General features: G+C 37.5%; 5 protein-coding genes across 6 annotated transcripts; 2 read left to right on the forward strand and 3 right to left on the reverse strand.

The window, feature by feature from the left end:
• Positions 1 to 6,609: 6,609 nt before the first annotated feature.
• Positions 6,610 to 10,769, reverse strand: irf8 (interferon regulatory factor 8). The gene is made up of 9 exons (XM_042501732.2): positions 10,650 to 10,769; positions 10,278 to 10,488; positions 9,777 to 9,960; positions 9,480 to 9,580; positions 9,182 to 9,239; positions 8,691 to 8,738; positions 8,106 to 8,498; positions 7,846 to 7,961; positions 6,610 to 7,659 (listed from the first exon to the last, which is right to left on the reverse strand). Exons 2-9 carry the CDS (start codon positions 10,446 to 10,448, stop codon positions 7,462 to 7,464), a joined length of 1,269 nt encoding a protein of 422 aa, XP_042357666.1. The 5' UTR covers positions 10,449 to 10,488; positions 10,650 to 10,769; the 3' UTR covers positions 6,610 to 7,461.
• A 3,466-nt stretch (positions 10,770 to 14,235) lies between these two features.
• dusp22a (dual specificity phosphatase 22a) lies at positions 14,236 to 31,855 on the reverse strand. The gene is made up of 7 exons (XM_042501861.2): positions 31,397 to 31,855; positions 29,551 to 29,584; positions 28,697 to 28,779; positions 26,682 to 26,731; positions 22,116 to 22,190; positions 21,713 to 21,884; positions 14,236 to 15,714 (listed from the first exon to the last, which is right to left on the reverse strand). Exons 1-7 carry the CDS (start codon positions 31,415 to 31,417, stop codon positions 15,523 to 15,525), a joined length of 627 nt encoding a protein of 208 aa, XP_042357795.1. The 5' UTR covers positions 31,418 to 31,855; the 3' UTR covers positions 14,236 to 15,522.
• Positions 31,856 to 32,757: 902 nt separating this feature from the next.
• Positions 32,758 to 36,040, reverse strand: cox4i1 (cytochrome c oxidase subunit 4I1). Of its 2 annotated transcripts, none has more exons than XM_042485870.2 (5): positions 35,961 to 36,040; positions 35,035 to 35,111; positions 33,571 to 33,735; positions 33,258 to 33,389; positions 32,758 to 33,080 (listed from the first exon to the last, which is right to left on the reverse strand). In XM_042485870.2, the coding sequence occupies exons 2-5, from the start codon at positions 35,108 to 35,110 to the stop codon at positions 32,944 to 32,946; spliced, it is 510 nt and encodes a 169-aa protein (XP_042341804.1). In that variant the 5' UTR covers position 35,111; positions 35,961 to 36,040; the 3' UTR covers positions 32,758 to 32,943. The 2 variants fall into 2 exon arrangements, with proteins under 2 accessions (XP_042341804.1, XP_042341813.1); XM_042485879.2 differs by having other exon boundaries at positions 35,957 to 36,031.
• Positions 36,041 to 36,086: 46 nt separating this feature from the next.
• emc8 (ER membrane protein complex subunit 8) lies at positions 36,087 to 40,042 on the forward strand. Its single transcript, XM_042486666.2, has 5 exons — positions 36,087 to 36,623; positions 37,519 to 37,595; positions 37,711 to 37,780; positions 38,499 to 38,593; positions 38,777 to 40,042. The coding sequence occupies exons 1-5, from the start codon at positions 36,411 to 36,413 to the stop codon at positions 38,934 to 38,936; spliced, it is 615 nt and encodes a 204-aa protein (XP_042342600.1). The 5' UTR covers positions 36,087 to 36,410; the 3' UTR covers positions 38,937 to 40,042.
• Positions 40,043 to 41,610: 1,568 nt separating this feature from the next.
• gins2 (GINS complex subunit 2) lies at positions 41,611 to 46,493 on the forward strand. The gene is made up of 5 exons (XM_042489316.2): positions 41,611 to 41,824; positions 42,953 to 43,067; positions 44,523 to 44,622; positions 44,776 to 44,902; positions 46,013 to 46,493. The coding sequence occupies exons 1-5, from the start codon at positions 41,735 to 41,737 to the stop codon at positions 46,139 to 46,141; spliced, it is 561 nt and encodes a 186-aa protein (XP_042345250.1). The 5' UTR covers positions 41,611 to 41,734; the 3' UTR covers positions 46,142 to 46,493.
• The last annotated feature ends 25,182 nt before the right edge of the window (positions 46,494 to 71,675 follow it).

The raw sequence follows: 71,675 nt of genomic DNA on the forward strand, positions 1-71,675 counted from the left end.
CAATAATTAAAATTATTAAAAGGAAAAGCAGGAAGTCCTCATATTTCAGAAGCTTGAACCATTAAAAAATAACTGCATGATTATCAAAATAGTCAACAATAATTTTTTCAATCTATTTACTTACTGTTACAGCTGCACTTGTATATTTTCATATTGTTTGTGTGCAAAAGTAAAAGTAAAGTAAAGTATCTTGTAAATAAAGTTTTCAAATAAATGTAGTGGAGTTAAATGTACAAAGTTTCCATCTGGAGTGTAACACAGTATTAGAAAAAGAGATTAAAATACTCCTCAAATTTGTGCTGAAATAAAAGACTTGAGTAAATGTGCTTAGTTACATGATAGGGCCCTTTGTTTATCTGTGCCTAGGGGCCCATAGGCTCATAATCTGCCCATGTTAAGGCAGTGTTAAAGAAATAGTTTGCCAAATGTTTTGTTGCAAATAATGCATTTGTTTGTTAAAAAATATGAGCAGTTGTTTTTCCATTTCTGAGTATTTTTTCCCTCAAACTTTCTGTCTGCAATTTTTAAAAGTTTTTTTTTAAAATTATTTTTCTTTTTTCTTGTTTTTTTTTGTACTAAAAGTCAGCATACATTCATAAAAGGAGTAAAGTCTATATTTCTTCAGATGGCAAAAAATCCCTATCAGGCATCTTTCTGTTACCTCATAAGTATCACCTTTGTAGCCACATCCCGTCACCTCTGTGCTTTGCATGCGTGTGTACACACACACACACACACACACACACACACACACACACACACACACACACACACACACACACACACACACACACACACACACACACACACACACACAGTGAGCACTGAGCTGTGAGATGCATACCAATACATGCTCCTCTGGCTCTGGTTCTCCAGGGACTGTTACTCCACCCTCCCTGGTCTTCCCCTCCACCTCAACATCCATCACCTTCTTGTGTAGCTGATAAGTTTTGTTTTTCTTAAACATGAAACTGAACATAATATATGGAATTTGCGAGTAATTCTGTGCAAATGGACCACATGCTACACTTCCAAGGCACTGAAACATATTTATCTGCTGTCATCACATTACAACTGTGTGGATTCTCTCCCCTTCACACTTAACTGATGCAAACCAAAGTTTACAGATGGCTTAAATTGTCTTAATCTTTGTACACAGCTGGTCTCTGTGTTGATTGTTCCTCTTTTTAGGGGAGAAGTTGTGCGCTGGAACATCTTCCTTGGCTCCTTCCTGTGTTTCCTGTCCAGTGACAGATCAGGCGGTCAGGGATCACTCTTGTCAAAGAGTGCAGCAACCAGGACAGAGACTGATGCAACGCACAGCTGTCGCCTCACCCACTGATTCACATACAGTGTTCCCAGTCTCTTTCTTTAAAATGACTTTGAATTCAGGCCTGTCCTCACAAACACTTTACACGTGCGATACTGCTGATTTGACCTGTCCTTATTTCGAACTTGATAAATATCAGAGGTTGACATAAATCCCTGGGAGATCAGTCACATGTGAGTCACTCTTCTCACAAACTTTCTCCAAAAAATAGCGCAAAATATAACCCTTATGCTTTATTTTATTGCACTTGTGAGGTCTTGGTCACTTTACTATGAAATGTTAAACTTTAGCACTCTATTCATTCAGGGAAGACAGAGTAATGTTGATATTTTGATGTTTGCTATTTTAATGGTAGGTTACAATAAACCCACTTTCCTGTAAATCAGCATACTTCCTTATATTCTTCATATTCTTTCCTGCCACATCATAGTTTCCCATTTCTGCGAATTTCTGTCTTGTAACCTCGAATAGATGTTGATTTAGAGGATTCAGAATACTCGTACATTGACAATTTTAAGCAGTTTTTACATCTCAAAAGAACAACAAAATCAACAGTGAACCATAGGGAAGACTCCGTAGATACGAGGCTTTAGGGACCTTCGGTTTGACGGACATGAACTGATACTGATTAGAGGATATGATCCTTGATCAGTGGCTACCATGGTGTGTGTGTGTGTGTGTGTGTGTGTGTGTGTGTGTGTGTGTGTGTGTGTACACAAAGTGTGCGGTAAGGTGGTTTTCTTCCTGCGTCCCAGGATGTGGGCTCCCCGTCCACCTGTCTCTCCACTCACAGCGTCCCCAGTGCTCTCCCAGTTCCTCTCTGGATGCCTATTCTCATCTCACCCCCACTGATTCTAAACCAGCGCTCTCCCCAGAGACACCACTAACGCCTTCGTTACTGTCGCTTGCATAACACAACCTGTTCATGGTAAATCACAACTTCCCACCATGGCAGTCTTGGCATGTATGTAACTCACCTGGCACGACATAAATGAGACCTGTGATTACAGTTGTTACATTAAATTAAAAACTTTGTAGACTAACGAAAAGCTTTTCAAGTATACTATACTCATACTATACGTACTATATACATTTTACCACAAACGGCAAAACATGTTTTGTGAAGATGAATTTATTTTTTGAAGGAGAACTTATGATTGTTCCTGTTAAATTTAAGCTGATACATGCAGTGGAAAACAACAGTAGCTTAACTGAAAGGTCAGTGCTGAGCCTGCAGCCAAGCCCAGGGACATGGCTTGAAAGGACTGAAGAGTCAGCAATACAGACAAATCAGGAAACAACAAAAATAGACAAAGCAATTCCTTTAATCTCTCAGTAGATCTTTCAATTTGCAGTTTTTCTGTCTTTTTGCTCAATTTCCTTGAAGCGCTGCTCTTCACGAAATAGGTGCTGCTTCCTTTAAGTGGCTACTGTACAACACAGAATATTGAAATGTTATGAAGCACGGCCATGATTACGTATGGTGGCAACATCAGTTCTGTTTGTCGCTTGTCTCTAATGATTTATTGTGGGAAGCCTCAGACGCCACAAAGAGATGTTGCAATACAAAGAGAACCACATTGCAGACACTGGAAATGTGACTGAAAAGAGACTCCGTTAGCAGAAATGCACACACTGCACCTCCTTTTACTCACCACAGACATGAGAAAAAATCTGATCGTGTTCTATGTGAAAATTACAATGTTATAATATATACGTTGTTGTTTAAACATGTTACTTTCAACAAAAGCGTGCCAAACTACAGGCATTTCCAAAAAACTGTGTAAGACGTCAAAGTAATCTTAATGAAAAATGGTTCCTCCTCTTCAGTTCTACCTGTTTTTTAGACTTTACCGTCCTTTCTCAGAAACATTCACACCCCATGTTTCACGAGGAGGAAAAAAATGCCATATAATACCATGCCCTTAATTGTAAACTTTTAATCCTCTGGTCATAACTACACCATGTTGTGCTAGCTTACTAAAACTATCTGACCATAATTAATATTGCAACATCTATTGAGAATTGTCTCCCTGTCGTGTCTGGAACATCCTGGCAAAAAACATTTCACATACATATCATGCATGTTTACACTAAAGAAACAGGTCAACATTTTGGGAAAGATGCTGATTATTTTCTTGTCAAAAGGTAATGGTAAATACGGTAAATATGTGGCAGTATATGGTCAGTTTGCTCAGCACAAAGACTGGAAGCAGCACAGCTAACGTGGCTCTGATCAAACAAAATCCACCGACCAGTACCTCTGAAGCTCAGTAAATAACCAGTAAGAGCCAGGCTGTTTCCCCACTTCCAGCCATTTCCATTATTTTTGCTAAGCTAAGCAGCTGCTGTCACAAATCCCTCATCTCTAACTGCTTATTCTTGACTTTGTAGCAGTGATTCTCAAATTGTGGCCCTCCTCAACTGGGTGTTGGGTAGCCCGTCAACCATTTTCTTCACAACTTTTTTTTTGAAAGTGGACACATGCAGACTCCAGCGGGCCCCCCAGATTCGAACCCACAACTGCCTTGGTGTTTACCAATGAACTACAGTGCCAATTGTCTTTATATGGGTATTTGTCTTTCATGTGTACTTATACATTTCTGATGTTGAACAACTGACATGGTTAGACCAGAGAAAGATTGACAGCTTTGTAGCTATGGACGCTTATCTTTCAAAGATGCGGTGCTGCCCCAGAATGCAGCGCAATTCCCACTCCCTATTTAGCATACAGACATTGGAGAGTGGCAGTATTGTGGTTGATAAGGTGGTTGTACTACTAAGAAAATGGGTAGGTCATATACTTTATTGGCTTTTGGCTATTTTGTGGGTATACTGTAAATGGCTAGAGAAAGAGGTTGGCATAACCCAAATCCAAATTTATAACCACCACTACAACAAGGGAGACTGGTATCGATCTTCTTATCTAACTCTTTGCATCTTTTTTTTTCTAAAACACTTTTAAAATCAGAATTGCCAAAAGCAAGTAAACCGAGTAAAACACTGAATAAACATTTCAAAAAATAAATCAATTTCATGATCAAGTAGGTAACTACTAGTAGAGTAATAGTACTAGTAATAGTTAACTAGAAGATACAGTTGGTCCCTAAACAGTCCCATTTTTTTTTTTTTTTAATCTATCTGTACAAGGCTGTCGTTCAGCATCCACGAGTACTGTATATCCCTGGTAACTTGGTATATATGTGCATTATAAACACATAAGTAATGGTCTCAGACATGTTTTTTATGTTATTTGGGGGTTGGAGGTAGAGTCAGTTTCCTGTGACAGTTTTTGAAGAAAGTTCCTGTTCTGTGGAACTTAGACAGAACTCCTCCATATATAACCACACACACACACGCACGGCCACACAGTCACACACACGACCACATAGTCACAATATCCCACCTGTGTTTTCTCAACCAGTCAACCATTGATTAAATATTCTAATTTAAGTGAAAGGTTTTATCCCTAGATGTCATATGAGAAGCACATGACTTCTTTCACTATGTGATCTGTGTGAGTCACTACAGCATTTTTTTTTATCATTAAAAAAACTGACTAAGCTAACAAGCCTTTACTCCTAAAAATTATATTTACGTTGTACTTATGGGACTACAAGTGGTTTTATATTTATTCATGTATTTGTAATTTATTTTCATTTTTGAGACTGTATAATGGAACAGTGACTTGTTTTAAAAAAAACATAGTGTATATATATTTATGTATTTTAGCGATTTCCACTGCTGGGTTTTTATTTGTTTTGATTTTCACCTTATAGTAGTGATATGAATGTACACTATACATCATAACATTTACAATGACCATTACAAACCCAGGCCCTTTGTATTGAGGAACTGAAAATGTTTCTTGTGTATGCGTGTCTTTGTGTGTATGCTTGTGCATGTACTTCTATATAATGCTTCATCCAAAAATTTTGTACGCACTTCCCTGTCACTATTGCCACCATTGACCCAGTTTGACGTGTGACACAGTCATCTGCCCCCCTGGTATTTAATGACCAAGTGGATGAGACATAGGAGAAGAAGTAGAAAGGATGTCGTTGTCTTACTGTGAATCATCTGGCTGCAGTTGGTCACCTCTCCTCCTGTCCTTTCTCTGTTACTCAGCAGGGAGATGGAGGGGGGTTGTGTGGGGTTGTCCGAGAGTTTCCTTGCCTTAGGTAGCCCAGATCCTTCTTTTAGTTTCATACAGTGTTTTAGTTTCATTATTCCTGAGCCAGAGTAATACACAGTGTGTTCATAGTAAATGTCACTCTCAGTAGTAGGGGAGTTTCCTCTGAACAGCAAAGTGCTTTGTTGTTGCCCTGAGACGACTAAATGTCTTTTTAAGTGATGATTTCCTTGATCATGTAATTGGATTTTTTATTTAAACTAAATATTCCAATTAAATATTTAAATATTCTTCATTGTCCTAAACAATATGAATTTCATAGTGTATTTTTTCATGTCTGCATAAATTGTAGTACCATGTGAATTTTGTTTTCACCTCTTCGGCCCCACAGATATTTGTATTGTGTGCAGCCAAGCATTGCTCTGAGCACAGTTGCATTTTGAATTCTAATTAAAATCCTAAATATCAATACTCCTTATAAATTGGACTAAATTTTGGGGAAATTGGGATGAAATTGTGCATAAGGCATCTATTCTTTTTTTTTTTTAGTTTCTATTTGATACAAGGGTGCAGACATTAAAAGAGTATTGTAGAGCTGAATATTTCATCCATGAAGCATGATACAAAGTCACTCAAGCATTAAGACAAGCAGACAGAAAATATTATGCAGAATTACTTGTTTTTCAAGTTAGTTATTTCCCATATGACATGCACGAGTAGTTTGTATTTATTTTACTTGGGTTTTAAAAGTTTGAAATCCACCATTTGTCAGGTTTACCTTTGTTGTTGTAAAAGTTATGTTATATTGATTGATTATGCAGTTAGAGTATAAGTGCAGAGCCAAGCTCATAGTTCCACATTGATTTTATTACTAAAGATAATTTAAATGGCTGAAATGGCTGCTTGGATAGTCCAAAAGACTTTCATATGCTTTGGAAAAATGTTGACAACAATTTAAGCCATATGTAATTTGTGGTCAGTGAGCTTGAATATGGTCTTATGATCCAGCTAAAATGTAGAAGTCTAAACTCACTTATGAGTCTAAACTGCTTGTGGCCCTATTTTTATGTTAGTCACTTTTGTAATAATTCATCAGTCAAAATGAAATAAAACCCAAACTATGTTTACATAAAGACAAGCACATGTATTTCAGTACAAACATAGTTTTACTAGAAATGCAGTTTATAAAAAATCAGTACGATAGTAAAACCTATCTGTAATATAATGCCACATTGCACCTACAATTCCTTATTTTTTATCAACTTATGAAAAGATTTTTCATTTATTGTGAAGAAAAAAATAGATAAAAAACTCAAATTAAAAAAATAGTTTCGTCTTTTTATCCAAAAGGTTACAATAAAAGAAAGCAACTCAACTGCAAACACAAAATAAAACGACAAATAAAAAACCAAAAAATAACATTCAGCTATGAGAACTAAATTGTTTATATCAAACTGTTGTCATACTACTATGAGGCTTTGAGTAGTCTTTTTAGATATATATATCTAAGAAAGATTTATGAAGAAAGTCACCAGAATAAGGCTGTTCATAGGCTTTCCAGTACTTGAGATTTATGTAACATATTAAAGTAATTTGCTACTTTTTCTCTGGAGCTGCATGGTGATACTTTCTTGTAATATAAAAGCAAAAGTCAGGCGTTTGTGTACGTATATATATATATATATATATATATATATATATATATATATATATATATATACATTAAAATAAAAAATAAACATCATCAATGTTCAAAATATTAGGGACATCCTAAAATTGAGCTGCAGTTTTGCAGCTTTAAGATTTTGTTGTACAATATTTTCTCCTCCTTACTGTAATTAGTAGAAATGTGAAAAGTTAAAACTAATTGCGATACTGGTTTTTATCCAAATTCAACTTGTCCGTGTATGTCAGTAAAATATGGGATGTCCCTAATATGTTGTACATTCAGTCTGGTGCATGCTGGAGAGCTCCTGGCAGGTGTGTTGCTGCTCACAGTTCAGGCAGTGATGGACATGTTGTCCCTGTAGCAGGATGACCTCTGGGGGATGCTGTAGCTGCACAAGTCCTGGTAGATGCGGGCCATCTGGTCACTGGCCACATTATCAGGCATCTCTAGGTTTGGGTTGTTGCAGTAGGGCTGGGAGCGACGCATGTTCACCGCCTCCAGCAGGTGCTGGCAGTTCACCACAGTGATCTTTCATTGTTAGAGGAGACAGAAAGATGTGTTTTTATTGTCAACATACAGTGTTTGAAGCGATTAGTCTTTTTCTGTCTTTGGAAGATGGAAGATTCCAATTTCTAGGTTGAGCAAAAGTGATATTTATGTTTCCTAATGTGTCTCCTTATTGATGGAGACACATTATAACTTGAGTGGTCTTACCTGCACAATGATCAGTTTGCTCTTTGCATTGCTGAGATCATGGAGCTCCTCTCCAAAACACAGAGTCACTGTCGGATCAGGAGCAGGAAACTGACCCTCCTGGTACAACTGTAGAGCTGGAACATACAAAATACATGAACAGCTGTTTAGACAATCCTTGCAAGTTATTTATTCTCCATTATGTTGCTTTTTGTAAGAAATGCATGTTTTTTTGCACTGATTTTGACTCTTTAAATAACCAAATAGAGACTGAGGCTCACCTTGAAGAAACTTCCCTGTGTCAAAAATTTTGACTACAGCATCCCTCTCAAGTTTACAAGCCATTGGGCTGAATGGTGAGCCCACATCTCCCAGCCCGCTCCAGAACACACGGCTCTGGCACAGCCGCTTGATAAAGATGCCCTCTTGGTTTGCACGGACCAGTACGCCTCTTTCCAGGTGGCCCAGGAGCTTGCGCGTGACATGACGCTGGCGGTCGTACTCGATGACCTCAGCGGGGGGGAAATTAACACTTTGCATGCTGTCTGAACTGTACAGGGTGCCACGACCCAGGTGCTGTTGTGGGGAGATGCGGCAGCCTTCAGGATGAGTAACCTGTGTGGTGTGCATTAGCTTTCCTCCGTAGTAGAAACTGATCATCATTTGGGAAAAAGCTGGACAGGAGAATGTTTAGTGAGCTTTGCAGATAGAAAATAATGAAAGAATGCATATAGTCTGCATGTTGTCATTTAAACGGGAGACTTTTTATGCATACATTTTTTTTTCATTTGTGTTATTATTACTGTTAATGCTTAACTGACAACCTGAGGTTGTCGTGATGCTTAATGGATAACTTAAATGAATACCTGAGCTGAGACTGCCTGACGGCAAAGGGTCCTGATGCAGAGGAAAAGCTGTGAAATACAGGAAGAGGAGATGAGTGAAGGCCCGTATTACCACAGTGGACACGACCACACTGACATGTCATGATTATGCTGCATCATCAGAAATACCATTTCTCTAGCACGATCTCAAAAAGAAATAATCGTCTTAGTCAGCAAGTTCAACAGGATGTTAGTCAATCCTTCCATTGCTGAATTCAACAGATGACAAAATAACCTCTATTTAGCACCCACAGTCGCAGGCGTAAATCATTGAGCTTTCCACTGGGGTTGTTTTCAAAGACATTAGAGCTCATATCTCACAAAGATGGAACAGTCTTACTTGAGAAGTGTGACAAAAGGCATTCTTGTCTGGACAAACTTCTAGCCACAACACTCGCTGAACTATGAACTGCTTATTTTAGTCAGAGGAGTAGAAGAGGTTGTGTTGCGTTGAGTAGAAGAGGTGATCTTACCATTGATGCTGCCCTGGGACCAGTACTCCGGACTGGCCTGGATGCTACAGCCTTCTTCCTGCAAAAAGACAGCTGTTGTCAACAAAAACATTTTTGCACACTTCAGTCATGTAGACCAAGAGGCGTGCTCGCTGCAACAAGTGTTGGAGGAGGCGGCAGTGTGGTAATGAGAGAAAAAGGTGACAAAAAAGCTGCGAGGCAGTTGAGGCCAAATGCATCTTGCCATAGATGTGATGGGGGGAGAAGGAGAGAAAGTAATGTAATTTTAAAAAAGGATTAGGGTAAGAGGAACTCTCACATCTTTAATAAACTCCTCTATCTCTGGAGGGCTGCAGTCCATGTCAGTGATATCACCAGAGCTGGTGTTAGCTGCCAAGGCCATCACTGAGCTTTTGCCATCTGTAGGTGAAAGAAGAATACATCAGGTCTTTGTTTATGATGCAAACATGTAACCTCTTTTCATTATCATGATTATTGGAGGGGGAAAGCAGGAATTATATCCTGCAACATGCATTGCACTGGAAATTATAATCATGGCATGATGCAAAATATCTGTCAAAAGTCATCAATGCCTTTCAAATGTTCAAAAACTCACGCTTCTGCTCCTCCTCGGGTACAATGCGGTAGACTTTGTAGGGCTCAGAGATGTCCAGCTGCGACCTATCTGTCACCTCCTCAAAGTCAGGGCTTTTATTCAGGGCACAACGAAGTCTGGTCTTCCATGTCGCAGGCTCAGCCTTGTCCCCCTCCTTAAACTTGCCTTTAAACACAGCCCAGGCCTGTGCAAGAAAAAATACCAAACACACAAATATTAAAAGAATGGATTAAGAAAGAAAAAATTAAAAACTGACCCTTTATTTTTTTATCTATCAGAAATAAAGAGCAGAAAGAAAGAAAGACAGAAAGAAATTCAATTTTGTACAACTTCAGTAAAGTTTAATAGACTTTAAAATGACGTAGAACTAGACTTGAAGAAGCGCTAAACAGGACCATCAAGTTTTATCATAAAGTTTTGGTTTTACGCGCAGCGCTGCGTAAAACCAAAACTCCATGTACAGTATTCTACACATGGGAATAGACGAGAGTGCTGTCTAACCTTAAAAATGGATGCGTCTACTTCTTGGTTGTAATCCTGTTTCCCTGCGTGTTTCCAGGGGATTCGGAACATAGTGCGGCTTTCATCTTCCCACTGCAGTCCGGAGTACTGAGCGCTCTGGATCTGCTCCATCAGCCACTGCTTCAGCCTCCGACCGCCCGTGTTTGACATCTTGATGGTGAAAAGTTGTTTTTGGATTGCTGCCTTGTACCTAAATGAGGTGGATATAAGTGATGGTAGAATATAAAATATAACGCTGCTGCTGTCTAAGATATTATCAGGTTATGAGTTATCTTTAATTAAGGAAACACTTGTTGATTTTATTCTACAACTTTTTACTTTAGAATAGAAATCAAAAGTAAAAGCACTTACGCTTTGATGCACTTTGAGCCCTGTGTGTGTGATATCCTGATGTGTTGATGGATGACACCCTGTCAGATTAATCAAGTGAGCTCTCCCCGACACATGTCAGTCCAGTTTATCGTGCTCTGTGTTATGAATGAGATAGCTGGGAGATGATTTGACAGCGCAGTTTCTCTCTGACCAATGAGAGCGCTTAAACTTCGTAAGACCCAACCTATTCCGGAAGAGTTTTTCTTCTAACTGCGGGCATTTACAAGAAATCGCCTGACACAAGCGCTGGTTGTAAAGTCGCTGCCCACGCTAAAAGCAACGGAGACGTCGAGCTCTGATAAACCCGGAGAGTCACAAGTTACCTTGTGCTGTGGGGGATTTCTGCGCTGCAGACCAAGGTAAAGCGTCCCTCCAACGCCCACTCACCACTGACGAGAAACCACTGAAAGTTACTGTGCAGGTACACACACCTGATGTTTGTGTGAGGGTGGAGAGGGCTGATGTCCCGAGGCAGAAGTCTTGGACTAAGAATAATGTAAAATAATGGTGAAGGGACAAGGAAAACTCTAAAAGCTGAATTATTAAAAAAGAAAGGAAAAAAATCACAGAGGACCAAGTTATAAAGTCATGAGTCAAACGTCATGCTAGAAACATCAAAATTTATTTATTTTTTTTAACAAAGGCCTCCTAATTTACTCCTACTGTCCGGCCTCCATAAAGTCATAATATTCCTGTACGCTTATACTTTTCTGTGACTGATGTAGAGCTGAATTGATTTATCGATTAATTGGGTGCTCATTTGACAGAAAATGCATTTTTAAACACCTTTGATAAGTCAGTAACAATTTAATTAAGTCAGTATATAGCCATTGTAAGGTTGCAGTGGTATTTTGGTTTCAAGGGACATGCCTACTGTGGTAAGTGTGACTGTTACCATACCATGTAGATTTTCTTATCTAGACCTATGGTATTAATAAAAAATACTACTGTATTGCAAATCTCAACTTTATTTTAGCTGTTTTTACAAGGGAGACTTTTTACATATACTTTAATTTTAAAAATGGTTTCAAGTTTCAGGTATAGTAATTCGGCTATGTTTAAAAAAACAACAAAAAAAACTAAAGAAACTTCTGTTTTATTCCTTTCAGGGTCATTGTAACTGATAATAACAGTAATTCTGTGATACCTTGATACCATAACACTGCAATATTTTCTGAAACAGTTACTGCACCATGAAAGTCTCATACAAATTTATCATTTGGGGGAGACTTATACTGTTGGCCAGTCAAAACCAGTGAGTTAAAGACATCTTGGATTAATATAATAATCGAGAAAATAGTCTCTAGATTAATCAACAATGAAAATATGAATGAATATTACATCTTTTCACTTTTTTTTCCTTTTAACTTAATGCCTTGATGTTTTATTTATACTTTATTGTGTGTATCCTTTTGGAAAAATTGTTAAATTCAAAATAAGAAATTAAGTAAGAAAAGTAAGTCTGAAAGTAAGGGCTTTCTGAGTAAAAACAACCTCTCTGGAGTTATTCCCAGCAAAGAAAGGCCCATTCATGATGACTTTCAGATCAAAATATAGAGTAGTGTTAATGCAATCCCACTGGCCTTCCCCCTCCCCCGCAGAAATACATTCCAAGGAAGCCAGTTAGTCTTCTTTGGAAGATTAAGGAAAGTCTTACGGTGTCTCTTTAACAGAGGGCAAAATGAACCATGGGACTGATTATCTGGTTTATAGGGGAGAGTTTAGTAAATGTTTTAACTACAACATAATACAAATTGTGATATTGATTTTGATCAGTCTGTACAGTAGAGTATTGTTAAGTGAATATCATTAGGCTGTACCTGTGATTAAATAGTATTCCTCTGGTCTAAGGCAGTACAAAAAATTCAAACCTCTCTTTAAATCCAGAAACTGGAGCGCTAAAGCTCTAATTTATGATGTCATGGAGTATAAAGTATGGAGCTGCTCCATAGACAATGAATAGGGAGTGATGTTAAAGATTAGGGGTCGACTGATGTTGTTTTTTTCAGGGCTGATACCAATACCCATTATCAGTAGTTAATGAGACCAATAACCGATATTTGGAACCGATATGCATTTACAATAAAAATGAAAATCTTTCTGTCAAAATTTTGATTTTAACAAACGCCAACACAAAACTTTGTTGAAATGCATTTAGCAAACGTTTAATCAAAACTGAAACTTTCATCATCATATACATATACATTTTTTTTTTTACCAAAGTCAAGTTAAAATTTTAAATAACAAATCAATGGGGCAATGTTGGCTCAGTGGATACAGCCAGCGCCCCATGTAAAGAGGCTGTGTCCTTGCCGCAGTGGCTGCGGGTTCGATCCCAGCCTCAGCCCTTTGCCACATGTCGTCCCCCCTCTCTCTCCCCCTTCACTCTTGTGCTGTCCTGTCAATTAAAGACAAAAATGCCCCAAAAAAATCTTTAAAAAATTAATTCATTAATTAATAACAAATGTCTAAATAAAAACAGCTCCCTGAGGTTTTACAATGCGGTTTTTAAAAGGTTCCTCCCATGCTGACTGTTTCATTGCACTTTGTAATTCATTAATTTTATTGGCAATCATTACAATAAAACACATATACAGATAATCAGCAAAATGCCAAAAATCAGCTCCAGTAACCAGCTAGGCCGATAATCCTTATTATGGATGGCACTGAGAGCGCCCAGGGGAATGTTCTTGGTATATTTGGTGCATTTTCTGTTTCACATCTGAGAACACTACAATAGAATAAAGCTCATATGGGCGTTTAAAAAAAAGTCCACAAAATCAGGCTGCCATTCATTGTCTATGGAGCAGCTCCAGACTTAATACTTCACAAGTTTCAGACTTACGTCTCTGGTTTCTGTGATAGTGAGTAGCTCATGCTCACAAATATTGATTGAACTTTCGTAAACCACGAAAAGCACTCATCAGAAGTGTTAGTTTAGGTGTCATTCAGCTTTAAGAGCTTTTTAAATACACTGCAGTAGTAATGTTTTCTTAAAATACAACTGACGGGCAACATCATCTGCCAGCTGTAGCTTTTAATTTAAATTTGTCAGGTAATCTGTTTCATTAAATGCTGTTTTATTTCACTAATCTTGCTTTTTGTATGCAGTGTAAGATTAAATGTCTAAATTATGGTTATGACAAAAATTATTTCTGATATACTGGTTTATTGTCATTTGTCAGATGTAATACCACTATACTATAATTTTAAAATAACTTTAAATTCACAGTGTGTACATAGGTATCTTTAAATCTTTGTGAACTATCGCCTGGTAGATGATATAAAGATGATGTACCACTCAGTTTATTTATATAAAGCTGCACACTCGTGGTCTTGTGGTATAAGTAAATAGTATTATCAGGTGATCTGCTGAGTAAAACTGAGAAACTTCTCAAATCTTAAACGTAGACTGAATAAAAAAAGCTATTCTGGGTTTTCGTCAGAGTGGTTATCAGGCTGCCTCATTAGACAAGCAACATATAGAGGTGAGCTGTTTACTCCAGTGCTTTTCATGTATATAGGAATTTTCTTTTTTACTTGCACACAGACACATACCATGGCATCGGTAGTACAGATTTATTAGCATTTCCATAGTTTTTATTATAAAACACAAACAAAAAAGCACCATACATACACGATTACAACAATTAACTGTACCCATGTATCTATAACAGAAATCATCTAAAAATCAGCTTTGTCACAATAAAAAGATAAATCAGAGCTTCGGTAAATTCAGGAAGCATTTGGACTGCAGAGATTCTTCATATGTAGTTAGAGTGTTACTCAACAATTCTTTATGTGGCTTCCCAATTAAACCTGCTATGTACTTAAAGGAACATTTTACTAATTTCTGAACTTATTCCATGTGTTAATGGTGTTAATGTTTTTAATGGTGTGTCCTTAAGTGGCCGTGGTGTAAATCAATGTTCTCTACAACTGTAGAAAATGGAAACAGCCTGGTTTACCAACAAATGCCACGCCTGGCTTATATTATCCAGCATCAGTTTACTGGGGACATACTACGGAGGCTTTGGATGTTATCATTTTTGTTTCTTTAACCTAACTAGATAACCCATGAACTATCGCTCTGATAACGATAAAGCCTCTGGGGGCAATGGCCATAATTTGGTAGATCCAGTGCAGCCAGCAGATATCCAGGCCAAGACCTCCTCTTAGGTGTGCTCATTATTTTGTCAAATCTCGATGAACAGATTTCTGCATACAAGGGCAAATATAAAACTAAATTAACATCAGACGATAGCGAAGGGGTTTTGAGATTGCATTTCGGCAAATGCGGTCCGTCAATAGAAATAGAATGAATGTGTCAGAATAGCTGCTCAAACTAATCTCATCAAATTGGTTACAGATTTGTGGATTTCCATCCACATAGTTAGAGACAAAGTGTTCCTTTAAGACAGCATTTATCAGTCTCTTCTTTAAGGCTACTGAGCTGAACATTGCAGGTGTAAAGAGTCCGCACAGAGGTGTAGTTTATTCATCATGGCTAAGGTGCTGAGGTGTTAAGAGTAAGGCGTCTGTGAGCACCGATACCCCGGTTGTGGCTATACTTAGTTAAGGGTGAAGGGAAGGTATTGGTAGTGGATTAGAGTCCGTAGCCCAATTCTAAATCAACCTCCATTGATTACAAATGATCGGACGGCTGCAAATAAAGTATGAAAGATTTGCTTGGCTTTTAGGGGCCGATTTATTTCAACCTATGCTTTCAGAATTGTAGAAAGGCCTTAAAGTTAGATCAAACTTGGGGTTGATTTGGAATTGAGTACAGAATTATCGTTACTGTTTACAGACAGTAATGGGCAGGATTTTAGCACAGTCAGCGGCCCACGTTTCAGCTGCTGCCTTCAGGGTCATCGGGGTTGGACGGCAGAGCACAGACACCTACACCTTGATTTATCCAGCGCTGGTCTCCTCCTCTCCTCTGGCTCTCCTGTTGCTCTGTGTACTGGCTCAGCAGAGCTCCCACTTGCTCCTGGTCATTAAATGGACTGGGACGGAAATTGGCCCGTAACCAGGCTCGGTACTGGGAACAAGACAACAGACAAAAAAGTTAGATCAATAAATATCAACATCAAACACATTACAATATTACCTCGTGACTATACACTTTGCATATATGTAGTGGCTTTAACACGCAAATTCAATTTATTTTATCCCCATCTATAAAGCTACCCCCAACCATAATTTACATAGAGCTCTCTGAAATGTGGCTCCTTAAACAGACTGTCTTTAAACGGTGACTGCAGTGATATCAACATGATTAACCCCATTCATGAGGCTTATCCTGGTTATGATCATATTCAGGATATGGTGTTTACATGAGCACAGAGATATCTGGTTATTCATATAGCACATATACATCCCAGTTTTTTTTCAGAGTACTCCAGCAACCATATTCGGGTTTTTCATAAATGGAATATGCTGTTTACATGCTCAAACACATAAACAGGATACTGCAAAAACCCAATCATAAACAGGTTTTTCATGTCGATGTAAACACACTCATTGTGTCTAATTTAGAATATGTCTGCTATGTATTCTTTATATCTGAATGGAAAGAGTTTTTGTCTTTCTGTCTGTCTTCATGACAGTTTTCATGACAACCGTTCATCTAATTGACTTCACACTTGACGGGTGTTTTGCTGGGAACCCAAAGACGTGCAGTATCAAGTGTGAGTGGTTGAGATCTACAGGACATATTCACTGATATTATGCTACCATCATGGCTGTATTAAGAAAACCGGCTACTACTGCCAGAGGTACACACTGTGTAGTGTATTGAGAGGAGAGCTCTTTTAACTGTTACACATCTAAAAGGCATGCTGGGTACAGCTTACTCTCTATCACTTGCTCCAGTACATCTAAGAATTGAAAAAGAGAGACTGGAGATGTTACATTGTAATAAACTCAAACATGTCAAACATCAGCATTTTAACTTTCAGAATTAAAATGTTGTTCCCTGAAATAGTCGGGCTCTGGGACTTCATTGAGGCCATAAATGTTTGTGTAAGCATTTGCACCCAAATGACACGTATACTCCACTAAGGGATGCAACTTTGTCACGGCAGGTGTTTTGCTCAGGACCCCAGGAAGCACAGTGTCCAGGGTGAAGTTGTTTGGATGAGCGGTTCTTGAGAAACCTGCAGGGAGCAAAACTGGGGGCCAAGCAATCGGCCCGTTCTGAACAGGCACATTTTGAAAGTGCACTGTACCAGCACGATTAAATCTTCGTTTGATTTTTTTAGGTCTATCTACCATGAAGTCACATATCCTTGCTTTCATAAGTTGTGAATTGACCTATTATTGCATCACATTGGATCTGAGTTGTTTTCTAAAGAAAGATCCAAAAATAAACTTTGAGTGCAAAGATGATTTCACAGACTGGACTGAGCCTTTCAACAATATAAATTGTACGTCATGGAATTATATTCCATATTTTTATTTTCTTTTTAGCAGGGGTTGAACCTGAAAGTTGGGAGAAGAGAGCAGCACAAACTTGTCGTGTCCTTGCTCACACAGTCACCTGAAGCTAAGGATTTCCCAAGAACACCTCTTACACACAGAAAACCTCCTCTTTAAAAAGACTGAATTCATTGTGGTGTCTGTAAAATTAGACATTTATGGTGTTTATCAGTATATACTCAGTCCAAAACCCTGATCACAGAACAAAATACTACAAATCTATTAACTGGCATGTGGAGCTACTCCATGCCAACTCCACCACATGTTCATCATGACATCTATTTTTGTTTTAAGGTGGTAAATAATTTAGATGTTCAGTTGTAAAGAACAAAAAAATTAGAGGGTTTGCCTTCATAACTGCCTCCAGGAAAGTGCCATTTTTTTTATGTATTGGTCTGTTGGCCAGATGACAGAAAAGTGTGAAGACCACTTGCAGCTGCTCATACAGCAGTAAACAGTATTGACTTTTTGAGATACTATAATAGTGTAATTTGTGCGTAAAGTTAGTTATTCATGAATATTATCTTGGTGTTAATTGTCACTACAGTGCAGACTGAGTTTGTATTACATGTTGCAGCCTTCATTTCTAAGAGAAATGTTCAGGTTTTGGCTAATTAACAGCAGATGGTCAAAAAAGCGAGGAATTGAGATTTCTTAAATGATGTCCAGGAATTTGCAGCAATACCTTGTTCTTTGCGCAATACAATGAAGTGAAAGTCACTCTGAACATATTATTTATCTTCCTAAAATTAGTATTCTCACTCTCAAACCAAAAACCAAGAGAGTACAGCCCTGACTCATAACATCAGTAAATGAATGACAGTACAGTAAAAAGATAAGACATCAATAAGCAGTCTGACATCAAGTACAAGATTCTGATAACTGTCATCTTAAAAAAATCAGATTAAAAGCTAAAAAGTGTGCTTAAGTGTGAATTTGTTCTGTTAGAGCTCAAGCTATAACCTTTAAGTTTTTGACAAAGGGTGGATTTAAGACAGTTAAAGGCTCAGGTTTGTGGATGTGTTACTTCAGAATGAAGACATTTTATCACTTTTTTATTCTTTCAACACAGTGAAAACAAATATTTTATAAATACTATGCAATTTATTAAATGCAAGGGGCACTAATGAAGCTCTCCTTATGTGGAATTCTCTGGTCTTTTTGCCTAATATGAATAATTTTGGGAGCCTGTTTTCAATGCCCACTTTGGACTTTTATAATAAAAATTATTAATGTTTACTTTCACTAAATATGCATTTTCAGTTATAAGATGTGCGCTTAAGTGTATGCTGCTGACCCTGTCAAAATCAAAAGCATAATATGTTTTTCATAATTAAATAGAAATGTGCTTGAAATGTGTCTGTATGTAATTACTTGTTCCGTGTGCTACTTATCCACAAAACAAATATGTTTTTTTCCTCTCTTATGGGCTGTGCTTGGATTTCCTATGTCACCTAAATGCATCACAGCTCCTCAGTCCAGCTCTGTGGTAGTGCTAGCTTTCTGATGGAGTCCAGATCTGCTAATTGATTACAGCTTTGAGTGACAGTATTATCAACCAATCAGATTTTGATATGTAGCGACAGCCCGCCCCGGGGGTCCCGGTGTATCGCTGCGCGAGCCTTTGGTGTCGTCATCAGCTTTGAGCTTGACTTGGCGGGCTTTGACGTTAGCTAACGAGCTACCGACTTATTGATGGAGAAACACAATGGCCGCTGCATTTACAGCTGCTACCGACCTTGTTGCCGATGTACCTCTAGTTCCCTTTTCAAGAATATCGTTTGTAGATAAGAAAGAAATAATTACAAGAGGAAGACCTACACCTAAACCGGATGGACTTAGTGAGGCGAGCAAAGGTTTGTGCTGCATTTCACTCAGAGCAGCTGTGAAGCTATGAGTGGCTAACAGCTAGCGCTGAGCGGAACAAGCTATTTAGCTGACCATGTTTACTGTTTAACAGGGAGCATAAAAAATTGAAGACTGCATTTTTTTTTGCAAATCTGGGAGGATTATCTGCGTTTTTTACACGTTCACCCAAACGCACCAAGTTACTGGGTGAATGTTGCCAGAGACAGAGAGGTGCGGTGGAAGTGTAACTCCTGGTTGGCGTGTACGTCCATGATAAAAGAGTTGAGCTGTTCAGTACATCCGTGACCACGCTGAGGTTTTTGACCGTGAAACGGTACACTGTGCATCAGGACACTTAACGCAGTAGAGACACTTTGAGTTTTTTCTTTTCGCCGTCTTTGGCATTTTGACTTTGCTGATGTGCTCTTTGGGATTCTGCAAAATAAGAGCTTGGATGTTCAGTTCAGTCTGGCCGGAGTTTCAGACGTTTGCCAGAGCGGTGAAGGTGAGCGGGGAAAACTTGGTGGCATCTTTGACAAGACAGTGGAGGCCGTGGGACAGCTACTCGCAGCCAGAGGAAGACCAGACCCTCCCAGATCATTACTGCTGGCCCTGACTGAAACCCCACGGTACGCGACTGCATTTACACTTTTATAGACAATATTGTTGTTGCCGTTGTTTGTGTTAAAAATGTGTCTTTAAAGAGCCAACACAACACATTATAACCTGCCAAAAAGTGATTGCAGCTCCTATTGTGTCACAAAAAGGTTGTTTTTGCCTCAAAATGACTTGATTTCGTTCATAGAGATTATATTTGACAGATTATATCTCACCCAGTCCCTTGTGTAAATACCTTTAAAAGACCAATGCATCAAATAAAATGCAGTTTTCTACTTGGCAAAAAGTGATCGCAGCTGTTATTTTGTCACTGAAAGGTTGTTTCTGCCTCAAAATCGCTTTTTGACACCAGCACAGTCTTCATCATCATCCTCTCACAGCAGGTAGTAAGCACACCCAAACTTTGTAAAGTCCCGTCAGTTAAAAATAGTAAACCATTGTTCAAACCTCAGATAAGAGCTAGTTAACTGGATAAACAAGGTTCCATAAGGTTTCATTTTGATGTGCACAAGGTCGGCTCAGTGAAATGAACTTTGGCAAAGGTAAATAAAACGTCACAATAATGTCTTCAAATGTAACATCAATAAAAAGAAAATTTAGTTTAGTTGTTTGGATGACAAATTTGTTTTCCCATTCTCATTTGTTTTATAAATCCTTATTAAAACTACTGATTCCAATATTTTTCTGAGTAAATATTTAAATTAAAATACAACAATTTATTTCCTAATCACCAGAAACATGACTGAAAGTGACAGTAAAATCAGTTCTGTTAAAAACACATTGTTGCCTCATCTTTCCACCAAACAATAGAAAAGTATCAATATTGGTATCGATAAGGACTCGGATTGTTAAGGAGTCTCAGTAATGGTATCAATATCAATCAAATGTAACAGTCCCCATCCCTAGTCCTGCTACTGTGACGCTGTGGCAGCAGATGTTTTAACAGCTGCTTTAGTAACATTGTTGTCTTAAGGATTCCTCACGTTCTGAGGCCAGTGTGGGAAAAGCACAAATACAGAAATCCCATTTCCCCATAAATCCTCGAAATCAGTGCAAGGTCTACAAACAATTATCTCTTTTTTTCAAACATGTTATGTTGCAAGATGCTGACAGTAATGCTTGACACGTGATGAGCAAAACCAAGCTAATGCAATCCCAGCAACCCCCCTGCAGTTCCCCTTCTCTACTCAGTAGCTGGGTCAGTACTACTTTGAAGGAAAAGGCTCAAAGTAAAATGCAAGTTGACATTTCCCCACTCCCTACAGCATCCTACTTGAACAAATATTTTTCATACAAGCATAAATAATAATAAATAAAATGATCAAATCATATCCTGTGAGGTCGTGTGCATGTTTAACTGGCTTTGAAGCACCAACAACAGCACATAAGACACAGAAAATTTAAAGGGATACTAATATATCATAGAGCTAATGCTGGAAAAATGCCAGTAAGGAAAACATTACAAAATGTGTAGTTACCGTAAAACTTCAGTTAATAGCCCATGCTATTATTTACTTAAACCACTGAACTCAACAGGCTTATATTTGGGACAGGCGTCTATATGGACAAGCTTTTAATTCCTTTCACACAAAGCTGTTGCTCAGCAAAGATGGAAATACAATCAAATTGTTAAATCAAACCTCTTTTGCTGCATCTCTCTTGTTTACTATGCCTGTATTATTGTCTTCTTTGGTACTCGTGGTCTCAGTAAAATGAACTGCATGATTGAACTGAGAGAATCTTACTAAGCTAACTGTGTGTGTAGCATGTCCATATTGGCAAAAGTTTAAATATTTATATTTGTATGTGCGATGTAAGCAGATAACTAAGCTCCAGTGGGTAGCTAACAACCCGGTTTTATACACCCAAAGAATTTTTATAATTTAACTCCATGGCAACAAGACCGGGCCTCTACGTAAGACGGGCGCTTTCTTTTTGTGTAGCCAAACAGGGCTAGTAAAAGATACTGGGTATCTAATTGGGACTAGGCTTATATTTGAAGTTTGAATCCCTTTGACTTTAGGCTGCAGACTGTGAAAGGGGGGTGGATGTCTTCAGTAGGTATTATGTGTGTGCATTCATCATGTGTTCACCTCTGAGACTTGTGTTGTCTGGTACTCTTGCAGCTGCTGCTGGAATCCGTAGTTTGGGCCGACAAAGGAGCGGACAGCCTTGACTGCAGACAGACACTCCTCCCAGCTGTAGTGGGTGACAGTCATCAGGTAGGCCACCACCATGGTAGTGCTGCGGGACACACCTGCAAGGCTGCAGTAAAACAAAGCATGCAGCGTTGTCATTTTTTACAAAGCAACCGCATGTTTCCAACCTCAGTTCTGACTAGTAAAAGGCAAATAACAGAACACAAAGAGGGAAGTTTTTCTCAGTTTTTGATTGTATCCTTTGAGGCACAATACAAGCCTACAATTCAAAGTGAACATGACATGTTTTGACACCCCCACATGTAAAGAAGGAGGCATTACAGTCATAAAAACCTACCAGTGAACAAGACAGGATCCACCATTCAGGCGACACTCATGTATAAAGCTGATGCACTCTTTAAAATGCTGTAATCTGGAAGGGAAAAACAAAAATGAATAAAATGTTAAATAGCGAGTCGTGGAATATAACTAACTAAGTAAATTTACTCACATTCTGTACTTAGTATGAATTTGAGGTACTTGTACTTTACTTTGGTCTGTTCTTTTCATGCCACTTCATACTTACATTCCAGTAAATTCCAGAGAGAAATATTGTACTTCTAGTTTACTACATCTATCTGACAGCTTTTAGCTAATAGTTACTGAACAAATCAAGATTTATTCCATAAAAAGCATGTTAAAGTTTTTATAAAATGTTATGTTTTGTTAAATATTAAACTACCCAACAGTTTATACAAGGACCACTAACAATTAGTTGATTGACAGAAAAAGAATTATTTAAAAAAAAATACATATATATATTTTAATTTTGATTAACATTTTTGACAAACATTTAGGTAATTTTTTGAATTTCTTTTGAATAATTTTGAGTTTTGGGGGTGTTTTTTCTCTTTTTTCTGGATTGGGTATTTTTACTTTGAATACATTAAGTATATTTCCTGATAATACTTACTTTTATGTAAATATTAAATATTTTCAATGCAGGGCTTTTATCTGTAACAGTATTTTTACAGGGTGGTTTTTGCACTTTTAATTAAGAAAATGGATCTGAATACCTCCTCCACCACTGTATATAGCACACGTTTCTGTGGTTTACAGTACAAACCAAAAAATAATGTTTTCATTACAAAATAACTTTAGTACTATTGCTCATTAAATTAGAAAACTAGCTTGTTTTTTTTTACAAATGTATCAGGGTTATAAATCTAAAAACAGATTACAATGTAGGATATGAGAAAGGACACTTAGAACTGAAACTCCGGTGTCCAGGCCCTAACTGAGTTTCAAATAAGTTGCTGAAACTGTGATGACATGACACTGTTCTGATTTTGACAGCAGAAACTGCAGGTAACTCTCAATTACAGCGAAAATTCCCAGATTAGAACCAGTAGTTTTTATAGATTATTGTTTGATCGCAGTGAAGTTTTGATTTATCTTTCAACAACTCCAACTTGTCAGATGAGAGTAAAGGTCAGGTCTGCTCTAACAGAGAGTCTGTGGTAGACCAGAGCACAGACAGTAGGGACAGACAAGGGAAGTAACTGTCCCTTTTTTTGTCTATCTGCAAAATTACATCAGGTCCCAGCAATCATTCAGTTTTGTGTCTACAAATGTTTGAATTGAACAAAAATACAGCAATTAACCCTCTGCCTTGAGGTGGGCCATTCATGTTGACATGTTGCTGCCCTCCAAAATTAAAGTTATTACTCATACTGAGGTTTCATCTGTCCAATTTGTGAGACCCTTCTCAAAACTGCAGCCAAGAAATATTAAGAGCACAGTACAAATTCTGGATCAACAGTAAGACAATACAGACACTCTCAGAAGCCAAAACATTTTGGCTCTTTAAACGATTTAGCCACTACAATAAGGGCTTTTAAGGCTTTATATTGCATTTTTTTATAGAACAGCTGAAGTGTTACAGGGACAGTTTGAGAGAGCGGGGATGACATGCAGCAAAGGACTTGGCCTGGATGGGCGCATATTCTATGCATGCGTTTAAATATTTCCTGATATAATTTTTATTGTCTGTAGTGCCTGGATTTAAATTTTTCCAAAAGCACTTTGCAGATTTTTGATCTCCATTTAAGCACAAAGAAAGAGAAACCAGTCATCTCTTTTTCACAAATTCTGTTGTGCCCCAAACTCCACAAATAAAGAAAAACAGCTTATTATTAAAGATTACATCCTCAGAATGCAAGTATTTTCTGAAAAAAAAAAAATCCAAGCAGCACAATGTGGTGCAACCTCTCCTCAAATATCCTACTTGTTCACTGTCAGGAAACACTGATGGTGTTTTGCATAATCAAGAAGTGCATGGCTGATAGCAGCGTGTCCCGAGGAGCAGATGCTGGTTACTCAACAGCAGACAGAATAACAGACTGAGGCTAAAATAGATTGACTGCAACTTTTCTTTTTTCCTCCTTCCTGAGATCCAAACTCCTCTTCAAAAGATGTCTCCTCAGCACTTTGTTCTGTCGTCCTAGCACAGAGGCTTCCGGCCGTCTTGTTTGATATGCAGAAAATTACCTTGTGACAAGGATCTGAGGTTTAACCAGTTGAATTTAGAGAAGAATACTGACACAAATTATTGAGCTACTGTACATTCAAAATGCAAAAAGAGCTTGTGCAATTCTGTGGCTGGGTGATTTTTTTCTTTTCACATATTTTCATCTGAACGCATAAGAAGTAGTAGTAACAATAACAACAAAAAAGTACCACATGTGTGTCAACACCATGGTGTTCACACAGACACCTTGCACAAATGCACATCTCATTTTAGAAATGTTTGATGCAAATAAGTCAACACCTTCATGGTCAATGCACACTGTGCTTTAAAAGCATAGCAGCCTTGTCATGAGAGTGTTGAAAAAAAGGGGAATCCCTGGCCCTCGACAAACAGGTACAAGTGCATGTATTTAGAAAAAAGAGGTTATGCTTCACCAGTGAGATTCTCAGTGGAGTGCTAAACCCCAAATCCAGTGAGCTTATTCCAAAAGTAGCTCATCTCAAGTATTCAAGTCAAGGGGGAGTCAATTCTACAATAATAATTTTTCCTTTTATAGGTTGAGTGATGCAGCCCATTGAGCCGGTAACATGCACACCAAAGTATAGATACAAGAGCTCTAAGGAAGTTTCAGGTCTTCAAACCGCTACAGTTGCTCCAAAAAACACAGAGCCTTCATGACAAAGATGTTCCCTGCTGTGGAGGGGCCATCAGAGCTGACCACAGGGGCTCCCTGGCTAGTGGTGAGCTTGGTGGCGCGTCAGTTGGCCTCACCACTCCCTCCAGCCAGCCCAGTGATTGTGACAGAGGGGGTTTATTAAAGCACTGGGTGGTCGAGGCCAACAGCCAGATGTCACACTGAGGTTTCCTTCCTCTGCTGCCTGAGGGAGGGACACTTGATTGCGACAGTGGAGGTCAGACACCTCCAACCCAACCCAATCAGCAAGACCCAACCAAACGCTAAACCTCAGATCTCATTAAATTGAATTTTACCCAGTTTTGTTTCCTTTCTTTTTTTTTGCAAAGCAAACCAGAACAAAAGTTCCTTTTAAAACTCCACACAAATTCAATGACTGCTGAACTCAAAGTCACCCTTAGATTTGTGGGTACCAGCAGCATTCACTCTCCAAATGCAGGCCAAAACAACTTTTTTATTTTAGTCACATATTAACTTAACATTTAATTACAGTCTACCAGCAGCCCTATGCATTGTCATTTTGTTCTGATCATAGTGGATTAACCTTCGAATCAGGACATTTGAATTAATAATTCTGAACTGAGTAGATTGAATAGGATTGTTTTGTGTCCCATCTTTATCTGCTGTTTTTTCCCCTACTGCCTCCCCGTCTTTCTCCTTGTTTTTGTATGACCAGTTCCCTCATGGTATGGTCCTTGTCTCTGCAGACTCCACTGTTGATGTGGATGGTGTAGGGAGTACCAGTACACATGGTGTCAGCAAGGAGCTTCACAGGGATAATGTAACACATTAGGGATTCATGCAATTGCTTTAGATGTCCCACCTCTGTCTGACCAAACATTGGAGGGCACAAGTACAGCAACAACAACACAACCCCCACCAGGGGTAGCAAGACTGCGCTTTTTTGCATTGATGCTCAAAATGCAACCCTTGATTGATGCTTCTGTTTTGTGCCCTCAGCCCGTGTCAAGTATTTAATCCAGACTTACTGCAGCTAGTGTTGCATGAGGTCAAAGACTCTATGAAGATGTCAACAGAAAATGCAGTGACTAATGTGTTGTGTTAGCAAGCACTGCTAGGGTGGAGGTACAGCTTATGCATCTTTCAACATCGAGTCTGTCTCATCAACAATGACACACTGAACACACAATGTTTCTGTCTCTCTATCACACATACACACACAGAAAATAAAAGCTATTGTTAGTGCTCAGTCTCTAGGAACATAGCATAATTATTTTAATACTGCAGGGTCTACTTGACTTAAATATCCCAAAGTCATGAGCTGAACCGATAAAGTCTTTAAATTTCACTGGTCACTCGTCTTCTAATGCACTGCTTAAATTCAGGCACTCCTTGTATAAATTAAACAAGCCAGAGGTAAATATCCAAAAACTATCAACAGGAATCATGTGAATAAAGAAAGAAATTAATTATTTTTCTATACTGTTAAAAGTCATTGTATAATCTTTGCAACGGATTGCGTTGGGCCGTCACACCCTGGGGCCGCAATCTGGAGGGTAAAAAAGTGTTGAAATGATGGTGCATGACTCATCGGCACTTTAGAAATTCACATGGACAAAATGAGGTATTAACACTATTAGTATATTAAACTATATGTGTCTCTCTGTGTGTGTGTGTGTGTGTGTGTGTGTGTGTGTGTGTGTGTGTGTGTGTGTGTGTGTGTGTGTGTGTATACTCACAGGTTCTGGCTGGAAGCATCAGCTGCATGAATACAAAGGTACGTCATGTCCTGTAAGAAGATGCATAAAAATCTATAAACTTCACCTTTAATAATAATATGCATCGATATATGAGTTGAAGAATATATGTCATGCTTGTCATATCTGGGTGTAATTATTGATGACTAAAATTGTTGCCCAGTGGCCTCATCACAAAAAACTATCCTAACTGCTTGTCCTATGTTAACTTAAGTTTCAAAGATAAGAAAAATCCTATCTTCTTATTCCAGAAGCAAGTGCTTAACTCATGGCTGTGTCCTATCTGCTCTCAGACCTCTTCCCAGACCTCTTTATCTAATCTTGACTTAAGAAATCCTAACTGCAACTGTTGACTGATCAGTCATCCTGTAAGGGCTTTCTCTTTATTAACATTGCACCTGAAACTGCCTGTGTCTTTGATTTGAATGTACCGGTGGACTGGAAGCGTCCCTTGGCAAAAAAAAAACAAGCAAAGTGCATTCGTGGTCTGAATGACTTTTGGCAGCGCCCCAAGCCTGCTTGTCAGCCTTTCCAGAGCCAGGCATAGCAAGTCAATTACATTTAAAATGAGTCATCGTGGCAGTCAACATATACCCATTAATACATGATTGGGCTCAATTTACAGTTCCAGTAGCCTTTCAGTCTTTGTATTTCAGTGTTAATGTTATTCCCAATCCATAATGTCATTGCAGTCCAGACCTAGAAAAAGTGCTGCTGCCATTTTTGGCAGTAATTTGAAATTAGAAGACAGGGTGTATGCCATCCTAATTTAAGACTCCTTCTGCCTCTGTATCAGCTAAAGTCCCATCCTAAGATAGGATAGCACTTTTGCCTTGGTGCATTTAGGACACATGTTTCTACAGTATCAACAGTACCAAATGACATTCTCAAAATTAGCCTATCAACATTATCAATAGACTTAAAAGAGCAAACATTAATAAGTTTTATTAAAAAGTGCCTACTCTGCTGTGGGTTATTTGTTACTTAAACTTCACAGCATTGGCAATGAAAGTAAACAAATCTGTCTATGCAATATTAAATTCTACAAGTCTATTTTATTCTAAGATCGCACCTTTTTTGGATTTGGAATCTATAGCCTAACTAGTTAGGGAGACTCATGACTAGGCACGACCATTGAAGTTTAGAAAATTTAGAGGAGTGGCCAAAGACATATGAAGCACATTTTTAGATGGGGGGGAAAAACCTGTTAAACCTTTTTTTATGATTTCGGTCTTTAGGCGACACATTTTTATAATTGAAGAATGTAAGAATTAATTTAGACAACAATTGTAAATAAAATAAATGAAAATGTTATAAAATAACCATTAGAATTTATATTTATCTTTTGTCACTGTATGTACCACTCTGTATGTAACTGTAGAGAACATAGTTGATTGTTGAGTCTAATTCCCAACTACCAACACAAAGCACTGGGATTTGACGACCTGGGAATGAGACTCAACAGTTAACTCTCGAGAGTTACACACAGCACCTTGAACTCACTGTTCAAGACGAGCATAAGCAACTGACTGAATACGTGAATTTGTCTGACACCTGGATGTGACATTCTGAACATTTTATGGGTTTTGCTAAGACACACTGGGCAACAAGGCCCTCTGTTGTAAATAATTTCCCACTGCTACAAACATCAGTCTCTGAACAGTGTTAAATAACAGAATAACTGTCCCTGAATTTAATATCTCACACTATAATCATTGCCTTGTAATAACAACAAATTAGAGTGGCTAGAAAAACTTTTCATGGTTTCCTTATTAAATCCTGTCCATAAACACACACACACACACACACACACACCACTCAGCTTTCAAACTGTCCATTTCAGCCGCTAAACTCTCCTGCTCCAACCATAACTCATCACCACCCCCAGCTGGCTGACAGGACACATCACACTATAACATGCACAGTCATACCAAAATCTCCATGTAAAACTTTCACAGGAAGTAGTTTGACCCAGCCAACCTGGATTTTCCACGAACCTCAAACACAGGTTTAGCATTGTTGTACACTGACAGGATGTGGGTGATGCCATTCTTAGACAGGCTTTCTTTGTTTTCTGCATCTGGGGAAAAGAGAGGGAGAGAGAAAAAAATATATATATACATATATATATCACCAGTGTCATGTCAGTGATTTTCACACCTCTGAGCAGTTGTATTGTAAGCAGCTGCAGAGGCCAGTCAGTTGGCTGTTTGCTGTCCTGCAGCATGGTTTGGTACAGTTAGGCCTGTGGTCACTTGTTCCTGTCACTTGAACTAATTTTAGCCATTATGCTTGTGCCATCATGTGGAGCCATCATCGCTGCAGCTAAAGTTAGAAAGCTGCAACTGCCACATTAACTGGCAAGAGGTTGTTTCAGGCCAGGGAGTGACACACTAAACACTGTTGACTTATTTCATGTGAAGGAACGCCCTCTAACTTAATTGTCTTTTGTCAACAAGGGGTTTGCGTCTCTTCCCTCTGAAATCTATGTTTAACACTAGAACTACTCTCAGCTACAAAATCAAAACCTTATGTAACGCTGTATAAGGCCCAGCGCTTAATTTGAAAACCATTCACAAAAATACGAGCAAAATGTAAAGTCTTTAGCCAACTTTTTAATGTGCAGCAGTAAAATGTCTATAAAACAAAGCAATATTTTAACAATAGGCTACTAATGATAAAGTGTTGGGATGTATATCATAATGTATCAATCCCCCCCCCCACCCCACCACTGATTCCCACATGCGTTCATGGCCTATGGTCTTTGGTACTGAAAGCCTGACCTGACCGGCTCATACTGTATGTATCGAGTTTACAGACATTAAATTAAATACCATCAAATCGGTCTTACCTCTTATATTTCCAAGATAGAGCCCATCGACAACCTGTGAAGCAGCATTCACAGACATGTTGCATTCAGGTTAGATATTCATTACAGTCCAGCTCCAGAATCTTTACTTGAAAAGGAGCAAATGTCCCAGGTTGAGCCAGATTGGATTTAAGGCTTAGGGCTTAAGAACCAGCAAATCATTCCCTGCAGCCATACAAGGCCTGAGGCAACGATGCATGATTATCAGGATGAAGTGATGAGTGGCAAGCAGCCACTGGGTGTTGCTGTACTGTGGTACTAGTACCATGAAGCGCCAGGTTTCTGAATAGAATTAAGGGTTAAAATCCTATATAAATTCATATCTTTCACCTCAGGTGTATATAGAATTTTTCAGGGTTATCTCATGTTATGCTATTTTGTGTTTCCATTATTTCCAATTAGTTTCACCTGTCATTCTGTTGTCTGGCTCATGTGTTACCCTCCCATAGGTTCCTGCTACTTTAAGTTAGGCCACAGCCTTTTTGTCTGGTTTTTAAGCCCTGATCAAAACTTACAATGGTCAAAACACATTGACTCTTTCAATGATTTAGCACTACAATAAAGGCTTTTAATATTTCCTTCCTCATTTAAGCCTAGTCCCAATTAAACACCCAGTCCCTTTTACTACTGGGTGTGGCTACACATTTTGACAAATAAAGGCCTTTCTCAATTAGAGGCCCAGATACCATGCAGTTCATTTTTATAGAAGTTCTGTGGCTGTATAAATCTGAGTTGTTGGCTACCTGCTGGAGTTAACATTAGTTAGCTGCTTAGATCATGCCCACATCACATATGTTTAAACTTTTGTCAGTACTACTCACAATGTTAGTTTGGTAAGATTCAGTCATTTAGTTCTTTTTTCTGACAACATGAGCTCCAAAGAATAAGTAATACCAGCATAGTAAACAAGAAAGATGCAAAAACAAACAGAGAGATTAGTATATGTAGATGCCTATTTTAAAAAGCAAAGGAAAAATGCCCAGCAAACTATATTCATAATTATATATCTAAATTTATTTTACAGAATTATTATAATTTAAGGATTTTTTTCAGGTAATTACTGGCTTTGTATTTTTTGTTTTGTTTTTTGTTTTAACTTCTCTTTTTTAAGCAGATTTTCAGGTATTTTTTTTTGGTATTTTTCATAAATTTCTTGCTTGGTCATTTCTTCTTTTGTTACTTGTTATCTTCTTCCCATGTTTTGCGTTAAAAAGAATTAAAAGCCCATCCTATATAGAAACCTGTTCCAAATACAAGCCTGTTGAGTTCAATAGTTTAAGCAAATGACAGCCCCAGCTATTAACTGAGGTTTTAAGGTATTTCTTATTTTTATTCAACACAATGGCATTGGACACTGGTATCTGTATCATTTAAAAAAGCAAGTTCAGGTGTTGAAATCGGTATTAGGAAGGAAAAAATGTATTGGAGCAGCTCTACTTAGGTTTTGGAGTCGGTCTCTTAAAGATAACCCTTTAATCATTTTCATGTAATATAATACCATCATATTAATACATCATAAATCTAGAAAAGAAATACAACAAAAGAACTCATGTAATCGGAGATCAAAGCAGATGCAGCCCAGCTCTTGGTTTTAGCTGTTAACACATTATTGAAATATTCATCCGCTGCAGAGAGTGCACTTTGGTGTGCACTGTCAATCATATGATTGTGGACAAAGCAGAACATGTCACGTGACTGATTTAATCGATTGAATGACTTCAGTTGGGGAAGCGTGTACATACCAGCTGCACTTTGTAGAGTTTTACCATAAAACGGCTACTTATAACAACGACATTACATTGAAGTATGCAACAATGTCAAAGCCTACCTTATTCATTCCATTGCCCATGATGACTCTGGTCCAGTCTGCGATGAGCTAACACTGTAATATCTAGATCTGCTGTGATATCTAAACATGGACTTTGAATCCAAAACGCGAGGCGGAATTGATTGGCTTCAAACTCACAACACAGTGGACAATCTTCGCTTTAGTCTCTATGTTTGACTCCTATTCAACAACATTATTAAAGTCCACTACCGTGCCTAAAACAGTAGTGTTATTAAATCCGCCTTGACCTCGTCTCCGCTCCAATACAGTTCCGTCATGCTGCATCGTCTTCCGGATTGTTTTGACGTGAAACAACTGCAGCTGCGGGTTCATCCGGTGTGTGACATCACAGCATGTGGCCGCTGCAGCTCACACATGAGCTTCGCTGTCATACATGCGAATAGACCGTAGACAAACAGTCTGGGATTTAGACGTGTGCAGATTATGAGGAAACCATAAATCCAAAAGATGACGTAGCTGCTTTGCAACACCCACTTGGAGACAGGGAGAAGATGACGTAGTTCAGCCGTAAAATGGGCAGAGACGGAATCCCTCCTGTAATCCCTTTCTGCCCTATTCAGGCTTTCATCTGCATCAAGAATATTACTCCCTGACATTGATGTAAATTTCAAGGGGGGTGCACGTCCCCCTCATTATTTAGAATAGATGCATTTGCACTATAAATTGATAAAGAAAGTGAACAAATCAGTGCATAAAATTTCACCTAAATGCAGGAAATTAAGACTTTGATGTTCAAAATTTTCTGGCAGAGGACCCCAGACAACCCCATTTCATATGTATTCCCCCCAGTGTTCACAGAGCACACGCCCTTCCTTCTAGTGTCAATAACAGGAAATAAAGCTGTTACTAACCTTCAACTCTTTGCATGTACAGAGGGCGTAGGTGTTTGGGCATTTGGTTTTATAATTAAATATGCATAAATGTGTATAAAGGCATTACTTGCATTTAAATCAATTGAGCAAATATAATGTTATATTGAAATTGGTTGTTGCATTTTCTATAATGATAGCATAAGCGCCAACCTAGTTTTAGGGATCACTTTCAGATAACTACATGGTAGGTTGTATTGTCCCATGCCAGCTATTTAAAGGCTATTCTTACAAATACTTTTGTGACCAGGTCAGAGTTGCCCACAAAATGACCCACCAGTAAAAACACTCTGCCGCTTAAACTATTCAAAATCACACTGTTAATTACTTGCTAATGCAGCTTATATTTATTGTTAACTGGCACATAATAGAAGTGGTGTGGATGAGGTCTCCTCCTTCCTAATTTTAATATGAAAGTTATTTAATGTAAAGCATTATGAACACAGGAGTCAAAGACAATTAAAACAGACATTTATCAGTTTAACCATTTTTATTCTCATTTCTATAATACACAATGACCTTAAGAGGAAGTGGTCTTCCAAAATGCACAGACTGAGGTAATGTGGACAATGGATAAATACAGAAATATAGGTATTCTTGTATCTTTGAGTTGGTCTGCTTTTATCTTCAAGTATGTGTCATGGTCCTCTGGGTTCTTTACTTTTTCCATTGCTTGTTCTCGTAGTCCCATTTGGCCGAGAAGCCCTCCACTGGGTTAATTCTCATGTCCAACATCCTCTGCAGCTCCTTCTCTTTGTATTCGGCTTCAAATGTGTGCGGGACGGGTCCGTACACTGCAGAGAGACGCATGCTTAATTAGACTGCAAGCAAATGAGTGTAGTAAAGATGATAATTGCATTCCTCTTTTTGAATTCATTGTATTGGAAAAGAGGCATCACTGCATTAAATCTTAAACAGATTTATAGTCAAATCATTGCCAATCTTGCCATTTCACTTTTATGAATACATACCATACTTTCTCTGCCAGAGCACAACCAGGCCAGTGAAGCCAATAAAGAAAAGCATCCCTCCAACCACAGACTTCCACTCTGATGTTCCATGGTTCATCTCAGCAAAGCTCTGTTTGAAGCTGATGCGGTACACTGAGCATTGAAAAAACAAAATCTCAATAATTACAACTGTATTAGATGGAAAAAATACTTTACCACTAACACATTACTACATTCATTAATGCAACGTTTGCTGATAACAAATCAGTCTGACCAATACTTGTGAACATAGAAACATCTCAAAAAAGCAGAGTGCAGTGCAGTAAAGTCCTACATGCAATCTTCTCCTCATTGGAGAGAGCAGCCCAGGAGCCCTTCTCCTTCTCCTTTAGGGACGCCTGCTCTGGACTCAGGTTCTGCACATAGCAGATATCCGGGAGGGGATTCTCCCGCCTGTCAAAGTAGGCAGGGAGAGTGTAATCCTCTACCTTGGCAACACCTGCAGAGGATGACACAGCATGCCTTAATAAGTTTCACTCACACAGAATTCCTTAATTCACATCAACAGTATATGAAATGTTGTGTATTTCAAGACTAAAATATTTTGTTTCTTTTCTGTAAGTCTATACTGTCAACTACTGAAAGAGTAATCACTGTGTTGGCTGCTGTGTGCGTCACACTGTTGTGTTCTTTGTCATCTGAGTCTTGCTCCATGTGATCTGCAGGATTCCTATAGTCCTGATGAAAGCTGCTCTTTTAGTCTAGCTATGAATCTTGTTAGAATACCTGCTGAAATGTATATAAAATTTTAAAAAAGTCAACAAAACCCCACTTAGGTTAAAATACTATATAACCTAAAGCCACCCTGAAAGTTAGGTATGAATGGTTTCATTCATCAATACATTTTTACAAAAAAAGCAAACACAAAGTTTGTTCAGATTTGGTTGAAGATGGGCAAACCCATTAAATCAGCTTTCAGCAATCCCTGGCACATTACTTCCTGTTGCTGACCCAATACTTAATTCATGCATATTTAATATGTCACTTGATATTTCCTCATATATTAAAGAATACATGCCATTGCTTGCATAGATGCCTGGAGCTGTCACTTGCTAACTGTAAAATAAAAAGTCACTTCCTGTAGTCTATCTGTAATACTAGATCCAGTGCCACTGACTGAAAGTGCTTGTGCTTGTGGGGATTGATACAAGAAACTACGCTGATACAAACACTTAAATTGGCTGTGCAATGGCACCCTCAAGTGAATTTCTAGTGGTAAGAAAACATGCTTACAGAGTAGCAATTCTTTGATTTAACTTAAGCAGGTGCCAAACATAGCAATGGTGTAGTGGTGAGATAAAGCGGGTCATATACTCAGGCCAGATTCACAGGACACAGGATGTCAATGGGTTGTTGGGACTTTGGTCAGAACAAAAAGTAATGTTTAACAGGTTCTCACTAACACTTAATACTTTGAGGAGAAAAACATTAATTGAATTCTAACCCCGCTTTAAGAAAACCTGCTTTTGCTTTATTCGAGAATACATGATTTATTTGTTAAGATTTTGCATTCTAAGATAGAAGAACCAAATGGACCTCTGAAAGATCACTGAGAATTTATCTTTGATTTTAAAATGCATGTTTTTTTTTTGCTCCCAGACTGCTTCGTAATCATCTATATAAAAATCTTGAAAGAATAAACATTAATGATGTGAGGCACAATCCCTATCTATTAAACCCCCCTCCCTGCCAAAAATAGATACTACAGATACTCCATATCAATTCAGGTCACACTCACCATGTCCTCCACGTACACAGACAGATGTGGAAATGGCACGTTTGCCCACAAGGCGAAGCGCTCTGGTGGCCAACATTCTGTGGAAAAGGTCATATGAAGGATATAAGTAAACTTCTATGGCACACTTAAATACATTCAAGCATGTCTGTATGTAATTGATATGTCTGTACACCTTTATTATAATTCATGTGATATGTAAACAAACGTTTTCTTAATGTTACCATAAAAAGGTCATGTTTGTTTAGGGGAAATACAAATGACAAAGACTTAATAGTGAATTTATAGGCTGCACATCACGATTGGATCAATAGAGAACCATTATTAGATACTACATTTAAGAAAACAGTGATCAGCATTTGACAGTCGTTTGATATACTTGCATTCAAACTAAATCACGCTAATTTAGTTGCTATGTTAAAAAAAATCAAGAATTGTTTATGTATATGTGCGTTGAGTTATGTTGCTGTTGTTGATGGTGTGTGTCTACCGTTAGCTACTCCGCAAAGCTAAGCTAATGTTAGCTACAAACACAAGGTCACACCGCCCGGGAAAAATAATCACAGAAAGAGCCGGTTTTTTGGTTCAATTCTGTACAATTAAATAAAGTCCTATTTACTAGGACAGCGTGTGTATGAGCACACCGCAGACCACTGAAACGTTTAACTACTGTCTGCGCAACACACTTGCCTCCACAAATCTGATGCTACAAGCTAACGACAGCTAACCGGTAAGTTAGCCCGTCCTAGCTCCGGTCCGCTCTCACAAAGTCACTTGTACACAGTCGATTATTTCGGCTAAAATCGCCAATTCACTTAGGTCCACTAGGGCACTTTGGATAAGCACGACTTCACAATGTGTCTGAGTGTTATAGCGTTTGTTATTTCTAAGTGTGTAGGGCGATGATGTTGATAAAAAATACGACCTACTGTCTCTTCCTTGCTCCCGTCTGCTGATGCTCTGAAAGGAAGTAGATTGTACCCGGAAAGACGTAAGACACGTTATAGTGATCTAGCTTTACGTCACTTCCACTCTGATTTACGGCACCACCGGTGCTGCAGAAACGAGTCGAAGGTGGAAGTAAGATTAGCTCATGAGGCTAGGTAGATTTCGTGAGTAATTTATCTAGCTTTTAAAAAAAAAGATTGTAATTTTTCTTTAATGTACAGCTTAACGTTACATGTTTTTGTTAGAATATATAACGTCAGCTACATGTTTTGGCAGTTAGGTGGTTGCTGAGGTAGATATCTACTTTCCTCTGGGCATTAAATGTAACGTTAGCTAACGGTAACGGACAGCAGCCTCTCTCCGGCGTGTAGCTACTCTCCGCCAGGTTATTTTTTGGTCTTTTTTTTTTAAAAACCGATTTCTATATAAACATGCCTATTCAGCTGACAAGCCAGGCTTACTGTAAACTGGTTTTACACGCTGCCAAGTATCCTCACTGCGCGGTGAATGGGTTATTGGTGGCAGAAAAAACGAAGGAGAAAAAGAAAGACAGCCACAGTGAGCCAGTCTTGTGTGTTGACTGTGTGCCGCTGTTTCACGGCACTCTTGCTCTGGCACCAATGCTAGAAGTAGCTTTAAAACTGGTAAGTAGCCGTCAAGTAAAATAAACACTCAGTTATAATTGTATTGGGCGCACCTGTCTTAAACAGTCCTGTGCTTCAGTTCAGTTTTGTTGATATAAGTGTAAGGGGGTTTCACCTTTATGGTCCTTTGGTAGGCTGCAGTTGTGCTGTTACTGAGTCATGCTAACAGGTGTTTTAAATCATTTCTCCTTCCTATTTATATCAGTGAGGGTAGACTCAATATCAGAAGCACCACTTAGTTTAACAAATTAGCTATAAAATCTGCAGCTTTCAAAGTAGGGGCAGACTGATACTGTTTTTTTCAGGCCCGGTACAGATTATTAGTAGTTGATGAGACCAGTAACCGATATTTGGAACTGATATGCGTTTGCAATAAAAATGAAAACATTTCTGTCAATATTTAGAATTTGGACTATAACAAACCCCCAAACAAAACATTATTTAGTATAAAGTCAAGGAAAAATTTAAATTAAAAAAATGAACAAATAAGAATACCCCCCCCCCCCAAAGGTTTTACAAAGTAAAAATTCCTCCCATGCTGACACTTTCTTTGCACTTTTTAATTAACTAATTTTATCGGCGATCATTAAGATAAAATGCTGATACAGATAATTGGCAAAATGCCAAATATCAGCTCCAGTAATTTGTTAGGCAGATAATCTGCAGACCCCTATTTCAAAGTGACAATGACATTGATTTAACAACTCATTAATGTAATTTCAACAAAACAACACATCATTCTAATCTTTGCAAACATAGGTTTTGGATTACATTTGTTTTAGCAATGTATCATTAAGTGCAATCTATTTTCTCTACTAATGAACATGCTTTTTTTTTCTGACCTCTGTCCTTCTGTCCTTTCATGTTGTCTCCACGACACCTGCTTCCATGTCAGATCGATACCTGGTGTAAAGAAAATAATTATGTCATTGCGGGATATTATCAAGCCAACGAACGCTCAAAGGATTCGAGGTACAGACAACAACATGGACAGCCTGTTATTTCAGGAGAATCAACAAGTAATAAACCATGCCCCAAACTCACCTGGGCTCTGATGCACTACATTTTTGGTCCCTCTCTCTTGCAGACCCAACCAAGTTGCAGAAAAAGTGGCTGCCAGAATTTCCGAGCACTTCAGTGACGCAGCAATCGTTATGGTGATAATAAATTATTTAGACTGGTGTTAATGGCCTATGCTAGCATGTTTTTGTCCACTTACCTCAAGTTACGTAAATACAATACTGCTGACTCAGCCAACGGTTTCAGCTCAGTATAGTATAAAATTCAGAGTCTGAAAATATGAAAGAGGTCATTTGTCACAGCAAGCATGTATCACGACTATCTGAGATTCACTATTTAGCTACAGAGCAGTGCTTAATGATTTTTTTTAAAAATGAACATTTATCTACAAACATTATGAAAATGGAGGAATGCCTTACAGTAAATCAACTATGTCTCAAGTGTGGGATGTTGGCAATTCCCACCTGCACCTACATGCACTGACCCTGCAGACTTCTCTAAAAAGTCTGTGCTCTTTAACTTTATCACCATTCAAATATAGTGTTATTAAATTAAAAGCTGCAGTATTTTCACTGTGATTGGTTTTACACATCAAGCAAGTTTCTGTAACTTGTGCTTATAATGTACAGATGAAATGGATGCATTTGGCTCCCTGAAAGATGTTTAAAGCACAATCAATCAAAAATGCTATAACATATTTTTAAAAGGTTATCAGCAATGTTTAGTATGCCAAATAAGTTGATTTGATTAATGATTTCCTAAACGTGGTCTGGTCCTGTAAAGCTATATGTAAAAGGTCTCTATGTCACTGAATCCCTTGTCATTTTCTTTCTTTCTTTCTTTTTTTCTCCTCAGGTGGACAGTAGTAGAATAACAATGAGCTGTTTTGAGCCCGTTGTGTTTATCTATGACCATCATGAAAACAAGTGGAAAAGCAGAGAAGTAACTGCGTAAGTGTCTCTGTGTTTAGAGCTATTTTATTCAAGACTTTACTGCTTGTCTAACCTCAACAGCAGTTTCTGGCATGTGAGCTGTGCTCTCTCATTAACCTGCAGAAAGGGTGTACATTGTCTATGTATGTCTGATGGGTTTTCGGTGCCACTCGCCAAACTGATGTTTTTTCTGTCCTCCAGCGACTGTTTTGAGGACTGGAGCGAAGCACAGAAGATCACCTCTGCTCTGTTAGAGGGCAGGTCCTACGAGAACTTGATTGACTTTGATAATCACTTGGATGATCTGAGGAATGACTGGACCAACCCTGTGATCAACAAGTCTGTCCTGGATCTGTGCTAAGAGAGTAAGTCCAGAGTTACCCTGGACACGCAGACAGATATTGCCACTGTTTCAGCATGCATGATGCTACTTATTGTGTAGCACGGGAGAAGAAAAATGCTGAACGCATGGTGTGTGTTCCATTAAGAGCCCTTTGTACTGAGGATAAACTGCAGAGCACTGACCAGTTAGGCCAAAATCTCTCAAGGGCAAGCGCCATATGTGCACTGTTGGCATGTGTCCGCCTTTAAAAGGTGGTACTGAGGTGATGAAGGCAATTGCGTTTTTGACTGCAACTTAATTGTTTGGGTTTTTTTTTTTTTAATGGTTTGTGTTAATTCATAGTTGTGTGTAAATTCTAGAGTATTTGATTTTTTTTTTCCTCTTAAATTTTGCAGATAGTAGCCGTACAGAGATCAAGTCCGAAATTAAAGATTAAGGAGATGATTGTACTACTGAGATATGATATAGATACATGTTCTTTATCAAAGGACTAGTTTGTTTTAAGTCCTGAAACTCGATTCACATAGTACTGTATTCTGAAGATGTTTATGGGGAATTAATTAATAATACTCCTAAAAATGACAATAAGGATGAAAGACAACCAGAGAGAGGAATCTTTAAAGTTTTGGGTTTTTTTATGAGTGTATATTGCATCCCAGCTCAAGTCCTTCTGCAGATGCACCAGTAATAATAATGGGATGATTGATTTTAAATATTTATGCAAACATCTCTATGATGTATGTGTCCTATTATTATCCCCGGCGCACTTCAGATGGCCTGGCTGATGTACACATGACAGCGCTTTTGGTTTATGATTGTTATTCTGAAGGATTTGTTCTGAAACACAATACACTGAATCAGATAACAGGAATATGTGAATTTTGTTTTATGTTGTAAGAATTAGGTAGAGGTTTTTGTTTATACTTAATGGCCCATTCTAAATTCTACTATTTAATAAGTAATGTTAAAACATTTAAATTCTTAATGTGAGGATACAGAACTACCTTTGTATATGAGATAAGAATTAATCAGTAAGAGCTAATTACGTTAAAAAAAATGGATGTCACATTTTTTTACAGATATTTTATGAGCTGAATGTACAATGAAACCATCTTTTGAAACTATGTCTCTATCAGACTCTTGTTATTTAGTAAATTCTTTTGCTAGGTGTTTTATACCACTGACTGGACTGTTGAGAAAAAGTTGCTAAAAGTACAAAAGCAGTTACTGATCAGCTTCAGGGCTTAAGCTTTTGCTAAAGCTAAAGCTTAAGTTAAATTAATAGCAATAGATAAATATAGTACTTTTCAAAGTAAGGTGCCTCCACCATGAGCAACAATCAATCATCAAACTGCCACTTGCACCCAGTGCTGGGGAAGATATTTGGAAATCAGCTGTGCAAGCTACAAGTACTTCACACTGAGGTTTCATTACAGCAAACCTATTCTTTGGAGAAATGTAGCTACTTAGAAAAAGTAGTTCAAACAAATTTGTGAAAATTAATAATAATGGATTTTTTAAAACACTGTTCACATGTAATATAAAATTTAAATATAATAAAATACAAAAAAAGTCACAGGGCATAAAAAAGTCACTTAAGTGTATTGCAACAAGGGACCAATTTTCACAGTTCATAAGCCAAAACCATGGTAAAGTGCAAGGAATGTCTTTGATTTTGTAAACCATGTCAAGCAACTGGACCCCTACCTTCCATAATACTATAAGTTATACAATACAAATTTATATTCAGAAACACATTTTGCATAACGAGTACTTTTTATACTTTAGATGGTCTATGTTTTGATGAAAATACTTACTGTATGTAGGCTACATTACTAACATTTAAAAAATGTAATAAAGAGCAGCAATCCAGTAAATTCTGCTGTTGTATGGATACGTTCCTGATATGAATAACAAATACACCTTCTGTAACAAAAAGGTAGAAACATTAGAACACTTATTATTTCAATGCCTACATGTGACTTTCTTCTGGACTGATTTTCAGTTGGATCTCAGACATTTTGCTCACAGCATTTTACTTAAAGCACCCAATTTGTTAGCTAAATTTTAGATTAATTTTAAAGAAATGTAAAGAAATTGCCACTCTCAAATATCAAATCTAGATACATATCTTAAAACAATATCTAACTTAAAAATATATAATAACAATAATAAACTAACCCAAATTATTAATTATGTAAAATGTGTTGTATGTGTATTTTATTATATAACTAATTAGGTAAACCCTTGTGTTTGTTCATACTTGTGTCTTTATTTTTATTTTATTTTAGTCCGTCTGGTTTGTACCTACTTGTGTCATCATTTTCATCTGTAAGTTTTTGGGTTGAGCACTGGACCTGCTGTCTTCGTAACTTTTACTAAAAGTAAAAAATAAAATTGTGGAGGCAGAGTTTTATCACGCAGTGAATGTCGCTACCTAGCGGTGTTTGCGCGTAACTATCGTTGCTGTCACATGACCTACTTCTTCCTTCCGGGTCAGACAACGCAAATTATTAAGGATTAGTCAGTTGTGTCATCATGAATCGGCCTCTAACCTGCCAAAACATTGGTTTTGTAATTACAATTTCTCTTAAATTCACATAGTTACAGTCCGGAGGATTAGTCATTAAGAAACCGAAGTCGCGGAAGTGCACATAGTGGTTTAAAGTGCCCACCCAGCGAACTTCCGGTTCCTGTCGGTGACGTAGCTGTCTCTTCCTTTGTACTCCTTGTAGGTTCACAGGCTGCAGCGCGGGAACAAGAAACTGCAAATGTGAGGGTAAAAGTTTTTGGATTATCAAGACAAACAGACAGCTATGGACCCATCAGAGGTCGAGTTCCTTGCTGAGAAAGAGATGGTGACGATAATACCGAATTTCAGTTTGGACAGGATCTATTTGATCGGGGTAAGCAAGAATCGCTCAGTTTGCTTGTCACGTTATTTTACACGGTGTAACAGTTTGTGTTTGGCCCGATACTGAAAATGCACATTACGTTAGCAACATTAGCTCAACTGTTAACGTTAGCACATGTCAAACTGAACAGTTTAATGATGAATTGTTATACAGCGCGATGTTTGTTTTGTTATGTTTGTTTGTGTGTGTATTAGTCAGTAGCTTTAATGTAACATCAGTGTATTTAGACAGATCACATTAATCTACACAACGCTAGATTTATGCCTTCAAACGAGCAAGACACATTCAGGTACTGTTCATTAAGTAACATTTGCCTGATGCTGAGCAAACAGGTATAAAACCCAGATACAAAAGAATAGAAACAGAGTAATAAAGTAGTTAAATACACACCAGTAAAAACAGGGCTACCTCAAATCAATTTAAACACGTTGAATTATGAAAACAACTTAAGAGCTTTTTTTTGTCTTTTACAAGTTTCAGTGACTTACTCAAGAGTTTTAACTCTTTCGTCTTATGGTTCAGACTGGGTGTAGTCTTAAAGTATTTACCTTTATGTATGAAAAAAAAATTCCCCAGTTGCAAAACAATATTGAGAACAAAGACCACATTTTTGTTTTCAACACAAATACCAGATTGAATTGTCTTTTCTGTCAAGGGTGACAACACCATTGTCCTGAACCGTAGCATATCACTCCAGAAGGACCACACTGAATCACAACAGAAAAACACACGGTCCAAATTTTCAGTTTCCCTTTCACAAAATGCGTTATTATTTGCATCAGCATTAAATCTCAATCCTAAAAATGTGTTTGTTGGATAAATCTCATTTTAAAGTTTTGAAGTTCACCCTTTTCACATCAGGAGGAAATGAAATGAAATGTAACTTTTCCTTATTTTCTTTAATAACAACATCAAACTCCTTGAAAACAGAATTTCGTTTTACAGAATTAGGAAGAAATGATTTTAATAGAAGGTTTTTAATAACTCTGTTGGTACATTTATTGTCGAAAAATTCAGTTCCTTTGATCCAGAGCTGCCTGATCCCAGGAGAGACCGGAGAGTATAGTGGCTCTTTGTGTGACCTGCTGAGCGATAAAATGTGCGTCCTTCTGGTCTTAGGGTGACCTGGGTCCCTTCAACCCTGGACTGCCTGTTGATGTTCCTGTGTGGCTGGCCCTTAACCTGAAACAGAGACAGAAATGTAGGATTGTTCCTCCTGCGTGGATGGATGTTGGTAAGATACACAGTGCACACACATCTTCGACATATTTATTAAGCGGCCAGGAGAATTAAACACTTAACAGTAAGGGATTGTTGTTAAATAAATGGATGAATCGAATAACTTCTCTTTTGTGTTACAACACTTTGGGCATATTGATAACCAGGGCTCCATGTTTCAGTTATGGCGGCATCATTCCATCTTTATGCATCATTTTAACACATCTGACCGAAATTCAGCATTGCATGTCTGGTATTCTTGAAAACGTGGGGATCTTTACTAGAATGTGCATTTAACACGTGTTTGCTTAATTGATTCTTACCACAAAGCATGTGTTGTTGTTTTTTGTTTTTAATCCCAACTCTGTAGTCAGTTAGTTACCTAAACCTAAAACCTTATTCTCTGTACATATTTCCATGCAAAAGTTAAAAAAAAAAGATATAAAAAAATAGTATCACATGGTCCTATTTTTTAGTGTTTGCAATACTTACTTACTTACTGAAGTGATTATGATTACTGCATTCAGTCAGAATCAAAAGCAGGTAATACAATGAGACGATTTGCTTTTAGTTTGCATTGGTGAAACTGTCATAACATTTCTTTATTATTTACACTGTAAAGCCAGCGTTGAATTAAATTTGAATTTGTTGAATGAGGTGGTGGGACCTTACGAGTGTAAGTAAAGGGCTGGCATTATTCTATTGTTTTCTTAATGGCATAGAAAGACAAAAAAAACAATGCAACACATTAGTCTGTCTCTTAATACTTTAAGAGTTTCTTTTCTGTCTTTGGCACTCAGCCCCAAACATTGTCAGTTCCTACGAAGGTTGGTTGAATAAAATCTTCAGAAGCTTTCTTTAAATTTTTGCTGACAAAGCTTTAAGGTTTTGGGGCTGCAAACACGGCAAACACAGTGACATCTGGTGGTTTGCAAACACATTGCAGCCCTTCAAGACGAGCTCAAGTGCCAAAACACCTCTCTGTTTCTAATGGTTTTAGTCTCATATTTGTGCAGTAAAAATTCAACAAGCGTGCACATTATTGTTAAATCTGTTTTACTTTTGATCAGAAAGAAAAATGTTTTTTATGGTAAAGACTGCAGAAGTACCTTTTAATTGCATATATACATAGCATCACAGATAACTAAGTATTAAGCTAGTCTGGTCATTTATGACTTATGCAGTGATGTAGTTATCAGAAAAGTAAACGGACTATCATGTCTGCATGAAAAAAACCTTTACGGCTGCGATCATCATTGTTTTCATGGACATCGTGAATAAACAAGGCTGCCGTGAAAATGAAGTTATTAGAGATTAGAGCTGAAAATGAGGGAAATACTACTGCTGAAAATACTGGAACTGAAATGTCTTTGACTGCCACGTTTGAGAAATATTGACATTTATGCTGACATCTGCCGTCTAGTGTGTAATTCAAAAGCTGTTTTGAAAATACTGCTTTGGTACTGTGCAGAGAAACTGGAGGAGATACGAGAGCTTGAGAGGAAAGAGGAGACCTTTACTCCTGTTCCCAGTCCTTACTACATGGAGCTGACCAAACTGCTACTGAACTAGTGAGTCATTAAAAGAATCAGTAATCCCAGCGCAGAAATAAGACCTTCCATCTAACCGTGCTCATGTTTGTTTATAGTAATTAAATGCTGCCTGGTTGTCTGTGTATGTGGTGATCTACCTCACAGTACATGATGGTTTGTGTGTTTCTGCAGTGCGTCTGACAACATCCCAAAAGCAGATGAGATCCGCACGCTAGTCAAAGACATCTGGGACACGCGTATTGCCAAACTCCGCCTCTCCGCCGACAGCTTCATCAGTCAGCTGGAGGCTCACGCCAAGGTAAAACCGCTCACGAAGAATCTCACACTGAACGCTCTTACATGCGTACTCCTCTTCATCCCTTATGGGACACAAGGCTTCAGCGAGCTCTGAACACTGAACAGTCAGGTTCCACAAACTGTTGACAGGATATTGTAAAGGTGAATAAATTAGTCAAATCATTGATTAGTCGATCCACAGAAATTAAAAGGCCTTTTTTAAAACAAAATCACCAAAGAATTCAGTAGTTTTAGCTTCTTAAATGTGGATATTTTCTGGTTTAATGCCACTGGGATAGTAAATATGTTTTGGTTTTGGAGTGTAGGTTCAAAAACAAGTAATATTAAGATATATACATATTTCTAAAGATATACAGTCTCATTTCAAGTGGCCATTGGATGTTGTGTTGAAATTCAAGGAAAATATCAGCACCCTGGTGCTATGTTTGTGCTCCAAAGAGCATCGTCATGTGGTTAAAAAACATTCATAAGGCAAAGTTGAACCTTGGAGCGCCATGATTGTTTATTAATCACGGGGTTATCGTCCACGGACTCAGTGTCATGCAAAATAATTGGGATTATCCTTTTATCCCCTCTCTTTTTGGCCTTGGTGCTTCCTGTTTGCCTGTCATATTAAGATCCAGCACGTATTAGATCAAGTGTTCACAGCAGTAAACACAGATAGAGAGAGTAGCTGCATTTACGTGCGCACTTTTTCTCAAGTCAATCGAAGATTTCGGGTCAACTGTTTACATGGGATATCCTCTAATACATTCTGGCGTTTGCATGAGCACACGCTTGCAAATGTAGTAGCTGTGTGACATGCACAAAAATGATCACTATAGTAACTTGACAGGGCTTCCAACTCGTGAAACACACGCAGTTTACACTTTTCACACATTCATACGCCACAAGTGCAATTTCTTGCAGTGACAAATAAATAACGGATACACTCTGACAGCAGCACAGTGCTCTTTCCCTCTCCTCTTGCGCACCCAGGCAATTTTGAGTGAGTTACTATGGTTACGGGGCTGCTCGAGCATCTTGTCTTTTAAACCTCTTCTAATCAGTATAGTAGGCTTCATGTAAACTGAGCATGCCTCCTCTCGCTGCTTTTTTTCCCTCTCTATAGCTTGACAACCTGACTCTGATGGAGATCAACACCATACGAGCGTTCCTCCTGGACTCTCTCAACTGTATGTACAAACTACGTTCTAATCTGCAGCCCAGTTCAAGTAAGGGACAGTTCATGGACTATTGATCCACAGGATCAAGGCTTGATGCAAAGGTCTCCCCCAAAATCCAAAGCCTCGGACGAGTCATTTGATCAGCCTTGGACTGAGGCTTGTGCTTACTCACCAGGCATTTCATTACTCAAAGGAAGGGTTTCTCAGAAATTGAATTCACAAGGTTAGTGTTGATGTCTGTCTGAAGCTAACTGAGTTTTACTAAACTTTTTTAATTTTCTTTTTCTATTCTCTTGAGTGAGACATAAGTTGTTCTGTACATATGAATTGCATCAAGTCTTTATATGTATCTGCTCTTTGAAAATGTGCATATTTAATTTAATTTGCGATGTTCGCTGTAGTTTAGAAAATAAATGTATTTGTGTACTTCTTCGTATGCAAGTATACTCATTTACAAAACAAGATGTTTTTCACAGAGAGCTTTTTGACAGGCATTATTCACTTTTTTAGACATTTTATAGAGAAAACTATCTTAAACATAGTAGTTGCTGTGGTTTGTCATAACAAAGGAACGACTGTGTAAGTCAATTTAAGGACTAAACACTGAGCTCGGCGGTTGTAGAATGTGCTGTTAATATCTAAATATGGAGTAGATCCTCCTCGACGAAGTTTGCCATGTTGGGTTGTTGGTAATCAAATACCGGTTTCGACATAGAGCCATCCATTTTCTGCGTCGGCCACTATAGTTCTCTTATATGCTTGGCATAATGTAAAAGTTTCAGTTCTGCAACATCACCACTAAATGTAACTAAATTCTACACACGGACCCTTAAGTCCAAGTGGGACACCTGCCCTGCATTTGACCCATCCTAAATATTTGGGCAGAAATAGACATTGTCCCAGGTGCAGGTAGTTTTCTGATGACCTTTCCTACGCTGCCCACCGGCTCGAGGGTCAGAAAGCAGCCTCAGAAGCAGAAGGCAGATATTTGCAGCCTGACAATTTTGGAGAGATTGTGTCTTACAGTTTTTGCTGCATGAACACTTTTAGTGGAGAAAAGTAATAATAAAAAGAGGAAGAAATTAAATTAAATTAATTAAATTTTTTTTTCAATTTACTGCACTATGACTTTTTTCAGAGTAAAGCATGGTTTTAAAACTCGTACTACAGTACCTTAAAAATGTAAACAATTTCACTATATTGTATGGTGAAAAAACAAAAAAATATATCATAGTATAGCATGTCGAATAAGGTCATAGTATAGTCTACTGAAAAATATGGGAAAATGTTATACTATAGTATCTTAACAAAACTGAAAAATGTCAGTTTAGGGTATTGAAAAATGGGGAAAAATGCTGAAATAACTCACAGTGAAGAACTTTGAAAAACTATAAATAACTCATACCATGTCGAAAAATATTTGATATAAATGAATATAATTTGTTCGGGAGCAAGACGACGCCTCTACAGCACCTCTAATTACCTGCCTGCCTACTTATACATGGTCAACCCATCCTGCTCTGTTTGTGCCGCATCTCTCGACTCTCCCTCCCTTTCCCTTGTCTGTCCACCCTCCTGCCTTGTCCCTTTCTCACCCTCCCCTCTCCTCGTCCCTACCCTCCCTTCTCCCCCCCATCTCTTCCTATCCTTCACACCTTCAGAATTCATTTTACCTTCGAACTACACATTGTTGTGGCATGTTCCTTGCTAGTGAAAAGCTTGTCATTATAGTTTGAGGTAAAAAATCATTACATAGTGTCATAGAATTGTATGTAGTCATAAATAATGAAAACAAAAGCCATGGCATAGTATGTTGACAAAAATGATGAAAACACGTCATAGAATAGTATGTCATCAAAAATCCTGAAAGAAAACGTCATAGTAGACAATGTCATTAAAATCCTGAAAAAAACATCATGGTATAGTATGTCGTCAGAAACCATGAATAAACGTGATAGTATAGTATGTCGTCAAAAATCATGAAAAAACAACATTCACGAGTAAGGACCACACCACAACAACATATTGTTCAATGATTTTTTGTAATCTGAAGGTTTGTTTGCATGGGCTGATGAATGGATGTGAATGGGGAAGGTGGGGGAGGGTGGCACAGGGGCGTCTGTTGTCAGGCTGGTCTGGGAGGATGTCTTGATGGGCCAGGTAGAGGGAGACTCAGAGTGGGGGTACCGTCTTGGTGTGTGTCCACCCGATCTGATTTCTGAGCCCCAGACCTGCCTAGACTGAGACATGGGAGAGGCGTGCACAGGTATGAACAATGAGATCGAGGGGAGAAGGAAACGAGGTAGGGAGACGAGAATGGACAAGGCAGGAGCACAGACAGACAAGGGAAAGGCAGTGTGTGCCAAGAGATGCGAGACAAACAGAGCAGAATGGGTTGACCAGGTATAAGTAGGCAGGCAGGTAATTAGTCGTGAAAAATCATGAAAAAAGTAAAAGTATAGTATGTAGTGAAACATCATGAAAAAACGTCATAGTATAGTATGTAGTCATAATCATGAAAAAATGTCATAGTCTTGTATGTCTTTAAAAATGATAAAAAAACGTCATAGTATGTTGTCAAAATTTAGGAAAAAACATCATAGTATAGTATGTCATCAAAAATCATGAAAAACACCACAGTAAACCATGTCGTCAAAAATCATGAGAAAAAAGTCATAGTATAGTCCAGTGGTTCTCAAACTTTTTTCATTAATGTACCCCCTTTGAAATATTTTTGCAGCCAAGTACCCCTTGACCAACGCAAAACATTTTTGGTCAAAAAAAATAGAGGTACAACACAGTGGTGTGCCATCAGTGTCTAATATGTCTAACAACATTGTAACTGAAACTGGTATACTATGATGTATCTGTACAAGCTATAATTTTTTATAGTTGGCGGTTTTCAGCCTTTTTTTTGACTTGTCAAAATTTGAAATTTTTCAACATACTATACCATGTTGTTTTCAGCCATTTTTTCAACGTGCTCTATTATGACTGTAAGAGACACAATATGAAAATAAGTTAATGTAAAATTCACAATAGTTCATATTCAGGCTTTGTATAGAACATAGTTATATATAAAAATGTATAAGGATGAAAATGCATGTATGTTAAATTTTGATGCATCGTTCCCGTGCCGTCATGTGCAGTGCAGTTAAGCAGAGAGCTGCATTAGGCAGGGGAGCACATAGTTTTGTGTGACTGAGTGTAATTTGATCTTTTTTCAGTAAAAGTTTTAAACTGAATTACATCTCTTGTCATTTGCATCAGATTGAAGTTACTGTGCCTACAGCTCACTAGTGGCTTTTTTGACATTCAGAAGGAATGTCACTGCATTAGTAGATAAACTGCTCAGAGGATGGTTGCAAGAACAGATCATGGCTAATACTGGATGCTAGCTAATGGAATGGTTTCTCAGCGGGAAAATATGATTGCTTGCCTGTGTAAAGCCATAAAAGACTGCGTGTTTCAGAAGTTGTGATGACTTCAACAAGGATGATCAGTATGCTAGGGGACATGTCAGAATTTGCACTTTTTCGACATACTATAATATAATCACCGATTTTTTTGGGGACATGCTTAATTATAAGGTTTTTGGCCTTTTTTTCCATGTTGTGTACTATGATGCATCTCTATAAGGTATAATATGTTGTTTTCAGGCATTTTTGGGATATGTCAAAATTTGACAGTTTTCAATATACCATAGCATGGCGTTTATTGTGACAGCTAAAAAACCATAATATGGCATGATGAAAAAATTACCGAAAAAGCAATACTATAGTATGGCAAAAATTTCAAAAAATGACATGTCCCAAAAACCTCTGAAAACAGCATGAAATAGTGTGCGGAGATACGCCATGGCATAGGATGTTGCAAAAATGGCCAAAAACACCATAATATGACATGTCTAAAAAATGACCCCAAAAGCAATACTATAGTATGGCAAAAAAATAGCTGAAAACTACATTTAATAGCCTGCTGAGACGCACCATGGCATAGAACGACACAAAACGGCTAAAATAACCATAATATGGCATGTCAAAAATGACCCCAAAAAATGTCAAAAAATTAGATGTCCCAAAAACAGCTGAAAACACCTCAAAACATTATAAAAAATCATGCCAAGACACGCCATAGCATAGAATGATGCAAAAAACAGCCAAAAAAATATCATAATATAGAATGTCAAAAAAAATTTACAGAAAAAGCAAGGCTATATAGTAAGGCAAAAAATTCAAATAATAATAATAAGAATTCATAATAATTGTATAAAATAGCCTGATGAGACACACCATAGAATAGAATGTTGTAAAAACAGCCAAAAACACCATAATGTTGAAAACCATGTTGAAAAAATGGCCATAAAAGCAAGGCTATAGTATGGCAAAAAATGGCAAAATAGAATAATAGAATAAAATTTAAAAAGGGCCCAAAAACAGCTGAAAACAGCATTAAATGGCGTGCAGAGACATGCCATAGAATAGAATGTTGTAAAAACGGCCAAAAACACCATAATATAGCATGTTGAAAAAATGACCGAAAAAGCAAGACTAGCCCTCCCTGAGGTACCACCTTATCGTGGTGGAGGGGTTTGCATGTCCTAATGATCCTAGGAGCTCAGTTGTCAGGGTTAGGGTTAGGGTCATCCATGGCAAAAAGTCCTCGGGGAGGGACCAGACAATGAGTTACATAAGTGGTTCAGAGTTTCCCTCGCCCGAACGCAGGTCATGTGACCATGGCAGTCCAATCCCCGGCTGCAGAAGCTAGCTCTAGGGATGTGGAATGTCACCTCTCTGGTGGGGAAGGAGCCTGAGCTGGTGCGCGAGGTTGAGAAGTTCCGACTAGATATGGTTGGCCTCACCTCACACATAGCATGGACTCTGGAACCAGTCTTCCCAAGAGGGGTTGGACTCTCTTCCACTCTGGAGTTGCCACTGGTGAGAGGCGCTGGGCAGGGGTGGCAATACTTATTAACGCCCCCGCTCAGTGCCTACATGTTGGAGTTTACCCCGGTGGACAAGAGGGTAGCCTCCCTCTGCCTTCAGGTGGACGGGCAGATCCTGAGTGTTGTTTGTGCCTATGTTCCATATGGCAGCTCAGTATCCACCCTTTTTGGAGTCCTTAGAGGGGCTGCTGGAGACTGCTTTTTCTGGGGATTCCCTTGTTCTGCTGGGAGACTTCAACGCTCACGTTGGCAGGGACAGTGAGACTTGGAGGGGCGTAATCGGTAGGACTTCGGGAGTTCGGTGAGGCCATGGAGAACGACTTCCAGATGGCTTTGAAGAGGCTCTGGACCACCATCTGGCATCTCAGGAGGGGGAAGCAGTGCTCTATCAACACTGTGTATGGTGGGGCCAGTGCGCTGCTTACCTCGACTTAGGACGTTGTGGATCAGTGGAGGGAATACTTTGGAGACCTTCTCAATTCCACGGACATGCCTTCCAGTGAGGAACCAGGGCCTGGTGACTCGGGAGTGGGCTGTTCAATTCATGGGGCTGCGGTTGCCGAGGTGATCAAAAAGCTCCTCGGTGGCATGGCCCCGGGAGTGAATGAGATCCATCCAGAGTTCCTTAAGGCCCTGGATGTTGTGGGGCTGACATGGTTGACACGACTCTGCAACATTGCATGGAAATCAGAGACAGTGCCTCTGGACTGGCAGACCGGGGTGATGGTCCCTCTTTTTAAGAAGGGGGACCAGAGGGTGAGTTCCAACTATAGGGGGATCACACTCCTCAGCCTCCCTGGTAAGGTCTATTCAGCTGTACTGGAGAGGAGGGTCTGAAGGATAGTTGAACTTCAGATTCAGGAGGAGCAATGCTGTTTTCGTCCTGGTCGTGGAACTGAGGACCAGCTCTGGACCCATGCGAGGATCCTTGAGGGTGCATGGGAGTTTGCCCAACCAGTCCACATGTGCTTTGTGGACTTGGAGAAGGCATTTGACCGTGTCCCTCAGGGAGTCCTGCAGGGGGTTCTCTGGGAGACCCTCGACACAGGCCGTCTGTTGAGCTTGGTCCGTATTGCCGGCAGTAAGTCGGACTCGTTTCCAGTGAGGGCTGGACTCCACCAGGGCTGCCCTTTCACTCTGTCACTGATTCTGTTCATAACTTTTATGGACAGAATTTCTAGGCGCAGCCAGGGCATTGAGGGGGTCCGGTCTGGTGAACTTAGGATTGGGTCGCTGCTTTTTGCAGATGAGGTGGTCCTGTTGTCTTAATCAGGCCGTGACCTTCAGCTCTCACTGGAACGGATCGCAGACGAGTGTGAAGCACCTGGGACCATGGTTCTCAGCCGGAAAAGGGTGGAGTACCCTCTCCAGATCTGGGGAAGAAATCCTGCCCAAAGTGGAGGAGTTTAAGTACCTCGGTGTCTTGTTCACGAGTGAGGGAAGGATGGAGCAGGAGATCGACCGGTGGACAAATTGCTGCAGAGTCGACATTACTGCAGATGCTGCAACGATTGGTCATGGTGAAGAGGGAGCTAACCTAAAAAGCAAGTCAATAGTAAGGTGAAAAATGGTAAAATGTGACATGTCCCAAAAACAGCTGAAAACACCTCAAAAGGGCATGAAAAAGCCAGCTGAGACACACAGTAGCATAGCATGATACACAAACAGCGCAAAAAAACCCATCATAATATAGCATGTTGAAAAAATGACCGAAAAAGCAAGGCTATAGTAAGGCAAAAATTTCAAAAAATGACATGTCGCAAAAACAGCTGAAAACACCTCAAAACAGCCTGAAATAATGTACTGAGACACCCAATAGCAAAATATTTTGCAAAAACTGCCAAAAACATCATCATATGACATTTGGAAAAAATGGCCCAAAAAGCAAGGCTATAGTAAGGCAAAAATTTCAAAAAATGACACGTCCCAAAAACAGCTGAAAACACCTCAAAACAGCATAAAATACTCTGCCAAGACACGCCATAGCAAACAATGTTGTAAAAACGGCAAAAAACACCAGAATATAGCATGCTGAAAAAATGACAGAAAAAGCAAGGCTATAGTAAGGCAAAAATTTCAAAAAGTGACCTGTCCCCAAAACAGCTGTAAACACCTCAAAACAGCATAAAATACTCTGCCAAGACAGGCCATAACAAAGAATCTATTAAAAACTGCCAAAAAAATCATATTATAGCATGTTGAAAAAATGACCAAAAAAGCAAGGCTATAGTAAGGCAAAAATTTTTTTAAAAATGACATGTCCCAAAAACAGCTGAAAACACCTCAAAACAGCATAAAATACTCTGCCAAGACACGCCATAGCAAAGAATGTTGTAAAAACGGCAAAAAACACCAGAATATAACATGTTGAAAAAATGACAGAAAAAGCAAGGCTATAGTAAGGCAAAAATTTCAAAAAGTGACCCGTCCCAAAAACAGCTGAAAACACCTCAAAACAGCATTAAATACTCTGCCAAAACACGCCATAACAAAGAATCTATTAAAAACGGCAAAAAACACCAGAATATAGGATGTTGAAAAAATGACCAAAAAAAGCAAGGCTATAGTAAGGCAAAAATTTCAAAAAATGACATGTCCCAAAAACAGCTGAAAACACCTCAAAACAGCATTAAATACTCTGCCAAGACACGCCATAACAAAGAATCTATTAAAAACGGCAAAAAGCACCAGAATATAGCATGTTGAAAAAATGACAGAAAAAGCAAGGCTATAGTAAGGCAAAAATTTCAAAAAATGACATGTCCCAAAAACAGCTGAAAACACCTCAAAACAGCTTGAAATAACGTACTGAGACACCCAATAGCAAAATATTTTGCAAAAACTACCAAAAACATCATAATATAGCATGTTGAAAAAATGACCAAAAAGCAAGGCTATAGTAAGGCAAAAATTTCAAAAATGACCCGTCCCAAAAACAGCTGAAAACACCTCAAAACAGCATTAAATACTCTGCCAAGACACGCCATAACAAAGAATCTATTAAAAACGGCAAAAAACACCAGAATATAGCATGTTGAAAAAATGACCAAAAAAGCAAGGCTATAGTAAGGCAAAAATTTCAAAAAATGACCTGTCCCAAAAACAGCTGAAAACACCTCAAAACAGCCTGAAATAACGTACTGAGACACCCAATAGCAAAATATTTTGCAAAAACTGCCAAAAACATCATAATATAGCATGTTGAAAAAATGACCAAAAAAGCAAGGCTATAGTATGGCAAAAATTTCAGAAAATGACATGTCCCAAAAACAGCTGAAAACACCTCAAAACAGCATAAAATACTCTGCCAAGGCACGCCATAACAAAGAATCTATTAAAAACGGCAAAAAACACCAGAATATAGGATGTTGAAAAAATGACCAAAAAAAGCAAGGCTATAGTAAGGCAAAAATTTCAAAAAATGACATGTCCCAAAAACAGCTGAAAACACCTCAAAACAGCATTAAATACTCTGCCAAGACACGCCATAACAAAGAATCTATTAAAAACGGCAAAAAGCACCAGAATATAGCATGTTGAAAAAATGACAGAAAAAGCAAGGCTATAGTAAGGCAAAAATTTCAAAAAATGACATGTCCCAAAAACAGCTGAAAACACCTCAAAACAGCATTAAATACTCTGCCAAGACACGCCATAACAAAGAATCTATTAAAAACGGCAAAAAGCACCAGAATATAGCATGTTGAAAAAATGACAGAAAAAGCAAGGCTATAGTAAGGCAAAAATTTCAAAAAATGACATGTCCCAAAAACAGCTGAAAACACCTCAAAACAGCTTGAAATAACGTACTGAGACACCCAATAGCAAAATATTTTGCAAAAACTACCAAAAACATCATAATATAGCATGTTGAAAAAATGACCAAAAAAGCAAGGCTATAGTAAGGCAAAAATTTCAAAAAATGACATGTCCCAAAAACAGCTGAAAACACCTCAAAACAGCATAAAATACTCTGCCAAGACACGCCATAGCAAACAATGTTGTAAAAACGGCAAAAAACACCAGAATATAGCATGCTGAAAAAATGACAGAAAAAGCAAGGCTATAGTAAGGCAAAAATTTCAAAAAGTGACCTGTCCCCAAAACAGCTGTAAACACCTCAAAACAGCATAAAATACTCTGCCAAGACAGGCCATAACAAAGAATCTATTAAAAACTGCCAAAAAAATCATATTATAGCATGTTGAAAAAATGACCAAAAAAGCAAGGCTATAGTAAGGCAAAATTTTTTTTAAAAATGACATGTCCCAAAAACAGCTGAAAACACCTCAAAACAGCATAAAATACTCTGCCAAGACACGCCATAGCAAAGAATGTTGTAAAAACGGCAAAAAACACCAGAATATAGCATGTTGAAAAAATGACCGAAAAAGCAAGGCTATAGTAAGGCAAAAATTTCAAAAAGTGACCCGTCCCAAAAACAGCTGAAAACACCTCAAAACAGCATTAAATACTCTGCCAAAACACGCCATAACAAAGAATCTATTAAAAACGGCAAAAAACACCAGAATATAGGATGTTGAAAAAATGACCAAAAAAAGCAAGGCTATAGTAAGGCAAAAATTTCAAAAAATGACATGTCCCAAAAACAGCTGAAAACACCTCAAAACAGCATTAAATACTCTGCCAAGACACGCCATAACAAAGAATCTATTAAAAACGGCAAAAAGCACCAGAATATAGCATGTTGAAAAAATGACAGAAAAAGCAAGGCTATAGTAAGGCAAAAATTTCAAAAAATGACATGTCCCAAAAACAGCTGAAAACACCTCAAAACAGCTTGAAATAACGTACTGAGACACCCAATAGCAAAATATTTTGCAAAAACTACCAAAAACATCATAATATAGCATGTTGAAAAAATGACCAAAAAAGCAAGGCTATAGTAAGGCAAAAATTTCAAAAAATGACCTGTCCCAAAAACAGCTGAAAACACCTCAAAACAGCATTAAATACTCTGCCAAGACACGCCATAACAAAGAATCTATTAAAAACGGCAAAAAACACCAGAATATAGCATGTTGAAAAAATGACCAAAAAAGCAAGGCTATAGTAAGGCAAAAATTTCAAAAAATGACCTGTCCCAAAAACAGCTGAAAACACCTCAAAACAGCATTAAATACTCTGCCAAGACACGCCATAACAAAGAATCTATTAAAAACGGCAAAAAACACCAGAATATAGCATGTTGAAAAAATGACCAAAAAAGCAAGGCTATAGTAAGGCAAAAATTTCAAAAAATGACCTGTCCCAAAAACAGCTGAAAACACCTCAAAACAGCCTGAAATAACGTACTGAGACACCCAATAGCAAAATATTTTGCAAAAACTGCCAAAAACATCATAATATAGCATGTTGAAAAAATGACCAAAAAAGCAAGGCTATAGTATGGCAAGAATTTCAGAAAATGACATGTCCCAAAAACAGCTGAAAACACCTCAAAACAGCATAAAATACTCTGCCAAGGCACGCCATAACAAAGAATCTATTAAAAACGGCAAAAAACACCAGAATATAGGATGTTGAAAAAATGACCAAAAAAGCAAGGCTATAGTAAGGCAAAAATTTCAAAAAATGACCTGTCCCAAAAACAGCTGAAAACACCTCAAAACAGCATTAAATACTCTGCCAAGACACGCCATAACAAAGAATCTATTAAAACGGCAAAAACATCATAATATAGCATGTTGAAAAAATGACCAAAAAAGCAAGGCTATAGTAAGGCAAAAATTTCAAAAAATGACCTGTCCCAAAAACAGCTGAAAACACCTCAAAACAGCATGAAATAATGTGCTAAGACACGCCATAACAAAGAATGTATTAAAACGGCAAAAACACCAGAATATAGCATGTTGAAAAATGACAGAAAAAGCAAGGCTATAGTAAGGCAAAAATTTCAAAAAATGACCTGTCCCAAAAACAGCTGAAAACACCTCAAAACAGCCTGAAATAACGTACTGAGACACCCAATAGCAAAATATTTTGCAAAAACTGCCAAAAACATCATAATATAGCATGTTGAAAAAATGACCAAAAAAGCAAGGCTATAGTATGGCAAAAATTTCAGAAAATGACATGTCCCAAAAACAGCTGAAAACACCTCAAAACAGCATAAAATACTCTGCCAAGGCACGCCATAACAAAGAATCTATTAAAAACGGCAAAAAACACCAGAATATAGGATGTTGAAAAAATGACCAAAAAAAGCAAGGCTATAGTAAGGCAAAAATTTCAAAAAATGACATGTCCCAAAAACAGCTGAAAACACCTCAAAACAGCATTAAATACTCTGCCAAGACACGCCATAACAAAGAATCTATTAAAAACGGCAAAAAGCACCAGAATATAGCATGTTGAAAAAATGACAGAAAAAGCAAGGCTATAGTAAGGCAAAAATTTCAAAAAATGACATGTCCCAAAAACAGCTGAAAACACCTCAAAACAGCTTGAAATAACGTACTGAGACACCCAATAGCAAAATATTTTGCAAAAACTACCAAAAACATCATAATATAGCATGTTGAAAAAATGACCAAAAAAGCAAGGCTATAGTAAGGCAAAAATTTCAAAAAATGACATGTCCCAAAAACAGCTGAAAACACCTCAAAACAGCATAAAATACTCTGCCAAGACACGCCATAGCAAACAATGTTGTAAAAACGGCAAAAAACACCAGAATATAGCATGTTGAAAAAATGACCGAAAAAGCAAGGCTTTAGTAAGGCAAAAATTTCAAAAAATGACCCGTCCCAAAAACAGCTGAAAACACCTCAAAACAGCATTAAATACTCTGCCAAGACACGTCATAACAATGAATCTATTAAAAACGGCAAAAAACACCAGAATATAGCATGTTGAAAAAATGACCGAAAAAGCAAGGCTATAGTAAGGCAAAATTTTCAAAAAATGACCTGTCCCAAAAACAGCTGAAAACACCTCAAAACAGCATTAAATACTCTGCCAAAACACGCCATAACAAAGAATCTATGAAAAACGGCAAAAAACACCAGAATATAGGATGTTGAAAAAAATGACCAAAAAAAGCAAGGCTATAGTAAGGCAAAAATTTCAAAAAATGACCTGTCCCAAAAACAGCTGAAAACACCTCAAAACAGCATTAAATACTCTGCCAAGACACGCCATAACAAAGAATCTATTAAAAACGGCAAAAAACACCAGAATATAGCATGTTGAAAAAATGACAGAAAAAGCAAGGCTATAGTAAGGCAAAAATTTCAAAAAATGACCTGTCCCAAAAACAGCTGAAAACACCTCAAAACAGCTTGAAATAACGTACTGAGACACCCAATAGCAAAATATTTTGCAAAAACTACCAAAAACATCATAATATAGCATGTTGAAAAAATGACCAAAAAAGCAAGGCTATAGTAAGGCAAAAATTTCAAAAAATGACCTGTCCCAAAAACAGCTGAAAACACCTCAAAACAGCATTAAATACTCTGCCAAGACACGCCATAACAAAGAATCTATTAAAACGGCAAAAACACCAGAATATAGCATGTTGAAAAATGACCAAAAAGCAAGGCTATAGTAAGGCAAAATTTCAAAAATGACCTGTCCCAAAAACAGCTGAAAACACCTCAAAACAGCATTAAATACTCTGCCAAGACACGCCATAACAAAGAATCTATTAAAAACGGCAAAAAACACCAGAATATAGCATGTTGAAAAAATGACCAAAAAAGCAAGGCTATAGTAAGGCAAAAATTTCAAAAAATGACCTGTCCCAAAAACAGCTGAAAACACCTCAAAACAGCCTGAAATAACGTACTGAGACACCCAATAGCAAAATATTTTGCAAAAACTGCCAAAAACATCATAATATAGCATGTTGAAAAAATGACCAAAAAAGCAAGGCTATAGTATGGCAAAAATTTCAGAAAATGACATGTCCCAAAAACAGCTGAAAACACCTCAAAACAGCATAAAATACTCTGCCAAGGCACGCCATAGCAAACAATGTTGTAAAAATGGCAAAAAACACCAGAATATAGCATGTTGAAAAAATGACCGAAAAAGCAAGGCTTTAGTAAGGCAAAAATTTCAAAAAATGACCCGTCCCAAAAACAGCTGAAAACACCTCAAAACAGCATTAAATACTCTGCCAAGACACGTCATAACAATGAATCTATTAAAAACGGCAAAAAACACCAGAATATAGCATGTTGAAAAAATGACCGAAAAAGCAAGGCTATAGTAAGGCAAAATTTTCAAAAAATGACCTGTCCCAAAAACAGCTGAAAACACCTCAAAACAGCATTAAATACTCTGCCAAAACACGCCATAACAAAGAATCTATGAAAAACGGCAAAAAACACCAGAATATAGCATGTTGAAAAAAATGACCAAAAAAAGCAAGGCTATAGTAAGGCAAAAATTTCAAAAAATGACCTGTCCCAAAAACAGCTGAAAACACCTCAAAACAGCATTAAATACTCTGCCAAGACACGCCATAACAAAGAATCTATTAAAAACGGCAAAAAGCACCAGAATATAGCATGTTGAAAAAATGACAGAAAAAGCAAGGCAATAGTAAGGCAAAAATTTCAAAAAATGACCTGTCCCAAAAACAGCTGAAAACACCTCAAAACAGCCTGAAATAACGTACTGAGACACCCAATAGCAAAATATTTTGCAAAAACTACCAAAAACATCATAATATAGCATGTTGAAAAAATGACCAAAAAAGCAAGGCTATAGTAAGGCAAAAATTTCAAAACATGACATGTCCCAAAAACAGCTGAAAACACCTCAAAACAGCATTAAATACTCTGCCAAGACACGCCATAACAAAGAATCTATTAAAAACGGCAAAAAACACCAGAATATGGCATGTTGAAAAACTGACCAAAAAAAGCAAGGCTATAGTAAGGCAAAAATTTCAAAAAATGACCTGTCCCAAAAACAGCTGAAAACACCTCAAAACAGCATTAAATACTCTGCCAAGACACGCCATAACAAAGAATCTATTAAAAACGGCAAAAAGCACCAGAATATAGCATGTTGAAAAAATGACCGAAAAAGCAAGGCTATAGTAAGGCAAAAATTTCAAAAAATGACCTGTCCCAAAAACAGCTGAAAACACCTCAAAACAGCCTGAAATAACGTACTGAGACACCCAATAGCAAAATACTTTGCAAAAACTACCAAAAACATCATAATATAGCATGTTGAAAAAATGACCAAAAAAGCAAGGCTATAGTAAGGCAAAAATTTCAAAACATGACATGTCCCAAAAACAGCTGAAAACACCTCAAAACAGCATTAAATACTCTGCCAAGACACGCCATAACAAAGAATCTATTAAAAACGGCAAAAAACACCAGAATATAGCATGTTGAAAAACTGACCAAAAAAGCAAGGCTATAGTAAGGCAAAATTTTCAAAAAATGACATGTCCCAAAAACAGCTGAAAACACCTCAAAACAGCATAAAATACTCTGCCAAGACACGCCATAACAAAGAATGTTGTAAAAACAGTAAAAAAACACCAGAATATAGCATGCTGAAAAACTGACAGAAAAAGCAAGGCTATAGTAAGGCAAAAATTTCAAAAAGTGATCTGTCCCAAAAACAGCTGAAAACACCTCAAAACAGTCTGAAATAACATACTGAGACACCCAATAGCAAAATATTTTGCAAAAACTGCCAAAAACATCATAATATAGCATGTTGAAAAAATGACCAAAAAAGCAAGGCTATAGTAAGGCAAAAATTTCAAAGAATGACCTGTCCCAAAAACAGCTGAAAACACCTCAAAAAAGCATTAAATACTCTGCCAAGACACGCCACAACAAAGAATCTATTAAAAACTGCCAAAAACATCATATTATAGCATGTTGAAAAAATGACCAAAAAAGCAAGGCTATAGTAAGGCAAAAATTTCAAAAAATGACATGTCCCAAAAACAGCTGAAAACACCTCAAAACAGCATAAAATACTCTGCCAAGACACGCCATAGCAAAGAATGTTGTAAAAACGGCAAAAAACACCAGAATATAGCATGTTGAAAAAATGACCGAAAAAGCAAGGCTATAGTAAGGCAAAAATTTCAAAAAGTGACCCGTCCCAAAAACAGCTGAAAACACCTCAAAACAGCATTAAATACTCTGCCAAGACACGCCATAACAAAGAATCTATTAAAAACGGCAAAAAACACCAGAATATAGCATGTTGAAAAAATGACCGAAAAAGCAAGGCTATAGTAAGGCAAAAATTTCAAAAAATGACATGTCCCAAAAACAGCTGAAAACACCTCAAAACAGCATAAAATACTCTGCCAAGACACGCCATAACAAAGAATGTTGTAAAAACGGCAAAAAACACCAGAATATAGCATGCTGAAAAAATGACCGAAAAAGCAAGGCTATAGTAAGGCAAAAATTTCAAAAAGTGATCTGTCCCAAAAACAGCTGAAAACACCTCAAAACAGCCTGAAATAACGTACTGAGACACCCAATAGCAAAATATTTTGCAAAAACTGCCAAAAACATCATAATATAGCATGTTGAAAAAATGACAGAAAAAGCAAGGCTATAGTAAGGCAAAAATTTCAAAAAATGACCTGTCCCAAAAACAGCTGAAAACACCTCAAAACAGCCTGAAATAACGTACTGAGACACCCCATAGCAAAATATTTTGCAAAAACTGCGAAAAAACATCATAATATAGCATGTTGAAAAATGACCAAAAAAGCAAGGCTATAGTAAGGCAAAAATTTCAAAAAATGACCTGTCCCAAAAACAGCTGAAAACACCTCAAAACAGCCTGAAATAACGTACTGAGACACCCAATAGCAAAATATTTTGCAAAAACTACCAAAAACATCATAATATAGCATGTTGAAAAAATTACTGAAAAAGCAAGGCTATAGTAAGGCAAAATTTCAAAAAATGACATGTCCCAAAAACAGCCGAAAACACCTCAAAACAGCATAAAATACTCTGCCAAGACACGCCATAACAAAGAATGTTGTAAAAACGGCAAAAAACACCAGAATATAGCATGTTGAAAAACTGACCGAAAAAGCAAGGCTATAGTAAGGCAAAAATTTCAAAAAGTGACCTGTCCCAAAAACAGCTGAAAACACCTCAAAACAGCCTGAAATAACGTACTGAGACACCCAATAGCAAAATATTTTGCAAAAACTGCCAAAAACATCATAATATAGCATGTTGAAAAAATGACCAAAAAAGCAAGGCTATAGTAAGGCAAAAATTTCAAAAAATGACCTGTCCCAAAAACAGCTGAAAACACCTCAAAACAGCATTAAATACTCTGCCAAGACATGCCATAACAAAGAATCTATTAAAAACGGCAAAAAACACCAGAATATAGCATGTTGAAAAAATGACCAAAAAAGCAAGGCTATAGTAAGGCAAAAATTTCAAAAAATGACCTGTCCCAAAAACAGCTGAAAACACCTCAAAACAGCATAAAAAAGCGTGCCAAGACACGCCATAGCAAAGAATGTTGTTAAAAACAGCAAAAAACACCAGAATATAGCATGTTGAAAAAATGACCAAAAAAGCAAGGCTATAGTAAGGCAAAAATTTCAAAAAATGACCTGTCCCAAAAACAGCTGAAAACACCTCAAAACAGCTTGAAATAACGTACTGAGACACCCAATAGCAAAATATTTTGCAAAAACTGCCAAAAACATCATAATATAGCACGTTGAAAAAATGACCAAAAAAGCAAGGCTATAGTAAGGCAAAAATTTCAAAAAATGACCTGTCCCAAAAACAGCTAAAAACACCTCAAAACAGCATAAAAAAGCGTGCCAAGACACGCCATAGCAAAGAATGTTGTTAAAAACAGCAAAAAACACCAAAATATAGAATGTTGAAAAAATGACCAAAAAAGCAAGGCTATAGTAAGGCAAAAATTTCAAAAAGTGATCTGTCCCAAAAACAGCTGAAAACACCTCAAAACAGCATAAAAAAAGCGTGCCAAGACACGCCATAGCAAAGAATGTTGTAAAAAAGGCAAAAAACACCAGAATATAGCATGTTGAAAAAATGACCAAAAAAGCAAGGCTATAGTAAGGCAAAAATTTCAAAAAATGACCTGTCCCAAAAACAGATAAAAACACCTCAAAACAGCATAAAAAAGCGTGCCAAGACACGCCATAGCAAAGAATGTTGTTAAAAACAGCAAAAAACACCAGAATATGGCATGTTGAAAAAATGACCAAAAAAGCAAGGCTATAGTAAGGCAAAAATTTCAAAAAATGACCTGTCCCAAAAACAGCTGAAAACACCTCAAAACAGCATAAAATACTCTGCCAAGACACGCCATAGCAAAGAATGTTGTAAAAACGGCAAAAAACACCAGAATATAGCATGTTGAAAAACTGACAGAAAAAGCAAGGCTATAGTAAGGCAAAAATTTCAAAAAGTGACCTGTCCCAAAAACAGCTGAAAACACCTCAAAACAGTCTGAAATAACATACTGAGACACCCAATAGCAAAATATTTTGCAAAAACTGCCAAAAACATCATAATATAGCATGTTGAAAAAATGACCAAAAAAGCAAGGCTATAGTAAGGCAAAAATTTCAAAGAATGACCTGTCCCAAAAACAGCTGAAAACACCTCAAAAAAGCATTAAATACTCTGCCAAGACACGCCACAACAAAGAATCTATTAAAAACTGCCAAAAACATCATATTATAGCATGTTGAAAAAATGACCAAAAAAGCAAGGCTATAGTAAGGCAAAAATTTCAAAAAATGACATGTCCCAAAAACAGCTGAAAACACCTCAAAACAGCATAAAATACTCTGCCAAGACACGCCATAGCAAAGAATGTTGTAAAAACGGCAAAAAACACCAGAATATAGCATGTTGAAAAAATGACCGAAAAAGCAAGGCTATAGTAAGGCAAAAATTTCAAAAAGTGACCCGTCCCAAAAACAGCTGAAAACACCTCAAAACAGCATTAAATACTCTGCCAAGACACGCCATAACAAAGAATCTATTAAAAACGGCAAAAAACACCAGAATATAGCATGTTGAAAAAATGACCGAAAAAGCAAGGCTATAGTAAGGCAAAAATTTCAAAAAATGACATGTCCCAAAAACAGCTGAAAACACCTCAAAACAGCATAAAATACTCTGCCAAGACACGCCATAACAAAGAATGTTGTAAAAACGGCAAAAAACACCAGAATATAGCATGCTGAAAAAATGACCGAAAAAGCAAGGCTATAGTAAGGCAAAAATTTCAAAAAGTGATCTGTCCCAAAAACAGCTGAAAACACCTCAAAACAGCCTGAAATAACGTACTGAGACACCCAATAGCAAAATATTTTGCAAAAACTGCGAAAAAACATCATAATATAGCATGTTGAAAAATGACCAAAAAAGCAAGGCTATAGTAAGGCAAAAATTTCAAAAAATGACCTGTCCCAAAAACAGCTGAAAACACCTCAAAACAGCCTGAAATAACGTACTGAGACACCCAATAGCAAAATATTTTGCAAAAACTACCAAAAACATCATAATATAGCATGTTGAAAAAATTACTGAAAAAGCAAGGCTATAGTAAGGCAAAATTTCAAAAAATGACATGTCCCAAAAACAGCCGAAAACACCTCAAAACAGCATAAAATACTCTGCCAAGACACGCCATAACAAAGAATGTTGTAAAAACGGCAAAAAACACCAGAATATAGCATGTTGAAAAACTGACCGAAAAAGCAAGGCTATAGTAAGGCAAAAATTTCAAAAAGTGACCTGTCCCAAAAACAGCTGAAAACACCTCAAAACAGCCTGAAATAACGTACTGAGACACCCAATAGCAAAATATTTTGCAAAAACTGCCAAAAACATCATAATATAGCATGTTGAAAAAATGACCAAAAAAGCAAGGCTATAGTAAGGCAAAAATTTCAAAAAATGACCTGTCCCAAAAACAGCTGAAAACACCTCAAAACAGCATTAAATACTCTGCCAAGACATGCCATAACAAAGAATCTATTAAAAACGGCAAAAAACACCAGAATATAGCATGTTGAAAAAATGACCAAAAAAGCAAGGCTATAGTAAGGCAAAAATTTCAAAAAATGACCTGTCCCAAAAACAGCTGAAAACACCTCAAAACAGCATAAAAAAGCGTGCCAAGACACGCCATAGCAAAGAATGTTGTTAAAAACAGCAAAAAACACCAGAATATAGCATGTTGAAAAAATGACCAAAAAAGCAAGGCTATAGTAAGGCAAAAATTTCAAAAAATGACCTGTCCCAAAAACAGCTGAAAACACCTCAAAACAGCTTGAAATAACGTACTGAGACACCCAATAGCAAAATATTTTGCAAAAACTGCCAAAAACATCATAATATAGCACTTTGAAAAAATGACCAAAAAAGCAAGGCTATAGTAAGGCAAAAATTTCAAAAAATGACCTGTCCCAAAAACAGCTGAAAACACCTCAAAACAGCATAAAAAAAGCGTGCCAAGACACGCCATAGCAAAGAATGTTGTTAAAAACAGCAAAAAACACCAAAATATAGAATGTTGAAAAAATGACCAAAAAAGCAAGGCTATAGTAAGGCAAAAATTTCAAAAAGTGATCTGTCCCAAAAACAGCTGAAAACACCTCAAAACAGCATAAAAAAAGCGTGCCAAGACACGCCATAGCAAAGAATGTTGTAAAAAAGGCAAAAAACACCAGAATATAGCATGTTGAAAAAATGACCAAAAAAGCAAGGCTATAGTAAGGCAAAAATTTCAAAAAATGACCTGTCCCAAAAACAGATAAAAACACCTCAAAACAGCATAAAAAAGCGTGCCAAGACACGCCATAGCAAAGAATGTTGTTAAAAACAGCAAAAAACACCAGAATATGGCATGTTGAAAAAATGACCAAAAAAGCAAGGCTATAGTAAGGCAAAAATTTCAAAAAATGACCTGTCCCAAAAACAGCTGAAAACACCTCAAAACAGCATTAAATACTCTGCCAAGACACGCCATAACAAAGAATCTATTAAAAACGGCAAAAAACACCAGAATATAGCATGTTGAAAAAATGACCGAAAAAGCAAGGCTATAGTAAGGCAAAAATTTCAAAAAATGACCTGTCCCAAAAACAGCTGAAAACACCTCAAAACAGCCTGAAATAACGTACTGAGACACCCAATAGCAAAATATTTTGCAAAAACTGCCAAAAACATCATCATATGACATTTGTAAAAAATGACCGAAAAAGCAAGGCTATAGTAAGGCAAAAATTTCAAAAAATGACCTGTCCCAAAAACAGCTGAAAACACCTCAAAACAGCATAAAATACTCTGCCAAGACACGCCATAGCAAAGAATGTTGTAAAAACGGCAAAAAACACCAGAATATAGCATGTTGAAAAAATGACCGAAAAAGCAAGGCTATAGTAAGGCAAAAATTTCAAAAAATGACCTGTCATGAAAACTGCGGAAAAGATCTCAACCTGTTTTTTAGTGTATCCGATCTTGTTTTCATCATTCTGTTTTTAAAGTCTTTTAACATTTTCTTTCATTTGCTTGTTTAATGGATTCTTCTTAAAGGACAGGAACAGCCTGACCCAGATATATAATGTCTTCTCCAAGATTACTGGAGTAGAGCTGAAGGACCTGAGCTCCCTCTGGAAGAAACGTGTGGTCCAGAAAGCCCGTGGAATAATAGATCAGCCTGGCAACATTTCTCTCTTCTGAGTTTTCTTTTATGCCTTCTGGGCAGCGCTACCATGCACCTCCAAGGAAAACAAACAGATATTCAAACTAATTTATCCCTTCAACTATCAGGCTGATAAATGGTGAGAAATTAACTGTAACTGATTGGTGGCGGAATTTGAAGTTTCAGTGTGTTTTACTTTTTAATGCATCTTTGACAATGTATTTAATTTGTTTATTGCTGATTCTGCTGATCTCTTGGCACTAACAGGGGAAGGTGGTTGTCTGTATGCTGCAGTGAATGCCTTGCATTTGTTTGTTTTTGTTCCTAATTGTCTGGATTGTTTTAAGGAGTCAGGGTAACTGTAAACTGTGCTGGCCTTTGGGGATCAATAAAGTCATCTGAATTTCATTCTGATACTGATTTTGATTCTGAAAACAGCATAGAAGAGCATGCTGGGACATCCCATAGCATAGTACGTTGCAACAACGGCGAAAAAGATCACAATATAACACGATGAAAAAATGACCAAAAAAGCAAGGCTATAGTAAGGCAAAAATTTCAAAAAATGACATGTCCCAAAAACAGCTGAAAACACCTCAAAACAGCATTAAATACTCTGCCAAGACACGCCATAACAAAGAATCTATTAAAAACGGCAAAAAACACCAGAATATAGCATGTTGAAAAAATGACCGAAAAAGCAAGGCTATAGTAAGGCAAAAATTTCAAAAAATGACCTGTCCCAAAAACAGCTGAAAACACCTCAAAACAGCATAAAATACTCTGCAAAGACACGCCATAGCAAAGAATGTTGTAAAAACGGCAAAAAACACCAGAATATAGCATGTTGAAAAAATGACAGAAAAAGCAAGGCTATAGTCAGGCAAAATTTTCAAAAAATGACCCGTCCCAAAAACAGCTGAAAACACCTCAAAACAGCTTGAAATAACGTACTGAGACACCCAATAGCAAAATATTTTGCAAAAACTGCCAAAAACATCATATTATAGCATGTTGAAAAAATGACCAAAAAAGCAAGGCTATAGTAAGGCAAAAATTTCAAAAAATGACCTGTCCCAAAAACAGCTGAAAACACCTCAAAACAGCATTAAATACTCTGCCAAGACACGCCATAACAAAGAATGTTGTAAAAACAGTAAAAAACACCAGAATATAGCATGTTGAAAAAATGACCAAAAAAGCAAGGCTATAGTAAGGCAAAAATTTCAAAAAATGACCTGTCCCAAAAACAGCTGAAAACACCTCAAAACAGCATAAAATACTCTGCCAAGATGCGCCATAGCAAAGAATGTTGTAAAAAAGGCAAAAAACACCAGAATATAGCATGTTGAAAAAATGACCAAAAAAGCAAGGCTATAGTAAGGCAAAAATTTCAAAAAATGACCTGTCCCAAAAACAGCTAAAAACACCTCAAAACAGCATAGAAAAGCGTGCCAAGACACGCCATAGCAAAGAATGTTGTTAAAAACAGCAAAAAACACCAGAATATAGCATGTTGAAAAAATGACAGAAAAAGCAAGGCTATAGTAAGGCAAAAATTTCAAAAAATGACATGTCCCAAAAACAGCTGAAAACACCTCAAAACAGCTTGAAATGACATACTGAGACACCCAATAGCAAAATATTTTGCAAAAACTGCCAAAAACATCATAATATAGCACGTTGAAAAAATGACCAAAAAAGCAAGGCTATAGTAAGGCAAAAATTTCAAAAAATGACCTGTCCCAAAAACAGCTGAAAACACCTCAAAACAGCATAAAATACTCTGCCAAGATGCGCCATAGCAAAGAATGTTGTAAAAAAGGCAAAAAACACCAGAATATAGCATGTTGAAAAAATGACCGAAAAAGCAAGGCTATAGTAAGGCAAAAATTTCAAGAAATGACCTGTCCCAAAAACAGATAAAAACACCTCAAAACAGCATAAAAAAGCGTGCCAAGACACGCCATAGCAAAGAATGTTGTTAAAAACAGCAAAAAACACCAGAATATGGCATGTTGAAAAAATGACCAAAAAAGCAAGGCTATAGTAAGGCAAAAATTTCAAAAAATGACCTGTCCCAAAAACAGCTGAAAACACCTCAAAACAGCATTAAATACTCTGCCAAGACACGCCATAACAAAGAATCTATTAAAAACGGCAAAAAACACCAGAATATAGCATGTTGAAAAAATGACAGAAAAAGCAAGGCTATAGTAAGGCAAAAATTTCAAAAAATGACCTGTCCCAAAAACAGCTGAAAACACCTCAAAACAGCATTAAATACTCTGCCAAGACACGCCATAGCAAAGAATGTTGTAAAAACGGCAAAAAACACCAGAATATAGCATGTTGAAAAAATGACCAAAAAAGCAAGGCTATAGTAAGGCAAAAATTTCAAAAAATGACATGTCCCAAAAACAGCTGAAAACACCTCAAAACAGCATTAAATACTCTGCCAAGACACGCCATAACAAAGAATCTATTAAAAACGGCAAAAAACACCAGAATATAGCATGTTGAAAAAATGACCGAAAAAGCAAGGCTATAGTAAGGCAAAAATTTCAAAAAATGACCTGTCCCAAAAACAGCTGAAAACACCTCAAAACAGCATTAAATACTCTGCCAAGACACGCCATAACAAAGAATCTATTAAAAACGGCAAAAACACCAGAATATAGCATGTTGAAAAATGACCGAAAAGCAAGGCTATAGTAAGGCAAAATTTCAAAAATGACCTGTCCCAAAACAGCTGAAAACACCTCAAAACAGCATTAAATACTCTGCCAAGACACGCCATAGCAAAGAATGTTGTAAAACGGCAAAAACACCAGAATATAGCATGTTGAAAAATGACCGAAAAAGCAAGGCTATAGTAAGGCAAAAATTTCAAAAAATGACCTGTCCCAAAAACAGCTAAAAACACCTCAAAACAGCATTAAATACTCTGCCAAAACAAGCCATAACAAAGAATCTATTAAAAACGGCAAAAAACACCAGAATATAGCATGTTGAAAAAATGACCGAAAAAGCAAGGCTATAGTAAGGCAAAAATTTCAAAAAATGACCTGTCCCAAAACAGCTGAAAACACCTCAAAACAGCATTAAATACTCTGCCAAGACACGCCATAACAAAGAATCTATTAAAACGGCGAAAAACACCAGAATATAGCATGTTGAAAAAATGACCGAAAAAGCAAGGCTATAGTAAGGCAAAAATTTCAAAAAATGACCTGTCCCAAAAACAGCTGAAAACACCTCAAAACAGCATAAAAAAGCATGCCAAGACACCCAATAGCAAAGAATGTTGTTAAAAACAGCAAAAAACACCAGAATATGGCATGTTGAAAAAATGACCAAAAAAGCAAGGCTATAGTAAGGCAAAAATTTCAAAAAATGACCTGTCCCAAAAACAGCTGAAAACACCTCAAAACAGCATTAAATACTCTGCCAAGACACGCCATAACAAAGAATCTATTAAAAACGGCAAAAAACAACAGAATATAGCATGTTGAAAAATGACCCGAAAAAGCAAGGCTATAGTAAGGCAAAAATTTCAAAAATGACCTGTCCCAAAAACAGCTGAAAACACCTCAAAACAGCATTAAATACTCTGCCAAGACACGCCATAACAAAGAATCTATTAAAAACGGCAAAAAACACCAGAATATAGCATGTTGAAAAAATGACCGAAAAAGCAAGGCTATAGTAAGGCAAAAATTTCAAAAAATGACCTGTCCCAAAAACAGCTGAAAACACCTCAAAACAGCATTAAATACTCTGCCAAGACACGCCATAACAAAGAATGTTGTTAAAAACAGCAAAAAACACCAGAATATGGCATGTTGAAAAAATGACCAAAAAAGCAAGGCTATAGTAAGGCAAAAATTTCAAAAAATGACCTGTCCCAAAAACAGCTGAAAACACCTCAAAACAGCATTAAATACTCTGCCAAAACACGCCATAACAAAGAATCTATTAAAAACGGTAAAAAACACCAGAATATAGCATGTTGAAAAAATGACCGAAAAAGCAAGGCTATAGTAAGGCAAAAATTTCAAAAAATGACATGTCCCAAAAACAGCTGAAAACACCTCAAAACAGCATTAAATACTCTGCCAAGACACGCCATAACAAAGAATCTATTAAAAACGGCAAAAAACACCAGAATATAGCATGTTGAAAAAATGACCGAAAAAGCAAGGCTATAGTAAGGCAAAAATTTCAAAAAATGACCTGTCCCAAAAACAGCTGAAAACACCTCAAAACAGCATTAAATACTCTGCCAAGACACGCCATAGCAAAGAATGTTGTAAAAACGGCAAAAAACACCAGAATATAGCATGTTGAAAAAATGACCGAAAAAGCAAGGCTATAGTAAGGCAAAAATTTCAAAAAATGACCTGTCCCAAAAACAGCTAAAAACACCTCAAAACAGCATTAAATACTCTGCCAAAACAAGCCATAACAAAGAATCTATTAAAAACGGCAAAAAACACCAGAATATAGCATGTTGAAAAAATGACCGAAAAAGCAAGGCTATAGTAAGGCAAAAATTTCAAAAAATGACCTGTCCCAAAAACAGCTGAAAACACCTCAAAACAGCATTAAATACTCTGCCAAGACACGCCATAACAAAGAATCTATTAAAAACGGCAAAAAACACCAGAATATAGCATGTTGAAAAAATGACCGAAAAAGCAAGGCTATAGTAAGGCAAAAATTTCAAAAAATGACCTGTCCCAAAAACAGCTGAAAACACCTCAAAACAGCATTAAATACTCTGCCAAGATGCGCCATAGCAAAGAATGTTGTAAAAAAGGCAAAAAACACCAGAATATAGCATGTTGAAAAAATGACAGAAAAAGCAAGGCTATAGTAAGGCAAAAATTTCAAAAAATGACCTGTCCCAAAAACAGCTGAAAACACCTCAAAACAGCATTAAATACTCTGCCAAAACACGCCATAAC

Source organism: Plectropomus leopardus, chromosome 1, assembly GCF_026936395.1.
Source record: "Plectropomus leopardus strain MGB_pleo_1.0 chromosome 1, ASM2693639v1, whole genome shotgun sequence".
In the NCBI taxonomy this organism is placed as follows: Eukaryota; Metazoa; Chordata; class Actinopteri; order Perciformes; family Serranidae; genus Plectropomus; species Plectropomus leopardus.

Coding starts and splice junctions, on each gene's coding strand:
- gins2 (XM_042489316.2), top strand. CDS start 41,735: ATGGACCCATCAGAGGTCGAGTTCCTTGCTGAGAAAGAGATGGTGACG. Junction 44,623..44,775: donor ACCAAACTGCTACTGAACTA/GTGAGTCATTAA, acceptor GTGTTTCTGCAG/TGCGTCTGACAACATCCCAA. Junction 44,903..46,012: donor AGCTGGAGGCTCACGCCAAG/GTAAAACCGCTC, acceptor CCCTCTCTATAG/CTTGACAACCTGACTCTGAT.
- emc8 (XM_042486666.2), top strand. CDS start 36,411: ATGCCTATTCAGCTGACAAGCCAGGCTTACTGTAAACTGGTTTTACAC. Junction 37,596..37,710: donor GAACGCTCAAAGGATTCGAG/GTACAGACAACA, acceptor TCTCTCTTGCAG/ACCCAACCAAGTTGCAGAAA. Junction 37,781..38,498: donor GTGACGCAGCAATCGTTATG/GTGATAATAAAT, acceptor TTTTCTCCTCAG/GTGGACAGTAGTAGAATAAC.
- cox4i1 (XM_042485870.2), bottom strand. CDS start 35,110: ATGTTGGCCACCAGAGCGCTTCGCCTTGTGGGCAAACGTGCCATTTCC. Junction 33,390..33,570: donor CAATGAGGAGAAGATTGCAT/GTAGGACTTTAC, acceptor TTCAATGCTCAG/TGTACCGCATCAGCTTCAAA. Junction 33,081..33,257: donor GCTCTGGCAGAGAAAGTATG/GTATGTATTCAT, acceptor GTCTCTCTGCAG/TGTACGGACCCGTCCCGCAC.
- dusp22a (XM_042501861.2), bottom strand. CDS start 31,417: ATGGGCAATGGAATGAATAAG. Junction 29,585..31,396: donor TGGGCAATGGAATGAATAAG/GTAGGCTTTGAC, acceptor GCTGCTTCACAG/GTTGTCGATGGGCTCTATCT. Junction 21,885..22,115: donor GGATCCTGTCTTGTTCACTG/GTAGGTTTTTAT, acceptor GTTTTACTGCAG/CCTTGCAGGTGTGTCCCGCA.
- irf8 (XM_042501732.2), bottom strand. CDS start 10,448: ATGTCAAACACGGGCGGTCGGAGGCTGAAGCAGTGGCTGATGGAGCAG. Junction 8,739..9,181: donor GTCCCAGGGCAGCATCAATG/GTAAGATCACCT, acceptor TGTATTTCACAG/CTTTTCCTCTGCATCAGGAC. Junction 7,962..8,105: donor CACAGGGAAGTTTCTTCAAG/GTGAGCCTCAGT, acceptor TGTATGTTCCAG/CTCTACAGTTGTACCAGGAG.